Below are 70,517 nucleotides of genomic sequence, written 5' to 3' on the forward strand. Positions count from 1 at the left end.
TATTGTCCACGCAATTGTTTTATATTGCTGCCTTCTATGTCTAACCTGTGTTTCTTCCAGACTTTTTTCTCCGGGGGGGGGGGGGCACTTGAAATTTTCGGGGGGGGGGGGGCGGTAAACTTTCTTCGGGGGGGGGGGGGGCGGACACTGTTAAAAGTATATATTTTCTATATAAATTATATACATTTTATTTCGTTCGGGGGGGGGGGGGGGCGGTAAAAAAATTTCGGGGGGCTTAGCCCCCCCCCCCCCCCCCGAAGAGATGCCTGGAAGAAACTCTGTGTCTAACTTTGACTTGACATCTCGGAAATTTACATTATTTTCATTTTTTCTTTTAATTTATAAGTATTTAGTGTGTTTTAATACTGTTTTACAAAGACAATTATAATAGTCACAACACATTTAAATAAAACCAAATTTCTAGCAGCCTACTAGATCTAAATATATGAACAATAAAGTTTATTTTTTTTAAGTTATCCTTTCTGTATTTTGGGTGGGGTAGAGTTCACCTGTTCCTATGACCTTGACATATGGAGTAACTGTGTTGTCATCACTATGCCCAGCTGCCTTTATTTTCCCAACCATTGGTCAAGTAACCATAAGAGCTGAGTGGACTCAGGGACGTCATAAGGACACAAGCCCTGGGTTCGAACTCGAGACTTTCGGCTTAGCAGTCGTTCACTCAGACGACCCCGTCCATATTTTCCTTAGTGTACTAGTGAATGTCTTGATCTCAACCATACCCTTAGTACAAGAGGTGTTGGATATGGGGCGGGCAGATGTGTGGGAGTGTGTGTGTGGGGGGGGGGTCATTAAGATTCTGGTGAAACTCTGGTCACCTTCATTAAATTGGTAATCAGACACAAGGGTCATCCCGTGTACATGGATCGATAGCCTCTAGAGTTGACAACCCCGTTTTTTTTAACGCCGATACAACCGTGAGGGGAGGGGAAGAAGAGGATCATCTACTCCCAAGTTCAAGGTCAGATGCTGACACTTGAGAAAACTAAGCTCACAAAAACACACACATAAAAACACACTTCACATAAAAACACATTTCACATAAACACACTTCACATAGAAATACATTTCACATAAAAACACACTCCGCATAAAAACACACTTCACATAAAAACACATTTCACATAAAACACACTTCACATAAAACACACTTCATATAAAAACACATTTCACATCAACACACACAAATGTGAATGCACAATCCCAGTCACTAATATGCACATTAAGCTCAGGTCACCAAAACAGATAAAGCTCAGGTCGCCAAAACACATTAAGCTCAGGTCACCAAAACACATTAAGCTCAGGAAACCAAAACACATTACATTCAATCCACTATATTGAATACTTTTCACCTTTGTCTCAATTTAGTAAATATATTATTTTCTCAAATCATTTTATTTTTAACTGAAAAACGTCAATACTTCCTTCCTTCTGCACAGACGTTCCCCACATACTCCCACCCCTCCCTATCAACATTTCCTTCCTTCCTCCGCCCACCCCACCCCTACTCCACCCCGCACACACACACACACATACACCCGTGAACGTCTTCAACAACTAAAAAGTTGAAGTTGACAAACCAGTTGCACCTAGAAAGCTCCAATTTCCCAACGAGGTCAAGAAAGTCGACACAACTTGCATATTTTAATACTCATTATCACTCCCTCATGGAGCTGTGATTGAAAGCCAACGGCCGGAACACATGGGCTGTTTTCACAAGTATACATCCCAGTGCAAGGTCAAACCCCTGTCTTCAAATCTGGACAGTCCTGGCAAATTTTCTCAACGACTGAGAAAGGAAAAAAAAAACATTGGTTCGCTTCTCGTCTTGTCGGTTTCCGCGTTTAGTTCCGTTTACACTTTTTGATTTCCCAATTTGTGAAGCGAGTGGATAAAGCCAGAAACGGAGATGAAGGTTCGAAACGAAGAGTCTTGAGTGTGAGGTTCGCACTGTTGAGCCATTTCTTTAAACGTGCTAAACGTTATAGATCGATCAATTGATTGATTAAATCGAGCACTGCATAGAAAAAGTTGGAGAATCAATTTTGAAAAAATTCATCAACTGTTAAACGTCCATTTGTCACAAATGGGGAGTAGAGTTACTGGCCTTGAGAATTGAAACAGGTTGGATGGGGAATAAAAGAGACTGGGGAATGAAGCTTAGACTATGAAATGGAACTATGTACACACTGGGGAATGAAACTTAGACTATGAAATTGAACTATGTACACACTGGGGAATGAAACTTAGACTAGGGAATGGAACTATGTACACACTGGGGAATGAAACTTAGACTATGAAATTGAACTATGTACACACTGGGGAATGAAACTTAGACTATGGAATGGAACTATGTACACACTGGGGAATGAAACTTAGACTATGGAATGGAACTATGTACACACTGGGGAATGAAACTTAGACTATGAAATTGAACTATGTACACACTGGGGAATGAAACTTAGACTATGGAATGGAACTATGTACAGACTGGGGAATGAAACTTAGACTAGGGAATGGAACTATGTACACACTGGGAAATGAAACTTAGAATAGAGAATGGAACTATGTACACACTGGGGAATGAAACTTAGACTATGGAATGGAACTATGTACAGACTGGGGAATGAAACTTAGACTAGGGAATGGAACTATGTACACACTGGGGAATGAAACTTAGACTATGGAATGGAACTATGTACACACTGGGGAATGAAACTTAGACTAGGGAATGGAACTATGTACACACTGGGGAATGAAACTTAGACTATGGAATGAAACTATGTACACACTGGGGAATGAAACTTAGACTAGGGAATGGAACTATGTACACACTGGGGAATGAAACTTAGACTATGGAATGGAACTATGTACAGACTGGGGAATGAAACTTAGAATAGAGAATGGAACTATGTACACACTGGGGAATGAAACTTAGACTATGGAATGGAACTATGTACAGACTGGGGAATGAAACTTAGAATAGAGAATGGAACTATGTACACACTGGGGAATGAAACTTAGACTATGGAATGGAACTATGTACACACTGGGGAATGAAACTTAGACTATGGAATGGAACTATGTACACACTGGGGAATGAAACTTAGACTATGGAATGAAACTATGTACACACTGGGGAATGAAACTTAAACTATGGAATGAAACTATGTACACACTGGGGAATGAAACTTAAACTATGGAATGGAACTATGTACACACTGGGGAATGAAACTTAGACTATGGAATGAAACTATGTACACACTGGGGAATGAAACTTAAACTATGGAATGGAACTATGTACACACTGGGGAATGAAACTTAGACTATGGAATGGAACTATGTACACACTGGGGAATGAAACTTAGACTATGGAATGAAACTATGTACACCTTGGGGAATGAAACTTAAACTATGGAATGAAACTATGTACACACTGGGGAATGAAACTTAATTTAAACTATGGAATGGAACTATGTACACACTGGGGAATGAAACTTAGACTATGGAATGAAACTATGTACACACTGGGGAATGAAACTTAAACTATGGAATGGAACTATGTACACACTGGGGAATGAAACTTAGACTATGGAATGGAACTATGTACACACTGGGGAATGAAACTTAGACTATGGAATGAAACTATGTACACACTGGGGAATGAAACTTAAACTATGGAATGGAACTATGTACAGACTGGGGAATGAAACTTAGACTATGGAATGAAACTATGTACACACTGGGGAATGAAACTTAAACTATGGAATGGAACTATGTACACACTGGGGAATGAAACTTAATTTAAACTATGGAATGGAACTATGTACAGACTGGGGAATGAAACTCAAACTATGGAATGAAACTATGTACACACTGGGGAATGAAACTTAAACTATGGAATGGAACTATGTACAGACTGGGGAATGAAACTTAAACTATGGAATGAAACTATGTACACACTGGGGAATGAAACTTAAACTATGGAATGGAACTATGTACAGACTGGGGAATGAAACTTAAACTATGGAATGAAACTATGTACACACTGGGGAATGAAACTTAGACTATGGAATGGAACTTTGTAAAGACTGGGGAATGAAAGTGTGCTTAGACTGTTGAAAAAAACGTGTTAAACTGGGAAATCAAACTTTCGTTTAACTTGGAAATCAAACTTTCGTTTAACTGGGAATAAAATCAGATTCCTGAGTACATTTGTACACCAACTGTGTTTAGACTGCAAATTAAAGCGCCCACATTTACATCTGAAGCGGAGTCGAAGGTTTGAATTAATTCCTACAGATGGGTCGCTGTACTTGTTAACGGAACTGGGCCGGCAGGCAGGGGGAGTAATTTGATTTGTCTCTGTTACGTCAACAACTTTCTTACAGCTGATAAAATCTTTGTCGGTGGTGTGATGAAATTTTGGTCGAGGTGTGTTAAAATTTTGGTCGTGGTGTGTTGAAATTTTGGTCGTTGTGTGTTGAAATTTTGGTCGTCCTTTGTTAAAATTTTGGGCGGGGTGTGTTGAAAATTTGGTCGTGCTTTGATAAAATCTTGGTCGTGCTTTGATAAAATCTTGGTCGTGCTTTGATAAAATCTTGGTCGTGCTTTGATAAAATCTTGGTCGTGCTTTGATAAAATCTTGGTCGTGCTTTGATAAAATCTTGGTCGTGCTTTGATAAAATCTTGGTCGTGCTTTGATAAAATCTTGGTCGTGCTTTGATAAAATCTTGGTCGTGCTTTGATAAAATCTTGGTCGTGCTTTGATAAAATCTTGGTCGTGCTTTGATAAAATCTTGGTCGTGATTTGATAAAATCTTGGTCGTGATTTGATAAAATCTTGGTCGTGCTTTGATAAAATCTTGGTCGTGATTTGATAAAATCTTGGTCGTGCTTTGATAAAATCTTGGTCGTGCTTTGATAAAATCTTGGTCGTGCTTTGATAAAATCTTGGTCGTGCTTTGATAAAATCTTGGTCGTGCTTTGATAAAATCTTGGTCGTGCTTTGATAAAATCTTGGTCGTGATTTGATAAAATCTTGGTCGTGCTTTGATAAAATCTTCGTCGTGCTTTGATAAAATCTTGTTCGTGCTTTGATAAAATCTTGGTCGTGCTTTGATAAAATCTTGGTCGTGCTTTGATAAAATCTTGGTCGTGCTTTGATAAAATCTTGGTCGTGATTTGATAAAATCTTGGTCGTGATTTGATAAAATCTTGGTCGTGCTTTGATAAAATCTTGGTCGTGATTTGATAAAATCTTGGTCGTGCTTTGATAAAATCTTGGTCGTGCTTTGATAAAATCTTGGTCATGCTTTGATAAAATCTTTGTCGTGATTTGAATGAAATATCGGTCGCGCAGTTTAATAAGATGCATTTTAGAGATGATATTTTGTTAAAATGTAATTCATTAGCCAGTAGAATGCTGTTTCTCTTTAACTGACTACTGCTGATGTCCTAAGTATTTGAGACGAGGCCCAATAAAAAGATTTTTTTTTCTAGAACTGTTGGTTGTATTTTGATAAAACGTAAACGGAAGTAAGTTTGGAAACTGTATTTTATTATCTTTTATAGTTGGGCCAGCCATAGAGTGACCCTGTGCGATATGCATTCCATGTTAATTGAAGGACAGTAGTAACAAAACATTGACTGTAGTGAAGATCCTAAGGTTTTAAACCAACTGATAGAGTTAATATTTTATAATCCAAAATTTTACAGTCGGGTTTGAGGTTTTAAACCAACTGATAGAGTTAATATTTTATAATCCAAAATTTTACAGTCGGGTTTGAGGTTTTTAACCAACTTATAGAGCTAATATTTTATAATCCAAAATTTAACTATCCGGATTGAGGTTTAACCAGCGGAGAGTGTTGATATGTTTTGGTCCAAGTTAGCGATGGCAGAAATTTCTGATTCTTCGTGGACTAGAGCTGCTAGAATTTACGTCATTTAGATTGGAGATTTGAAAATAATAACCACAAAAAATTGTTGACCTTAATTTAGTCTTGATATACGAGGTCAATAAGGGCTATGAGGTCAAGGTCGCTTGGAAATTGTGTTTCCCAGGGGGAGGGATGCTATTTCGCCAAATAAATTGAATATAATTTTCAATCTATTTTTAAGCACCCCTATCATAGACTTCACGTAGGCCTTGTTAGCACGGAGATAATAAAGTTAGGGGGGATTCGACATCTTTCTTTATATGTAATTGAGGTCTGTTTAAAAATGAACTAGCTTGGTGTAAAGAAAACATTTTCATCAATTAGCGTACGACACATCAACTTAGAAGCAGTCGAATTGATTGTTTTATCCTACAAGACTGGTCGAAAATTAATCCACTAGATTAACCAGATTAACCAGATTAGCTGGACTCCAAGTATTTGCCTGTGGACTTTAACCTCATTGAAAGACAAAAATGTTTCCCCTTCCCCGAATGTCCATTTTCTCCAGTAACCTTATTTGTCCGTTGTCAACTCCATTTACAAATATTTTCAGATATTCTCTCCTTTCCGACCGGCCTCTTGCCCAGGGACGTAACCCATGATTTTTTTTTTTATCTATCCATTTGTACAAAAAGAGAATTCTACATTTTTTTCTGTTCCATTTTTACATCATCTGGTAATTATTGAATTATTTTAGATAATTACGTGGGAGAAACATGTTTCAATTTTTAAAAGAAAAATTGGTTCTAATGAAAATTTAATTATATATAGGCCTGTATATATAAATATAAATATATATATATATATATATATATATATATATATATATATATATATATATATATATATATATATGTGTGTGTATATATATATATATATATATATATATATATATATATATATATATATGTATATATATATATATATATATATATATATATATATATATATATATATATATATATATATATATATATATATATATATATATATATATATATATATATATACGTATCTGGCTTTAAATTCTTTCTTTGTAAAAAAAATTTGGTACGCCTCTCTTATGAGTGTCAGACAACTTTCACAAGAGTGAGAAAATAGAAGTCTTTAGTGTTTAATCGTGTACATTACACCAACACAACATTTTTTTAATAAGGTAAGTACTATATCAGTGCACGCTCTAGAGACAAATGGTTTTTTTTAAATGTTAGGTTAAGATGTTGTGTTTTGGAGGGCTATCTCCATCATTTAGTATTTCCAGCCAATTTCAAGCGAGATGCGTCTACCAGTCTGCTGATACTTATTCAAGACATACGACACCAAAGGATCGAAATGAAAAAATGCCCCATCCTGCCCCATCCTACCCCATCCTTCCTTAGGGTTGGGAATGGAAACATAATTAAAACATAAAGAGCATTAGATGAGAAAACAGCTCAGACCTCCGTAATGAAAGCGTCGGTTGAAAACGAAATCAATGAAAATAATCGAACTCTACTTAAAGATTTTATTTTTTACATAAGGAATATTTTCTAAATATAATTATCGTTAACAATGTTTATTATGAAGGAAGTGTTACACGTTTTTACAGAGTTTAAAGAAAATGATAATGAAGAATTGTAAAAAAAAAAAAAAAAAAAAAAAAAAAAAAACCCCAGAGAAAACAGATGTTTAGAATTTTGCTTCAAAGTTCTTTATTTTAGCACTGTGTCCAAATGTGTTTCAATCCTTGAACAATTGTTACACTATCATGGTATTGACATATGGTATCATTTATGTTAGAGTTGGTGACTGGACTAATTGGAGACTAGAAAACTATAAATTAACAACGTCGCAGCATTTTTGCTGATATTTACTGAAGAGTTACCGCTCATCCTCTAGTCTATCATGTTGAGATTTTAGCCGATTAGCATTCGTTTTCAGCGACCAACAATTACTACAACAACATTAGAATTTGTAGTGAGACTAACGATTACAATAACACTAGAATTTGTAGTCAGCGACTAACGATTACAATAACACTAGAATTTGTAGTGAGACTAACGATTACAATAACACTAGAATTTGTAGTCAGCAACTAACAATTACAATAACACTAGAATTTGTTATCGGCTACTAAACAAGCAGTCTAGCCCTATTTAGTAAATATTTTTAGCCAAGAAAAAATGTAAAGAAATGTGTTATTATTCTCGGAAAATTAAAAGAAATATGTTATTATCCTAAAATATTTATTTGCATTGTTATGAGAGATCCGTGTTTGCATATGTTAGTATCGACGCATGTTAAAATTAAAACCACTCCATAAATGACAATTACCTCATTCGATTTTTACTTTCTCGCCTATACGAAGTATAGAGAAAGTATTGTAATCGTTCAAAAAAAAAATGAGATTTTTACAAATCTCGATGTTTTACACCTCACTGATACGGAAAAACATAATTTTGCAATCTTGTCCGTATGTGTGTGTGTGTGTGCGTGTGTGTGTGTAAACACGATAACTTGAGTACCGTTACAGCTAGGTTGATGAAATTTCATATATAAGTATTTTATTAAAATCGTAGATACTGATCAACTTTTGAGCGATTTCCGATAACCGGAAATGGTATTTTTTCTACTTTGAATTTTTAAAAAGACTATAACTTGCGTACTATTTCAAATAGATAAATAAAATTTCACATTTAAGTAAAAGATCTAGTTTTCTACCTTCTGTCAAATATTGAGTAATTTCCGTTGACCGGAAGTACTAATTTACGCTATTTCCGATTTCTCAAAAAACTCACGTAAATTTATAAAGTACTAATAATATCCCGCACTATTATGCACATTTTATTAGGCGTTCACTTAGTGTGCAATTCTTTTTTTTACGAGATTCCATTCTATTATAAAAAGTTTAACTAATTAAAAATGGATTACAAATATTGTCTATGTCCTGAGCTGCCATCCCTCGTAGTTTTATATTATAATATTCGAGAAAGTTTAGGGGAGATCACTCCCGGTTTATTTTTTATGTATGTGAATTTAAGACAGCAGAAATTATATTTTGTAATTTTCGGTTTATATACAGCAGTAATTATATTGTGTAATTTTGTAATTTTCGGTTTTTCTCCCTAAGGGAGATGAACGTGAGTACAAAAACATCAGGAGCGGAAGAAAGGCGTCTTATCCAGTTTCTTGAATAGACCTTTTTTTTATCCCATCGTCTGCCCAAAATCCTGAGATGCCAAACGTCATATTAACCCCATTGTTTATTTATAAGATTTACACTCAGCTGGCGGAGCTCACGCGGATTTTTTGGTTGGGGGGGAGGGGATGTAATACCGTCACATGAGGGGGGGGGGGGGTTATATCGTCACACGAGGCGGGGGGGGGGGTCGAAATGGAATAATCGGAAATGGAAACGAGTGTCTGGTGGTGGATTTTTTTTTTGGGGGGGGGGGGGGTGCCTACAAAATATGGTTTAAGACGGTGTGAATGAGTGGTTATTTTAATGAAACGGTAATTAGACAAATCGGTAGCTTAGTTTACCGTCAGAAATAAACTGTAAGAAATTAAAATGTTTCAGAAAATAACAGAAACTGACTGCATGGTTGGGTTATCGCATGATGTGTTTAAGGATGGGGAACAGCGATGCGTGCTGTTAACTTTAGTTTGTCGCCGAGTTCACTCAGTTGTAAATGGTACCTGGTATGCATTTGGGAAAAGCAACAAGATCATACTGGTTACATAATTTCTTCATAAACCTTGTTCAAACCTTGTTCACAAAAAGTTTAGCTCTACTTCACCGGACACATTGACTAAAATGTAACATTTACTTTACCTGTGTTTGAACATTTACTTTACCTGTGTTTGAACATTTACTTTACCTGTGTTTGAACATTTACTATACCTGTGTTTGAACATTTACTTTACCTGTGTTTGAACATTTACTTTACCTGTGTTTGAACATTTACTTTACCTGTGTTTGAACATTTACTTTACCTGTGTTTGAAAATGAAACTTTGAAAAACTTTACATCTTTAGTCAACAAATTATTGCCGGGAAGGTTATTTCATTCTGCCCCATTTGTTAACTGAAATTTGTTTTCTTTGTTCAGTGGAAATAGACCTTCACTTTGCGAAGACGGCGATTTTGTGGAGATGACGATGGAAACTTTGAGTTTCATACAAAACTCAACTGAATAAATTGTGTGTTGGGGGAGGGGAGGGGGGGCAGTAATGTCAGGTTTAGAATCGTCTGCAAATTGACGTCACCAGCCATTGTTACACACACATCCTCGCGCATGACTGCCGACTACGGCTCTTTGAGCTAGTAATGGAAAATCTAATTCGGTCGTCAAAAAATGAGTTCAGTTTTAGGTTAAGTCATCAAAATATCGTAAAGGAAAGATTTGAAGATGATTCATAGAATTTTTTTAAATGGAAAATATTAATGTAACTTTTTTTTCTTGATTGCGGAAGTTAAAAATGTTTAAATTAGTCAACTCAAGAGCGTTTGGCACGGGCCTGGGGGGGGGGGGGGAGTCACCAGAGTGGGGATGGGATGATCAGGCGACCCCATGCCCTCTTCAAAAACAATTACCAGTATTCAGGCGGAGGAAACGACTAACACAACCGCTAGTCAACATTGTACTTCATTGAAATCGCATGAGCCACCGGACTAATGTAAAAGTTCAATTAAGTCATCAACATAGCCACGCCTTCTCGGGAAACTGTCCACGATGTTCCATTCTCCACACACACTCCCTGTTTAGAAACCCCTGGACGTCCGTGTATATTAGAATTTAATTGCCATTTGGATGTGAGGAAACTAAACAAACCAAACGCAAGGGGAGAAAACAATGAGATAAATGCACACGGCACGACGAAAGATAGCCGTCTTCAAAACCCAGGGGCAGTAATCCGTCTGCGCTCCTTGAGAAAGTGTAAATCTTCAGACAATGGAAACAAAAATAAATTTGGGAAGGGTGCACTGTAGTGGCTGGTTTTCTAACAAATACAAAACGGAAATAAAACAGATCTCGTGATCACTTGGTAAAATTAACTTTGCCTGCGTGTATATTGATGGCCTCAGGCGAAAACCCACCATCTCAAACATTTTTGACATTTTTTGTCTAAATCGAAAGATCGTTTGAATGTACATTGTGTTTGAAATGTTACGTTATGTGATGAATGATTATCGAGATATAACCACGGGTATATCCCGTTTTTTATATCTGGCGCTAAAATATCGAAGCAGACGAATCGTCTCAGAATACAGACCGTCTGGTTGCTGAATTAAAGGGCCCTAATTTATTTGTTGCTGCCGTTTGATTAAAGGGCCATAATCTATTTCAGTTATTCGACTTGATTTATTGAGGACGGCTAACCACCCTTTAGTTTTGTTGTCGCAACGAGAGAAATACTTTCTAGTGTTGTTAAAGGGAGCCTATTATTTAAAGGCAGTTCCTAAATGTAAGGGCATTAAATGAAAAGTATTTAATGGGCCTTGCTTACACAAAATCTATATATTTATTCATAAGCCTGTACTAATGGTATATTGTTTAAATTATGTAGTTTCGTGTGTACACACTCATTCACACATACAACACACACACACAAATATATATATATATATATATATATATATATATATATATATATATATATATATATATATATATATATATATATATACATGTGTGTGGGTGTGTGTGTGTGTGTGTGTTTAAAGTAAAAATGTAGGCTAAACTATACATATAGCCTATAGCCTATACATTTTATATATATATATATATATATATATATATATATATATATATATATATATATATATATATATATATAGTATAGCCTATATTATATTTTATATACATATATACAGTGTTTCTTCCAGACTTTTTTCTCCGGGGGTGGGTGGCACATGATATTTTCGAGGGGGGGGGGGGGGGGGCGGTCAAAATTTTCCGGAGGGCGGACACTAGTAAAAGTATATTTTTACTATATAAATTCCATCTCGTTCCGGGGGGGGGGGGGGGGCGGTAGACTTTCTTCGGGGGGGGGGGCTCAGCCACCCCCCCCCCCCCCCCCCCTGAAGAGATGCCTGGAAGAATCTCTTTATTTATATATATATATATATATATATATATATATATATATATATATATATATATATATATATATATATATATATATATACTTATATATAATGCTCCCTGGGTGTTCAGCCTTACATTTCCTACCCACGCAGGCTAAGCCCCACCATCACACCCCCCCCCCCCCCATTGCGTTCAACAATAGAGGACTAGATTAAAACAATTGAGTGAGATGTATCTACTTTCCCCAATCGATTAGCGTCTGGGGATTAACCAGACCCTAAAATGGTTTACTTACTCCATCAGTGAGTCAAACGATTTCATCTAACTCCATTCAACTTGACGAATTGGTTTTATAGGTGGCGACGTAGGGTTGCTGGATTACGTGTAAATTGTGTTGTCGTGTGTCTAGAATCCATGTGGATGACGCTGCCGTGTGGATAAACACAAACTTAAGTGCAAACATAAACGCATAGAGCTCACAGTTTAGCCCCGGGCTTATCCAAATCCTAACCCATAGCGCTCCTAGGATAGCCCAACTCGCAAAATCTAACCCTACCTGGGCGCCGGTGGTCGCGCCTGATTCAATAAAGTGATCGACTATAAAACCCCTAGCTTGTCCGCAAATTGAAAGATAGAAGTAAACATAAATGGCATTTAGTAGCGGCTTCTAAACTGTTATTGATTAAAATAATAGTTAGTAAACAGTACGATCTTTGTATAAAATAAATAAAAGGCAATATTTAAAATATCCGTGTTTTATCATATCGGTAACGTTGTAGTGTTGCTGAAGTCCGAAGAGTTGGCGTTGTAAAAGGGCGAAGGTCCATTTTGTTGAATGCAGGCAAATGCAAAGAGAAGTTTACAAATTGATTTCACGAACATGCATTGCGCTCTGAAGGCTTAGACGCTAGAAAATACGCATTAGTTTGTATACAGAGGGCATTACATCGGCGTAAAACGGCGTTGATACCTCAACGTTTTATTCGGCAACAACTGAATCGTAACTCTTTGTATACACCGTCAACACGCGGCAAAGATGGATATAACGTGAGAGCTAGGCAAGATGTGTGAGTAACGTTAAGTACATCTGACATCACGAGGTGTTGATGACTTAACTTTATTCAGGACACCAACAGGCGACTTCACAGAAACATTGATTTATTGAACGGTAAAGGGAGAAGCCGGGTGGAATAAAACGTTAATCATCGTAGATTAACAGCCACACTAGCGTATGCCTGTGGCTGTCCACTGTATAAGCCTACTGATCGTTCGTTGAGCCTCTCCTATAATGTGACACAGTGACCCTAACATAACCTTTATCCCACTGACCCTTTCATTACGCAGTGAAATCGTGACCCTAAACACATCCTCTGACCCTTTGAGCTTACTATTACAGTACATCAAATTATCCTAAACATAACCTCTGCCCCCCTGAGCCTCTCTCTACAATGTGACGCAGTGACATAGCGACCCTATACATAACCTCCGCCCCACTAAGTGCCGTACAGGCTTTCTTTTACAGTCTCAACAACAAAAATTCCACCATAAACTACCTCTGACATATAATGAGCAGATCCTAGCTCTAAACTATGTGTCACGTGAAATAATCCATTGTGTTGTAGCTTATAGCATTGAGTCGTCTTAAGTTGATCAAATCAGATTTTCTATTCTAAATACAAACATGTTTATACAATTGGTTTAGCTTCAGTATCACCTTCATCTAAAGAGCCGCATGTATTTATCCAAAGAGCCTAATGTATTTATCCAAAGATCAACGGGTATTTCTCCAAAGACCCAAATGCATGTAGTCAAAGCTCAACATGTATTTTACCCAAACATCCACATGTATTTACCCAATAGAACAATATGTATTCCTATGCTGCAGGTTGTCGGCCACTGATGTTGTTGATAAAGATCGCATACGTGTATTGTAACGTCACAACGAGTCGACAGCTATCAACATATGAATGGTTATAAGGCCCATACATCTCCACATGTGAGCAGCTCCATGACAGGGAATCACAAACCTCTATATTTAACATTATTCTCGATGTACATAAAAAAACATCGTTATGTATTCTGGATTCTGATTCTTCACCAGATAAACTGACTTGACAATGACATTGTACATGAAGAATATCTAATCGGGAATAAAAAAATTTGCTTTCTATGCCAGCATTAGGATTCAGATAACATGTCATAAATCAGTATTTGCAGCAGTGGCAGGTTGTGATGGGGTGGGAGGGGGGGGGGGGGCTACTATCTCAAACATGATTAGGTATAAGCAATGTACTCCTTTGTTTATTTTCCACGAATGATATCATACTCCTACCCTGTGTGAGAAAGTTAAGACGTTTGTTACTGTGACATGAGTGATAGGGGTTAAATATTAAGACGTCGCACTGTTGTATTTTCAAAAAAAAAAATTAATTAATGTTAGCTGCAATTAAGCATTTAGTTAATTAATGATTTAGTTAAGAAATCGCTATTTCAAACAGTGAAAAAAGGTTTTTGGAAGAGTTGGTTGGCTAAGTGTGCCGTCAATGGCTCAATGGCGGTATGGCTATATTTTGTAACGATGTGTGAGAGTAAGGAAGAAGGGGGGGTGTATTTTAAGGGGCCATACATAAATAACATAAATTGACGATTTTTACCTCCCCCCCCCCGTCAAATATTGCCACAAAAAGCCCCCCCCCCCTAAAATGACGTCACACCTCAGCCTACGACCCCCCTCAGTTGAATTTTTCTTAAAATACGATATTTTTTCCAAAATTTCGTCTGAACTCTGTCAACATAGAGTATTTTAATCAATTCCTATTACAATTTATTAAAAAAAAGTTTTCAAAAATGCGAAATTACCGCTAAAAATCGTTTTCTAACATTGCTTTTTTATGATGCAAAAACTGTGACGTCACACGATCTGCACCCCCTTCCCTCCCCCTCATCACACACCGTCACAAAATTACAGACCCCCTTCCCCCTACAAGTGTGACGTCATTTATAGACGACCCCTAAAAAGTGTGACTATGGACCATCCTCCTCCTCTGTTAGCCAGTTCTCACCAACTCCAAGAAAAACAAAAACATATCTAGTCAACACCCTCCAGACATAAGTGGTACTGATACCAAGGTCAGGAAAGAATTGGGTCTTAAGTAAGTGACATCTTAAATCTAGATGGGGGTGGGGGAATTTCCGAGGGGTGGTTGGTAATCTGTGACAATTTTATAGGGACGGGCGTCTGATGTTTTGTTGCAACGTGTGACGTTTGGTAAGGGTTGAGAAAAGGCTAAAATCGGATAGTGACATTTATGATAGATCTCTGGCATTGACATAAAATTAGGTAAACTTAACTCTGAACACAAGCTCAAACTACTCCTCATTTCAATCCCTACCCGTTTCTTGTCCACCGTATTATTCTATCTAAGGCTGCCTAGCATCTTTATGCTGCTTCCCTAGAGGCCCCAATCATGATCCCCGTTGATATTCTAGTTAAAGATAACTAGGAAATTGCTACTTGACTAGACGGATACGACATTAGACGTGCTCTGATTATACTTGAGCCAATGAAAATAAACATGTACTACAACACAGGAAGATGTCAACATTAGGTATGCCTTTCAGTCAAATTCAAATAGGTAACAGGGATACAATAGGTGTGAATATATCAATCATAAAACTGTATCCATAACATCCTCACATAAATATCTAGCCTTTTCATCAATTGTGTTATGTGTTCTCAAGCGTCTAATTAAAAATTATAACTGAATTTACAACAGACTAGAAAATAATAACCTGGCGGTGGCTGCTAATTAAACGTGTCTAGAACATGTTAAAATATATTGCTCACGGTTATAATATTAACAATAGCGGAAAAAAACCCATTAAAATTATTGAATTAGCATACACTTTCTCCAAGCGAAATAAATTACATTAACATTATTGAATGAACACAACAACCCTTCAAATTACCTTGCTAAACACAATGTATCTGAGTTGATCTAATAAGAAACAGGTCAGTGAATTGATCTCACTGACATGTGAACTCAAAATCACAAATTGTGAAATCTTGCCATTTATTTTATCTCAGTACCTTTAATCTTAAAAACAAATACCACAAACCATTCACTAAAATTACTTCACAAGTTGTGATAGTTTTTAAAAATTCCACAATTCGTATCCTCCCCCACCCTCCCAATAAAATACCCAGACACTTTCTTACCCCCATAAGTGTTTCTCGTACAATCCACTGTGTAGATCCCCGCTGTTGATAAAACAAAGACCCGACCACCACTCTTACAGGGCGATGAGCACGATTGTGTTGATTGTCTTGGTCAGTGACAGAAAACTATCCCAATCAGAAAAGTCCACAGAACAACGGTCCAAGGAAAAAAGGTCCAAAGAAAAACGATCCACGGAAAAACGGTTCCATCCTTGTCCACGTGACGTGGCCGCGCGCGTGAACGACGAGGACAGGCTAATCAGGGCTCACGTCTGCTGAAGACCACGTCTTCTGTTGCTTATATCGCGTGTTCGTCGGGGTCTGTCGGCGGGCTACCGAGTGGGGTTATTTAATGGGATGGGGTTAAAAAATTAAATTAGATTTTTTTTTCTCTCTCGCTCTTACATTTGTAATAACTGGATGATGTGGCAGCGATAACCCTAATTAGGGGGGTCAACCCTAATTAGGGGGGTCACGTATCCTTGACCCTGGCTCAAAAGTTTATTTTTAGAACCCAAATGGGTTAAATTAGTAACAAGGTTGTCATTTGTTTTTAAATATCAATGTAATATAACTTTTGTTCACGATCCTCTTTGAAGCGGACGTTATGTGCATCTAATGTTAATGTTGTGTGCATCTAATGTTAACGTTGTGTGCATCTAATGTTAAGTTTGTGTGCATCTAATGTTAAGGTTGTGTGCATCTAATGTTAAGGTTGTGTGCATCTAATGTTAACGTTGTGTGCATCTAATGTTAAGTTTGTGTGCATCTAATGTTAACGTTGTGTGCATCTAATGTTAAGTTTGTGTGCATCTAATGTAAAGGTTGTGTGCATCTAATGTTAAGGTTGTGTGCATCTAATGTTAAGGTGTGTGCATCTAATGTTAAGTTTGTGTGCATCTAATGTTAAGGTTGTGTGCATCTAATGTTAAGTTTGTGTGCATCTAATGTTAACGTTGTGTGCATCTAATGTTAAGTTTGTGTGCATCTAATGTAAAGGTTGTGTGCATCTAATGTTAAGTTTGTGTGCATCTAATGTTAAGGTTGTGTTCATCTAATGTTAAGTTTGTGTGCATCTAATGTTAACGTTGTGTGCATCTAATGTTAAGTTTGTATGCATCTAATGTTAACGTTGTGTTCATCTAATGTTAAGGTTGTGTGCATCTAATGTTAACGTTGTGTTCATCTAATGTTAAGTTTGTGTGCATCTAATGTTAAGGTTGTGTACATCTAATGTTAAGGTTGTATGCATCTAATGTTAACGTTGTGTGCATCTAATGTTAAGGTTGTGTGCATCTGATGTTAACGTTGTGTGCATCTAATGTTAAGGTTGTGTGCATCTAATGTTAAGGTTGTGTGCATCTAATGTTAAGTATGGCTCAAGTTGTCACAGGTTAAGACGTTAGTCTAACAGATGCTACAGAAAACTGCTAAATTATTCTCGTAATTTCTTAATTACGTTTATATTTGGATTAATTAAAAATTACTATGTGTATATACTGTACAATACTGTAGTAACATAATATCCAAGGTTGTAGTGAGTCCACAGAATTTGCAACCGTGTTTATTTATAATCTCTATGATGAGTACGCATTAGAGCTGAGTTGGCTCGAGACAGAATTAGGGGATATTGAGCTTCTACGTCATCGCATTCAATCTGGTATCGAACCGGCAGAGAACACAACTGGGCAAATTTTTTTCATCCATGGTGAGTATACATTACAGCTGAGTATCCTCAAAAACTGACGTCATACAGCGCATCAAAAACGGTTACATTTAATTTGGTGTGACGAGAGTTATGCACCTTGGGTCGTCTGCCCCTTCAAACTTTTTGACATACGTCTCCGGCCCGCGCTGACCTCTCTAGAAATGCCTGTAGACCTCATTCGTTTATATTACATCTTATAAACGTGATAGGATTGCCGGGTTTCATCACGTGAGCAATGTCGTAAATTAAGAATAATTCCCTCCACATAAAATAACTTCACGGTAAAAAAGAAAAAGAACGATCTCGCAAACATTTCATTCATTTTTTCTTTATAGGAATAACAATATAATCGAGAATATATGAATGGAGAATATTTGGTTTAAAAATCTAATGGGTTAGCCTAATAACATTTTTAAAATCATTTCTTTGTGATGTTAATTTCATAGCTCGATGAACCTTTTACACGAAGTTTTGCATGATTCGGAATTGTCTTTTTATTTTTCATCTTTTTCGTGATAGCCAATGCGATACTTTCTTGTTGGGATGTCATGGATTTTGTGTTACGGTGTCTTTACTGGGATTTCGCCCCTCGCTGTACATTTTACTGACTCCATGATACCATGCCCAAAGTTTTACTGATTCCATGATACCATACCCACAGTTTACTGACTCCATGATACCATACCCACAGTTTACTGACTCCATGATACCATGCCCACAGATTTACTGACTCCATAATATTATACCCACAGATTTACTGACTCCATGATATAATGCCCAGAGTTTTACTGACTCCATGATACCATACCCACAGTTTACTGACTCCATGATACCATACCCACAGTTTACTGACTCCATGATACCATACCCACAGTTTTACTGACTCCATGATACCATGCCCACAGATTTACTGACTCCATAATATTATACCCACAGATTTACTGACTCCATGATACCATGCCCACAGTTTTACTGACTCCATGATATCATACCCACAGTTTTACTGACTCCATGATACCATACCCACAGTTTTACTGACTCCATGATACCATACCCACAGTTTTACTGACTCCATGATATCATACCCACAGTTTTGCTGACTCCATGCTGCTAATTACAGACAGTCACGTCGTAGAAAGGTCACCGCCTGTCCACTATATTTTTTGCCACCATCTTTATTTATGTCCATGGTCCACCATCTATCTATGATGATGGTCCAAGCATCGTCATTACAAGACCGGGCCTACACGAAAAAATTCTACTCAGCTTACCGGAAGAGGCGGGGGGAGGGGAGCTACTTCTTTATACTAGCCTATCTTGACATTATACAAAATAATTACTAACTCCACACATCATTAGCCATGTTTTAGAATTAACCGACCTTGGCGGTCGGTCATTATCTACTTCCTTATTTAATGTCGTAGACAATAATTGTATGAACCATTATGGTTCTCTACCTAATCATCGCTATTTTCATCTGACCTTTGGCTTTTACAGTTAGCATCACCATCTTCACCCCTTGACGGCTTTCATTGTCAGACAATGGCTTCGGCACCAACGTTACAACATAATGAATTCCACCACCATCTTTACCACACAATGGATTTTATCACAACTTTACCACACAATAGATGTATCACCATCTTTAGCACACAATGGATTTTATCACCATCTTCATCACACAATGAATTTATCACCATCTTTACCACACAATAGATTTGATCACCATCTTTACAACACAATGGATCTCAGACGGCCATGACAGTCGGTCTTCTCCCAATCGTTCAGACTTGATGTCCCGATTTTTGTGGAAATAAATTATCTGATTGGTCGTTGACCACACGTGATCTCTATTCTCATCAGAGATTGGATAAAAGCTTGGTACCTGTCAGCTACAATGCCGTCACGGATTAAGACTGAAGGGAAAAAATTAAGGCATTATCCGTTGTTTTTTTTTTTTGTTGTTGTTTTTTCGTTTTTGATTATAGGGTAAAATGTTTTGTTTTTGACTGTAGCACTTCATAAATAAGTTAAAACGACGTGAAACAAAGACTACAGATAGAGGAACTCTGCTAGTTGGATAATTTTAGATCAATCGAACAATGAATATTGTTTATGATCAATATATTTTCTGTTAGAATGTAGGTTTTTTTAAGCTAACAAAAAAATACACTACATTGGCATGGTCGAATAGTAGAGCTTACAACTGCTAACCCGAAAGTCTCGAGTTCGGATCCCGTGCTTAAGACAGTAGAGCGTCCCCCATGTCGACCCAGCTCTAATGGGTATTTGACTCTCCTTAGCGAAAGTTAGGCGGCTTGGTATACCGCTGACCAAACTATCTCTACATATGTCGAGGTCTTAAACCAACAGGTGGTTTCAGCATCATTTGCCTGAGTAAGGACGGAAAGGGTAACTATTTTTAGATAGTCATAGTCTATAGCTGGCCGTTTCCTGAAATTTTGCTTGCTGATTCTAGTCTACGCCTGGCTGTCTGTACAAATATGGTTGGCTCAATTAAGTCTATGGTTGGTTGACTTAATTCTATGACTGGCTGATTTTAGTCTATGACTGGCTGATTTTAGTCTATAGCTGGCTGGCTTTAGTCTATAGCTGGCTGTATGATGAAGTATTGCTGGCGACTCTAGTCAATGGCTTGGCGTCTCCTGAACTATGGCTGGCTTACTTAAGCCTATGGCTTGGTGTCGTCTGAACTATTATTGACTGACTTAATATGTCTATGGCTAGCTGTCTCCTGAGCTATGTCTGGCTGAATCTGGTCTATAGCTGGCTGGCTTTAATCTATGGCTGATCGAACCATGATCCGTCTTTAAGCTGTCACTGCCTTATGGCTGGGGTCTGCCCTATGAATTCTCCCATAGTGCCCACGTCTAGCTAATCGCGTGTTACAAGATCAGTTACAAAAGTGACAATAAATGTAACAATATGTGACAAGATGTGTGACAAAATATGTGACATGACGTATATGTGACACTATGTGTTTCAAAGCATTACACATATGTTACAAGGTGTGTCACATGATGTGTTACAAGATATATATGTGACACTATGCGCTTCAAACACTATACGTATGTTACAAGATATGTGACAAGATGTGACAAGATATGTGACAATATGTGACAAAATGAGTTTCAAAAGTATGTTAAGATGTGTAACAATGCTCGTGCATTCTACACCTTTATTAACTATTCCTACAAAAAAAAATTCTCGGCTTTGGCAAATTTTATATTAACGGGAAGCAAAAAACCAAACTGATTAACATTATAACAGAATGCCTAAAAAATAGATTGCCTACGGATTTATTAAGTTTATTAAAATATTCCCTAGTAACCTTGATCAATTGATTGATGATTTTGAGTTTTTACGTTCGCCATCTGTGGAGAAAATGACAACAATGTCTATAAGCGAAGTAACGAATGCCAGTATTTGCATGTTCTTATCATTGAACGTCCCTGAGTCCACTCAGCTTTGATGAATACCTGACTCATGTTAGGGAAAGTAAAGGCAGCTGGTTATAATGCTGATCACACTCTTCATACGCCGAGGGCACAGAAACAGGTGAACTCTGGGTAGAAATTTATGTTTTATATATACCTGAACGAGTTTAGTACATAACTAAACTAATTTTCTCGATAAATTATGACCAACAAAGTTTTAATAATTTTTTGTTGAAGTGTAAGTGCGAAATTTATTAGTTTATCTTGGTAGTAGTTATTAGTTATTGTTACATTGTCTCTGTTCATAAAAAATGGGTAAAAAGTTTTGTCTTTATTCTGCTAAACGTCACTATGGTTTACAAGTTTATATATTTATATATTTGTTTGTCTATATAGCTCGACCAAACTATCTGCACTTTGTATAACTTAAAAATACGTAATTCTGTCAAGAACAATGTTCTCAAAAAAACTTGACGTCATTTCTGAATTACCCCCCCCCCCCCCCCCCCACCCTCCCGAAACCCTATTATCCAAGGATAACGGGTAGTTTAGTATGTATCTAAAAGTAGGTTATTTATTATTAGCTATTATTGGTTTTTTTTTCGGATTTGTTTTTCGAACATCTAGCTCCGAGGCAAAAGTCTACCACTACCACCCATCATTATACCAACTTTACCAGAAATAGTATCTCGACCTTTGAGGAAACCAGTAGGAAAAATTCAGCCAGTACATGAAGCATATTATTAGCTTCGTTTAAATCTATTCGGGTTAGTTCTACATCAGCTAATGGTTAAATGTTAGTGTGTGTATACACTAAAACATTTCTGTTTCTCTCACGTTGCTTTACAAGTTTCAAATTTTAGAATTCCGTCAATTGTTGGAAAACATGTTTTTGAGGAAAACTTTCTAAAAACAAGAATTTTTGTTTACAACGAAAATAGCTTGTGCGTGGAAGAGGGGGTAGGGGGTACCTTAGCCTCAGGAAGTGTTTAAGTTTCAACATCGATTTCCGGTAAGTGCCGTCTGCTCAGTTTCAGACGACACTTATCCCGGGGTGATGTTTGAACGTTCGAAACTAAAAGCCCAAACTGTGAATTTTAGTTTCGCATTTCATTTGTACCAAACAAAGCTGCGCAGAAAACGGACGACAAGTGTTTTTGGACATCAGACTTGGCAATAAAAGAAAATATCTAAACCACAAAGAGGCACCATTTTGAGTAATGGTCTAAAACTCAAACATATTAGTAAAAGACATAGATGTATACAGTTTTCGAAGCGTATTGGAGGTTTAGTTGTTCGTTGAATTGCTCGTATATCAAAGCATTTTTTAAAATTAAAATTAAGTAAAATGCCATTTCAGTCCCCAAAATACCACCTCAGTTTTTTTATGCATGTTTTCAATAAGAAAAGTATATTGTAATTTGTACCTCCGTCCGTTATCGTAACCACACCGCTCCGTCAACGGACGTGAGTGCTTAATGCGTGGACCCGTACTGGTCAATGCACGGCCGACACGTTCGCTCAAGCTCCAGGATTTCCAGAGCAGGTCGCCGCGACCTTGATTACAATTTGTGATAGATGTCTGACACTTTACCCGTCACACAGGGACCCGGTGATGGCTGCCAGGTCACGTGACCGGGACAATACTCCCAGGATCCCGTGGGAGTTTGTAAATAGAAAGCGCTACGTCATTAGGTCGAATGGAGGCGGGGCTTGTCCTAATTTCTTTTCTGTCTGCCTCTTTCAGATACCATCAAAACATTGCCCCTCCTCACACCACTCAACCGTCTACCTCATTCCTATACCATCACTCACCCCATCCTATACCATCACTCACCCCCATCCATCCTATACCACCACTCACCCCCTTCTTCCCATATCATCTCTCAGACCCCCTCCCCATCCTCTATACCATCACTCACCCCCCACACACACACCATCCTATACCATCACTCACACACACACGCACCATCACTCAATCCACAAAGGGAGAAAACTACTCTACTTCCTCCATCTCCCAGCATGCAAGCGACAAATTGAGCCCGGTAAAAAAAACTTCAGCGCTTTACAATGGGAAATGAGCAGACCAAAAATGGGATGTAAAAAAAAAAATTAAAAAGAAATTCAAGACAGATTGGGTTATTGTATTTTATTTCCCTTTTTAAAATCTGCACATTTTTTATCGTTTACGAATGTAGCCTAGATTCAATGGCGTAACTTCAAATGGTGGGTGACGTAGGTGGCAAGGTTTAATACAGAGTGATTCGATTGATGATCAGCTGTCGTTGAAGCTAAGATAGCCATAATGTCGTGGGCCCAACTTGGAGGAATCGCAGAGACGAGTACGATGGAGAGGTGTGGTTGTGTCTCTATGTTCCACGGGAACAGTGATGATAAGATGAATATGATAAAACTATAGAGCTATTTCAAACAATAACTTAAATGATGTGAGGAACAATGGTGATGATGATAAGATGAATATGATAAAATTATAGATCTATTTCAAACAATGATAAGATTCATATAACTATAGAGCTATTTCAATGATAAAATTCATATGATAAAACAATAGAGCTATTTCAAACAATGATAAGATTAATATGCTAAAACAATAGAACTATTTTAAATAATAACTTACATGAAGCTGTGAGGAACGATGATGATGATGATAAGATTAATATGATATAAGAATACAGCTATTTTAAACAATAACTTACATCTGGATGTGACACAAGCTGCTATTGAGTACGATTTGAAGTACTTTTTATAGACGTTTATTTACATCACAATGTCAGTCTGACCATGGCATTCCGCCAGCTTTCTGGAAGGGAAGATCGGTCGTGAGGGGATAGCCGGACGTTTGACCGAATGCGACAATTTTAGCCCGAATGCGACAAATGCTGGAATGGATGTTTGCTCGAACTTGACATTTTTTTTTTAAAAGTTATATTTTTGGCGAAGTGTAGTCACTGTGTCGTCATCCTACTCAACATGTGGTACAAGTTGTACCCCCTTCACTAATTTCTTTGTTTTTATTTTACTTTCTCTCTTTTCAAATCCCCACAGTTCAAGGGAGACAACAATGAAATTAAAACATTCAATGTATCGTTGGATCAACATCATGTGGTACTCACCGATCGTATACTCGCTCCTACTAGATCAAAGCAAACAGTTCTAGAGACCATTATTTAATATCGAACACTTCAATTAGAAATTCACATTTACCTTTACATTAGTTGCCATATGCTATAACAAGCACATTGATTCATACTTCAACAACTAAACCTGACTTGAGCACTATGTAGGTAGTCATGTGACCCCCCCCCCCCCACCCCAGATCTTGAAACCCACCAAGCCAAACCCTACACCAACCATCACATAAACATCCCCACACTGTACACACAAACCCTGCTAGCATGACATTACAAACACGAGAAGAATGATAATGCTTTATTTAACAGTTGTATAACAATATACATCACAAGAATTTGTTGTTTTTATGCTGAGAGTTATCTCTCTTGCTGAGCTGTTCTCATGGAAAACATATTCATATAAAAAACAAATTGTTTTCCCTAAACCCCATAATAGTGAATATATATGTTGATATATGTTGATATATGTTGATATAAAGGATGTTGTATGCAGGGCTAACTGAGGAAACATCTTTAATATCAGGTCAGTAGATTGATCAGTTGGTGGTGGGAGTGGATTAACAACCATTGGCTATGTAAATGTTGTTTGAGCTAGATGTGGTGGTTGCTATAGCAACATTAGTTCTTGAACGTGAGGCAGAGTGGTTGTAAGGAAGAGCCTATGCTGTTAACATGAATGTCCAGAGTTTGATTCCCAGGCTCAAGTCAATAGGAATATTGTTGAATTAACCCAGTTGAATTATGTCAAGGAAAGTTAATGGATTAGTATAATGCTGACCAGACAACCCCATCCAATGATGACGTCAAAAAATAGATCAACTCTACTTCACTTGTCCATTAGAGTATGATCTCTGAAAGTGTAATTTACTTCTCCATTACCAAAATGTGTTTCATATACACGCTAGAAAAGTGTATTGTTCAAAACATTTTAAAAAGTAAAGTTTCCCTTTCAAACCTGATGGTTTATGGGGCAAGTGAAGTAGAGTTCGCTTGTTTCTGTGACCTCGGCATATGAAGAGAAACATTTATGCAGATATATATTTTAAAAAGTTTGATACAAATTTAGCAAGATCTGTTATACTTGGGTACAAAAATAAAGATTATACAAAATTAATATTTTTAACAAATTAAAAAAAAAAAATTAATAAAATATTACATTTCAAGTACAAAACATTTGCATATAAAGTCATATAAAAAACATAATATCTATTTTGATGAACTCTGCTTCAACTGCCCCAAAGGACTTTTGGTATAGTTCCTTGTAAGGTAAAGAGGTTACAAGAGTTTTAAGACTGGCATGATAATGCGCCGGTCATCTATCAGTGATCATGTGCAAAGTTGATTCGTTATGTACAAACTTCAGATCAATTTTCTAATATCTTTCAGGTGTTGATGTGTTTCACAGAAACTAAAAATACACCAAAATTTTGTTTAGTCCAAGGTAGAAGGGTAAAAACAATGTAAAAATGTTTTCACCAATGCTTAAACTGTATAAAGGAAAAATGTTGAATACTGTTTCACGGAATACTGGCCAATAAAGTATCATCCAATGGTCTTAATTAATTTTTAAATGATTTAAAAATAAAATTTGTTGGAATAATTTCTTTTTCTGCTAAGAAATTAAACAGAAAACAGTTAAACTTACAATCAACAAAAAATGTAACATTAACTTTATTAGTTAATATCACAAATTTAAAATATAAACATAAAAAAGTGTTAATTACTAGTTACATATTTTAAAAATCTTAAAAACTGCTTTAAAAAAAGTTTAATAGCTTTAATACCATAATTAAGACAACAACAATCACTATGTGCCAGTATTATGTGCTGGAATGTGATAGTGCATTGCACTTAAACACATTGTGTTAAAAATTTGAACATTTTAATTTATATTTAAATTTTGAACTATGGTAAAAAAAAAAATTAAATATTAAATTATTAAAATTATAAAAAATTAAAATGTTTTCCAAATAAATTTTTCTGAATTTTCAATAAAAAAATGAATAAAAACAATCCACATTTTCCACAGAGCCAAACAAAAAAAAAAATATTAAAAAAATAGACTTTTGTAAATAATATTGAAGTGATAACATCATACAAAATTCAGTCATAATTCAAAGTCATAAATATATAACCAATACAGGCACCGGCTGTTGATGGAATAAATCTAAAGTCATATGGCAACAGGCAGCAAGATAAACAGGTAACTACAGGTATTAAGGTAGCTTAGGGCTGATTGTTGGTGCAGTAGAGTTGCTGGAACCAGTTATCTCAGATATGCATAGGGCGTGTTCTGGCGTCAACATGAAGAAGTACATGCACATGAGGAGGATGTAGATAAACACTACAATAGAACCTGGGGATGTAGATAAACACTACAATAGAACCTGGAAATGTAGATAAACACTACAATAGAACATAAGGATGTAGATAAACACTACAATAGAACCTGGGGATATAGATAAACACTACAATAGAACCTGGGGATGCAGATAAACACTACAATAGAACCTGGGGATGTAGATAAACACTACAATAGAACCTGGGGATATAAATAAACACTACAATAGAACCTGGGGATGTAGATAAACACTACAATAGAACCTGGGGATGTAGATAAACACTACAATAGAACCTGGAGATGTAGATAAACACTACAATAGAACATAAGGATGTAGATAAACACTACAATGGAACCTGGGGATGTAGATAAACACTACAATAGAACATGGGGATGTAGATAAACACTACAATAGAACCTGGGGATATAAATAAACACTACAATAGAACCTGGGGATGTAGATAAACACTACAATAGAACCTGGGGATGTAGATAAACACTACAATAGAACCTGGAGATGTAGATAAACACTACAATAGAACATAAGGATGTAGATAAACACTACAATGGAACCTGGGGATGTAGATAAACACTACAATAGAACATGGGGATGTAGATAAACACTACAATAGAACCTGGGGATTCTTTTTTTTTTTTTTTTTTTTTTTTTTTTTTTTTTTTTTTTTTAATACTTTTATTTGCAATTAAAACAAGTACATCAACATCAAATTTTTTAACATAATTTTGAACACCAAATGAAAACGAAAGGTTTTGCAAATGTACATAATGAATATTTACATGATGTCATGTATTTGATTATAAAAAAAAAATTGCAAAGGATGACAGTAAAAGGGGTGAAGGTCAAATGAAAGTGTCAGAAGTCTGGGTGGGGAGTGGAAAGGAAATTTTTCAGAGAGGGTCAATGGGACAGTGAAGCATTTTCTATGTAGGGAAACAACTTAAGTTGACTAGTTCAAAGTGTAAAATATTGCATTTGAATACACAATTGAGCAAAATAATCTGATTACCAGACAATATAAAGACATTTAGCACTAAATAAAGATGGGTGTTTAGAGTAATACCAATATTTTAATTGCAATTTATTAAATATAGATATTTTAAACTGAGTATCAAAAAGGTTAATAAAACATAATATGTAGCTTAGTAAATACTAAATATGAATGTGTATTAGTTTGTACTGGTTACACAAAAATGAAGTGTTCAAACAAGCAGGAAAGTAAAAGAAATAACATGGGTTAATTCCCCTGAATACTTAAAACTGAGTTACCTACCTTGGAAGTAGTCACTCTTTCCATCCTGAAAAATGTAGTTGATGATGACAACAGAGAAGATGACAGCCCACAAATGGATGTCATTAAACACCACATAGAATCCCATGGGCTGAAAATATGGAACAATAATAGCTGATTGGATGTCTTGGATTTTTGTAAACAAAAAATGTAAATAAACTTATTCATAGAGAGGAGACAAGAAAATATATGGGTACATGAAGAGATGGGAAACTTACGTAGATGAGGTTGATCAAAACAAGGACTGGAATCTGCACTAAACAAACTTGTATGGCGGTTGAACAACCAATCTCAATTCTAGAATTTAAAAAAAAAACACAACTTATATACTTATGATTTTGTAAGAACATACTTTTTCTTGCCAGTTAATTGCTTTTTAAAAATCTCTACAACATGACAGTTCTAAAAAAAATTTATACTATAAAGCAAAACTAAAAATATTGACGCTAGACCGTACCCAAGGTTGACGTTGTTCTGTAAAGCAAACTGTACCCCATTGACTACTTCAGGCAGCTCTGCCACCAGTGACAACATTGTAACGCCGATAAAATACTGAAGAGCACAGTTCATTAAAACATTGTTTAGTTTTCAATAATTAAATATTTATTTGTTCCTCTAATCATTTAGAAGAATTTTTAAATTTTTCTTTTGTGAGAAAAAATCTTGTTAAAAAGGGCAATGTGGCAAAGTCTGTACTAGTTAAAATTTGAACAACTTTACCAACTTTTAAACTGAATTGATGTGAGTGCTAGATCTACCTGTACAGTTCAGATATTTTAACACATGATATAGTTTATTTTAAGCAACAGCCCCCACCTCTGATATGCCAGTGGACTCCAGCAAGGGCTGAATGTTCTCAGAGATCAGGTCTGCACATAACGCTATGGCAACAGCACACAACAACAGGATGATGGTGCTCTTAAGTCTGGACCACTGGGCACTTCCATGGTGATCTAGATCTATATTAGGAGAGAACATCAAACAGATTGTTTACATTCTATTTTTAGTTATAGATGAGTGTTGTGTTTTACTACCAATACAAACTAAATCTGCTAGCACTATGAACTTACTGTTTTTATCTCTTTGAACTTACTGTTTTTATCTGTATAAACTTACTGTTTTTATCTCTTTGAACTTACTGTTTTTATCTCTATGAACTTACTGTTTTTATCTCTATAAACTTACTGTTTTTATCTCTTTGAACTTACTGTTTTTATCTCTTTGAACTTACTGTTTTTATCTCTATAAACTTACTGTTTTTATCTCTATGAACTTAGTTGCTAGCCCTAAAAACTTACTGTTGCTATCTCTATGAACTTACTGTTGCTATCTCTATGAACTTACTGTTGCTATCTCTATGAACTTACTGTTGCTATCTCTATGAACTTACTGTTGCTATCTCTATGAACTTACTGTTGCTATCTCTATAAACTTACTGTTTTTATCTCTATGAACTTACTGTTGCTATCTCTATGAACTTACTGTTGCTATCTCTATGAACACTGTCGCTAGCCCTATGAACTTACTGTTGCTATCTCTATGAACTTACTGTTGCTATCTCTATAAACTTACTGTTGCTATCTCTATGAACTTACTGTTGCTATCTCTATGAACTTACTGTTGCTATCTCTATGAACTTAGTTGCTAGCCCTATGAACTTACTGTTGCTATCTCTATAAACTTACTGTTTTTATCTCTATGAACTTACTGTTGCTATCTCTATGAACTTACTGTTGCTATCTCTATGAACTTACTGTTGCTATCTCTATGAACTTACTGTTGCTATCTCTATGAACTTACTGTTGCTAGCCCTAAAAACTTACTGTTTTTATCTCTATGAACTTAGTTACTAGCCCTTTGAACTTACTGTTGCTATCTCTATGAACTTACTGTTGCTATCTCTATGAACTTACTGTTGCTATCTCTATGAACTTAGTCGCTAGCCCTTTGAACTTACTGTTGCTATCTCTATAAACTTACTGTTGCTATCTCTATGAACTTACTGTTGCTATCTCTATAAACTTACTGTTGCTATCTCTATAAACTTACTGTTGCTATCTCTATAAACTTACTGTTGCTATCTCTATAAACTTACTGTTGCTATCTCTATAAACTTACTGTTTTTATCTCTATGAACACTGTTGCTATCTCTATAAACTTACTGTTGCTATCTCTATAAACTTACTGTTGCTATCTCTATAAACTTACTGTTTTTATCTCTATGAACACTGTTGCTATCTCTATAAACTTACTGTTGCTATCTCTATAAACTTACTGTTGCTATCTCTATAAACTTACTGTTTTTATCTCTATGAACACTGTTGCTATCTCTATAAACTTACTGTTGCTATCTCTATAAACTTACTGTTGCTATCTCTATAAACTTACTGTTTTTATCTCTATGAACTTACTGTTGCTATCTCTATAAACTTACTGTTTTTATCTCTATGAACTTAGTTACTAACCCTTTAAACTTACTGTTGCTATCTCTATGAACTTACTGTTTTTATCTCTATGAACTTACTGTTGCTATCTCTATGAACTTAGTTACTAACCCTTTAAACTTACTGTTGCTATCTCTATGAACTTACTGTTTTTATCTCTATGAACTTACTGTTGCTATCTCTATGAACTTACTGTTGCTATCTCTATGAACTTACTGTTGCTATCTCTATGAACTTACTGTTGCTATCTCTATGAACTTAGTCGTTAGCCCTTTGAACTTACTGTTTTTATCTCTATGAACTTACTGTTGCTATCTCTATAAACTTACTGTTTTTATCTCTATGAACTTAGTTACTAACCCTTTAAACTTACTGTTGCTATCTCTATGAACTTACTGTTTTTATCTCTATGAACTTACTGTTGCTATCTCTATGAACTTAGTTACCAACCCTTTAAACTTACTGTTGCTATCTCTATGAACTTACTGTTTTTATCTCTATGAACTTACTGTTGCTATCTCTATGAACTTACTGTTGCTATCTCTATGAACTTACTGTTGCTATCTCTATGAACTTACTGTTGCTATCTCTATGAACTTAGTCGTTAGCCCTTTGAACTTACTGTTGCTATCTCTATGAACTTACTGTTGCTATCTCTATGAACTTACTGTTGCTATCACTATGAACTTACTGTTGCTATCACTATGAACTTACTGTTGCTATCTCTATGAACTTAGTCGTTAGCCCTTTGAACTTACTGTTGCTATCACTATGAACTTACTGTTGCTATCTCTATGAACTTACTGTTGCTATCTCTATAAACTTACTGTTTTTATCTCTATGAACTTACTGTTGCTATCTCTATGAACTTACTGTTGCTATCTCTATGAACTTACTGTTGCTATCTCTATGAACTTACTGTTGCTATCTCTATGAACTTACTGTTGCTAGCCCTAAAAACTTACTGTTTTTATCTCTATGAACTTAGTTACTAGCCCTTTGAACTTACTGTTGCTATCTCTATGAACTTACTGTTGCTATCTCTATGAACTTACTGTTGCTATCTCTATGAACTTAGTCGCTAGCCCTTTGAACTTACTGTTGCTATCTCTATAAACTTACTGTTGCTATCTCTATGAACTTACTGTTGCTATCTCTATAAACTTACTGTTGCTATCTCTATAAACTTACTGTTGCTATCTCTATAAACTTACTGTTGCTATCTCTATAAACTTACTGTTGCTATCTCTATAAACTTACTGTTTTTATCTCTATGAACACTGTTGCTATCTCTATAAACTTACTGTTGCTATCTCTATAAACTTACTGTTGCTATCTCTATAAACTTACTGTTTTTATCTCTATGAACACTGTTGCTATCTCTATAAACTTACTGTTGCTATCTCTATAAACTTACTGTTGCTATCTCTATAAACTTACTGTTTTTATCTCTATGAACACTGTTGCTATCTCTATAAACTTACTGTTGCTATCTCTATAAACTTACTGTTGCTATCTCTATAAACTTACTGTTTTTATCTCTATGAACTTACTGTTGCTATCTCTATAAACTTACTGTTTTTATCTCTATGAACTTAGTTACTAACCCTTTAAACTTACTGTTGCTATCTCTATGAACTTACTGTTTTTATCTCTATGAACTTACTGTTGCTATCTCTATGAACTTAGTTACTAACCCTTTAAACTTACTGTTGCTATCTCTATGAACTTACTGTTTTTATCTCTATGAACTTACTGTTGCTATCTCTATGAACTTACTGTTGCTATCTCTATGAACTTACTGTTGCTATCTCTATGAACTTACTGTTGCTATCTCTATGAACTTAGTCGTTAGCCCTTTGAACTTACTGTTTTTATCTCTATGAACTTACTGTTGCTATCTCTATAAACTTACTGTTTTTATCTCTATGAACTTAGTTACTAACCCTTTAAACTTACTGTTGCTATCTCTATGAACTTACTGTTTTTATCTCTATGAACTTACTGTTGCTATCTCTATGAACTTAGTTACTAACCCTTTAAACTTACTGTTGCTATCTCTATGAACTTACTGTTTTTATCTCTATGAACTTACTGTTGCTATCTCTATGAACTTACTGTTGCTATCTCTATGAACTTACTGTTGCTATCTCTATGAACTTACTGTTGCTATCTCTATGAACTTAGTCGTTAGCCCTTTGAACTTACTGTTGCTATCTCTATGAACTTACTGTTGCTATCTCTATGAACTTACTGTTGCTATCTCTATAAACTTAGTCGTTAGCCCTTTGAACTTACTGTTGCTATCTCTATGAACTTACTGTTGCTATCTCTATGAACTTACTGTTGCTATCTCTATGAACTTAGTCGTTAGCCCTTTGAACTTACTGTTGCTATCTCTATGAACTTACTGTTGCTATCTCTATGAACTTACTGTTGCTATCTCTATGAACTCACTGTTGCTATCTCTATGAACTTACTGTTGCTATCTCTATGAACTTACTGTTGCTAGCTATGTCCTCCTTGAGTTCCTTCTCAAACTCCTCAAACACAAACTGTGAATGTGTCTTCATGGTGAACATCAGACCAATGACGTAAGCCAAGGGTAGGATGATTGAGATGGCATAGACCAGAGGTTCAATGTGTTTGGTGTACAATGTCCTGTCTCCATGTAACCCTTTCTACAACAGTAAAGACATTTGAACATGTTTTTATTAAGTTTTTAATAACATATTTTTAAAGAAGTATTTTTAACAATGATGTAACAAGTATCTTATAGAGAATTTTATTTTTAAAAAAAATCAGTTTTCAACAAATAATTAATGGTAATATAACTTAAGTGTAAATTTAAAAAGTGATTCCCCATGATGAGCTAAGGCAAACTCTGACTGCTAACAAAACAAGACAACTGTCCATTACAACATACCAGGGACTGCTCACACTGCTGGCATAGAAAACCTGCCGAGTCGTTCATGGCAGTCGGGATGGTGTTGTCTGGGGGTTCTATGATAAACTGGTCGTAGATTTTCTCACAGCCCAGACACCTGAGACTGCCAAACACTTTGGAGAAGATGGTTGGAGCAAACACACCTTGAAAAACAAATTTTTAACTTGTGAGCATTTTAATTAGTTAATAGAGAAGATGGTTGGAGCAAACACACCTTCAAAAACAAATTTTAATGTGTGAGCATTTTAATTAGTTAATAGAGAAGATGGTTGGAGCAAACACACCTTCAAAAACAAATTTTCAAATTTTGTGCATTTTAATTAGTCAATAGAGAAGATGGTCGGAGCAAACACACCTAGAAAAAACAAATTTTTAACTTTTGTGCATTTTAATTCGTTAATAGAGAAGATGGTTGGACGAACACACCTAGAAAAAACAAATTTTTAACTTTTGTGCATTTTAATTAGTTAATAAACTTTAATAAAAAGAATAGAAAATCCACCATATAAAATAAAATGATATTAAAATCAGTATAAAGTCTAATAATAAGGTACACTTTGCTATTATGTTTGTTGGTGATTTGAGTTTTGTTACTTACCAAGAATGGCCACAAAAAGCAGAGACGCACTAATGCTTGCAGACTTGGGGTTGAACCTTTGGGTTGTAAACTTTAACCCTCCAATAACCATGGACATGCCCTGATTATAAAAAAAAACATTTTGAACAACATTTAAAATTTGATCAGTCAACAATTAAATTCAGTGGGTACAATTTTTTTTAGCTATTTTAAAGTTACTTACAGGAATAAATAAAATGCTGCAGAGGATGGCTCCTGCAGGAAAAATAAAAAGAAAAAATGACTTGAATAATCTTTGATCAATGGAAATGGGGCTGTATATAAATAAGATGTGTGGTGAATACTAAAAAACGCTAATTTCTCAGTAAGTAAGACATCATATACAAGAAGGCACACTCGTCTAGCAGCAAAGAAACACAAATTAATATTTTAAAAAGGGTTTTTAAAAGTATAATAACCCAATGGGATGGCAAGACATGTTTACTAACCCCAAAGACATTATTCTATTTTAAATCATATTTTAACCCTTTGAACCCGCAGAACCGCTTTATCAGTCTTAGTCTTCAATCTCCATGTTCTGAGATACCAATAAAGCGGTATAGTGGTATTGGATACCTTACCCCAGATCAGCAGTCTGTACATAAAATTGCTGTATTTAAAAGTTACATAACTGGTATTGTTCAGCTCATAAGTTACTGTCAGGGCTGCGTCCATGAACCAAATTTGTTTTTTTTTATGTTTATCATTTACGATTAACAATGGAAGATGATTTCAAAGGGTTAAGAATCCCACCAGTAAAACAGAAACTAAGATCCAATGGCAAAATTCTATATTGCTACCAAAAAAATGTGTCCAGTGAAGTGGACCATAAAGCTGACCTGTGAGTGAAGACTTAACCAGCTCCTGATAACACTCTTGGCCAGATTCTCTCCCCTTGTTGAGCATGATGACAAAGAGAATCACCTCTACCATGGAGCCAAAAGTTGCATTGAGGATAGCTCCAACAGCAAAGCTGCTTTGTGCTGAAATACTAGTCACACATGAAAAATGTGGATTAAGGATTGCTGCTATAGAAAAGCTTCTTTATGCTGAAATACTAGTCACACAAGAAAAAAATGCGAATTAAGGATTGCTCCTACTAAAGTAGACTTGGAGATCAACTCTAGAAGGAACACTCATGTCAAAGGCAATGAGAAGAGCCAGATAAAGCTTGGTTTGTTAATCATTGAATGGCAATGGATGGTTCTACTTACCAACTAAAATATTTATGCTGGAAATAAGATTTTCATTCTATGGGTAATGTTACTTCTAATTTGTCTATTCCACATATAACAAAACAGAGGGTAACCAAATCACACTTACCTTGTCTATTCCACATATAACAAAACAGAGGGTAACCAAATTACACTTACCTTGTTATGGCCATGCCAATATAGTATGTAAGTGGTATAATGGCTAGCACACCCAGAATGCATTTCTGAAAATATTACAAGCAGGCATACATTTTTAAATATATATTTTAAAACCGGTTAAGTTATAGGATTGTTATTGTAACATTAAAATCTTAAATTCATATTTTATTGCATACTTCTATCATGTCAACCATAATTTCTCAGGTTAAGAGATATACCCTGGTTGTAAAAAAAATATAAATTATTGTTTAATTACTGATGGTATAGCATAGGGTAAGCTAACATTAAGGCTGGGATTTTTCCCAATCTTTAAGGAATGAACAAAGTGTTCTTGGTGTTACTATTCAATTAATTTTTACATTTGGTGTTTTTGTTTCATTTGATTAATAAGCTTTACATAATAATTTCATGACATAACTGTGAATGGGTCCATATCACAACTTGGTGACATCTATCTATGTTGTGTCTACATTTAAGCCTCAAGCCTGTCCCAAAAAGAATTACTAATGAAGATTTTCTACAGTGAACAAGATAACATACACTTGAATTATTTTTGTGTAAAAGCTAAAAATAGTTTTGCTTTTCATATTTTACCAATAAAACATATCTTCTTCATAAAAACAGTTTGAAGGTAAACGTATCATAAGTGGGTCATGTTGGATTTTAATCTTTTTATTTTAAACTATTTCTTTTAACCTAATGAAGAAGTATACTAAATATTTGTATCACAAGCTAAGAACTTTACACCCAACAAGAGAGTCCCATTCAGAGTGTATAGGCCTATATAATAGATCAGCTGAACAGTGTTTAACTACAAAACTGAATCATGTAGTCATCAATAGATGACATGCAGACATTAGACTTGATACTTTACAGGTACAACACATGACAGAATCACATGCTGTATTGTACATGTGTCCTGTCCCTAGGTAAAATATATGATATACTGAAGTCATTAACTAAGTCAAGAGTACAGAAATACTTCATAAATATGTTAACTGAAATAATAAACTATGTCATTGGTACAGAAATAATTCAAATGTATTAATTAAAATTCTAAGAAATTATTACATATACAGGAAATATGGGTCAAAGATGTGACAAAAACTATGGTACTGACAGTAAATACTTGAGCTATAAATACTTTATCATATCAGTTAGTTTTTCCCTAGATGAATGTTTACAGATAACAAAGGTTATTAAGAACAAAAAAATATTTTTTATTTAATATATTCCAGTCCGTTTTAGTTGATACACATAATGTTTTGTACACACAAAACTGCAATAATTATAGGCTAATTATAGGCTAAGTAACAAATTATTCAGGATACTTGTATATTTTCTGTGACCATAAATATAAGTAGATTATGAGACCAAAACTTACAAAGATATTATGTTACCATATCCCATGATGGAATGCTATTATTCCCATCCACCGCAAACTTCCTAAACAATGATCAAATACACTCAACAGGTACAAGGACTCATAATAAAATTATCAACCAATTATCATGGATTTACTCTACTACATCTGCATTATTAAAACACAAATAGCACAACAGAAATGAAAACCAACTCACAGTGACTCCGCTGATTATTGAGTTGTCCACAGCATACCCCAGGATTATTGATAGAATCACAAATATCAGTAAATCTAAAGATCTGAATTAAAGAAAATGTTGAACCTACAAGGATTATTGAGAGAATCACAAATATCAGTAAATCTAAAGATCTGAATTAAAGAAAATGTTGAACCTACAAGGATTATTGAGAAAATCACAAATATCAGTAAATCTAAAGATCTGAATTAAAGAAAATGTTTACCCTACAAGGATTATTGAGAGAATCACAAATATCAGTAAATCTAAAGATCTGAATTAAAGAAAATTTGTAACCTACAAGGATTATTGAGAGAATCACAAATATCAGTAAATCTAAAGATCTGAATTAAAGAAAATTTGTAACCTACAAGGATTATTGAGAGAATCACAAATATCAGTAAATCTAAAGATCTGAATTAAAGAAAATGTTTAACCTACAAAGATTATTGAGAGAATCATAAATATCAGTAAATCTAGAGAACTGAATTAAACAAAATTTGTAACCTACAAACGTTCACTGTAGGCTTGGAAGTGTTTTAATTTCAATGGCCCATTGTATAAAGTTAGGTCTGTAGGCCTACTAAATAAAGTTAATAAAAGAAAAAAAAACTAATGTGATTCTGTGCTATGATCAATAAGCAATCAGTGTGATGGCTTCTCGATGATACTTACTATGAAAAACACTTAGTGTGAATGCATTTAAAGGATATTAACTATGATTAAAAAAACATTGTGTAATGGCTTCTAAAGGATACTGTCCACAATAAAAATAAATAGTGTAATAACACTAAAGGATACTGACTAGTATGATGTTCACACCATCGACAGTGTATTTGTAGTAGTAAAGGTTAACACTCTGGTGGGAGTACATGATAATCTCGCTAATCTGGCCTGGATTATCCTGTGGTTAGAACAAGTAGTAAAGGCTTATACCTCTTATCTGGGCTGCAAAATTTAGTCATCATAAATTCAGAATAATCTGAAGCTCCCACAGCATTTTAGGCTACTCCTTTTCTTCTTTTATAACAATAATTTTAGCATCTCCTTTTCTTCTTTTATAACAATAATTTTAGCATCTCCTTTTCTTCTTTTATAACAATAATTTTAGCATCTCCTTTTCTTCTTTTATAACAATAATTTTAGCATCTCATTTTCTTCTTTTATAACAATAATTTTAGCATCTCCTTTTCTTCTTTTATAACAATAATTTTAGCACCATTTTATTAAGCTATGGTAAAGAAAAATTCTAGTTTTATTTTAATTGTGAGAAAAATTAAATAGGTTACTACAGTCATCTTTTATTCAAAATACTGATATTGCAATGATATGAGTACTAAAATGGGTTAAAACAAAAACAATAAAATTACGATGAAACAAATAACAACAGCTTACAATCTTAGTAGTGCCAGAAGAAGCTGTTTTGACTTCATCTGGTGGGAGGTACAAGATCCTTGTTACAGCTTTGCTGTTCAACTGGAAAACAAAGCAATACACATTCACATTGTGGATAGGATATTAGTTAAAGAATATATTTGTATAGAACAAAATACACATTCACAATGTGGACAGTAGGGATTCGGATTAAAAGAATATAACTGACTTTTGCAGTGTGAATTTGGATTAAAAGAATATAACTGACCTTTGCAGTGGGGATTTGGATTAAAAGAATATAACTGACCTTTGCAGTGTGAATTTGGATTAAAAGAATATAACTGTTAAGATTAAAAGAATATAACTGACCTTTGCAGTGGGGATTTGGATTAAAAGAATATAACTGTTGAGATTAAAAGAATACAACTGACCTTTGCAGTAAGAATATAGATTAAAAGAATATAACTGTTGAGATTAAAAGAATATAACTGACCTTTGCAGTGGGGATTGATATAACAAAAAACCAACAGATGCCAGCAACAAGGGTGTGGATGATCAACAAAACGGGAATACCCAACACAAGCCAAACATAAGAGGCTGCTCGACTCTGGAAAAAATTTCAAATTTCATTACATTTCAAAAAATTGTATTTTACTGTTCTAATCAATTGAAATAAATGAACATATAAAAGATGTGTTTTATTTACCCAGAATCCCCAGCAACACTTCCCTTTGCCCATATACTTTTGAGGCCCATCCACAAGATGTTTGCGTTCATCACTGTCACCGCCCCAGATCTTCCCATTCGATCTCCCCACAACATTCCCATTTTCCTTCTGATTAAATGAATCCGACTTTCTCACAGAATGCACCTGAGAAAAAAAACGACACAGATAAATTTATAACTCCTAACAGTAAAAACAGAAATATAACTTTTCAAAGAATGTAATATTTTAATACCAAAAATTTAGAGTGTAGAAGAAGAAACTACTTTAATGCTTAGGCATTTATTAAATACCTGATAGACGAATTTTCCAAAAGGCCATAAAAAATAACCAGCCATCCGCCAGCAAAACTTAGCTGAAAGAAAATAAAAACAAGAAGCATTCTTAAATCAAAATGTATTCTTTGACATAAAAAACAACTTTTAAAATAAAAAAATTTTCAACAACCAATAATAATTACTAATAAAGAAAGTATTTTTTAAAATCAGTTACAAGATAAATAAAAATATTGTTTAAAAAACATACAAATAACTTACTATAGGAAAATCCAACAATCGTCATCCCCATCAAGACACCAATTACAATGTAAATAAGCGCCAGCCACCATCCAAATAAGATGACATAGAGGATATTAAAAGGTCGACATGTAGAAACTGGAGGGAAATTAAATAAACAAGGAAAATACTGACAACATATTAACGTGGAACAAAAAATAAATTGTTACAAAATCAACAAGCTGGTTGAATAAAAGAAGTTGTTTTCTGAACAAGTTGGGACATAATGAAATATTTGGGACTAACATGGACATTTCAATATTTTAATATGATACACAAAATAATGAAATATTTGGAACTAAACATGGACATTTCAATATTTTAATATGATACACAAAATAATGAAATATTTGGGACCAACATGGACATTTCATAATTTTAATATGACAGACAAAATATTGAAAAATTTGGGATGAGCATACTGAGTTGTATCCCTTACAATGAAAGTTATCTGAACTGTTCATGTTTTTTCATTCCTAAACTATGATTACATAATATTGTGCTTATAAGTAAAATAGTAAAAATTATGAAAATGGTTGGCCTGATCTATATGCGACAGATGACATAATCTACCTTTAACATCCTTCAGATGACTGATGTCAGAATACAGATCTTGAACAATATCAGATCTCTTGTCCAGCGGTCTAGACGTCACATGCCCTTTCCATTTTTTAAAACCAAACTGGTATGATAAAAAAAATTTATTCAGTTATTTTAAATTTGATAAATTATAAAATAAGTTATAAAACAAATTTTTAAAAATTTCAAAATATAAAACTTTTCAAAATGCTAAATTCTTGAAATGTAACACTAATTATGCTAAAAAAACAAGAGCCTAAAAAATTAATTAGCCAATAACAATCTTAGTCTAAATTATTGGAATAGAAGTAGATTTTAATTATTGATGAGAAATACAAAGATTTAACAGAAGAAAACGTATTAAATTTTGAATTATGACTGTGCGTATATATGTTAATAAACAAAAGTAAATTGTCTAAACGTTTTGTACTAACTTAGGTTTTAAAGAAAAATGAGTTTTTTAAAATTATTGATGAGAAATACAATGGTTTAACAGCAGAAAACATTTTTTAAATTTTAAATTATGACAGTGTGTATATATGTTAATAAATAAAAGTAAATTGTCTAAACATATTGTATTAACTTTGAAAGTTTTAAAGAAAAATGAGTTATTGCCCTTTGCTGTGTTTTTTAAATTAAAAATACAATGTATTCTTTCTTGCTGTTTAATGCAGTCATGTCTCTGAATTAATTATCCCTTCCTCGTGTTCATGACATGTTTTAATTAAGTTAACCATGTTAACAGGTAAACAATACTATGTAACATAGTTCAGGGCAGCCCTTTAATATTATTATACATTTTAAACTCTTAAAAAAAACATTAATATGGTTATGTTCATTTGGAGACAGAATTATATAGATAAAAAAAATATTTTATTTAATAATATTTTTTGTAAAAGAAAGCTACATGGTTGAAAAACTTTATTCCTATACCACGTAGGCCTACTAAGGATAAAATATTACAAAACAATAACTTTTTCTGTACATTTTATGACACAAGTAATAGCATGTGTTTTACCTTATAATTGTTAGATATCCTGTTTGCTTCAATGGAGTTTTCAGCGAGAAGAATGCAGCTTTTCTCAAAATCTAACTCTGCATCAGTTGAGTTTTTCAATGTGTCTTTCCTAGATCGCATAGAAGATGTAATTTTCTCAGTCTTTCTGCCGTCTGGCTGATCTTCAATCAAAATTGTTGCTGTTTCAGCTGTTGTCCTGCCTTCAGTTCCCCCACTTTGTGTGAATGTTGTGGTCGCAACATGAACATGATTCACAGTTTGCGCTGCTCCACTACCTTTAAAAGGTGGGTCAGTTGAATTGTAATCAAAGCTTCCTTCTTCCATCATAGCAAAGCTAAAACACAAAAAGAGAGAACAATATTCAGAAAAATAGAATCCACTCAAATGAACTGTTAATTGTTTTACATGTTTGAAATTGCTACCTATATTAGTTATCATAGGTTATACAATGAAACTGATACCATATAAATATGTGTCATGCTGACAAAGATAAGGCAGAATAAATATATCCTGATGTAATAAGCTTGGCTAATCTGTTTTCACACCTAACCATGTGACCTTAACTGATAAAAATGTATGGCATTAACACAGATAAATACTCTGTGTACTAAGAAATAATATTTTTCATTAAATAGTATGGGAGAAGTAAACACATAAAATTTTACCTTTTATTATATATTTATAAAATCTCAGGCATCTTTATAAGTATAAGAATGTATTTTTTTTTTCAAATTTATTCAAAAAACGGTAACAATTGTAGGCACAAAGGCCTTTTTTCACATTGGCCGTTTAAACAAATAAAACAACAATTCAATAACAGCATTAAAAAAAAACACATAGCAGTAACATAGCACTAAAATGTGGAATAAAGAAATATTGTTACATTGTTATAATACAAAATGAGATAAAAAAAAGAATATAATAGATGAATGAGAAATGTTTCAATGAGTCAGTTAGAGAGGTCATTAAATAATTGTTGTTTTAGTTTAGATTTGAGTATATTTTCAGATGTAGATAGCTTTATTTTATTAGGAAGATTGTTCCACAAATTAGAACCAGAGTAGGCAAAGCTATGTTTTTGGAAAAAAGTTGTATATGGGAACAGTAAATTAAGATGACGATTTAACTTTATGTTAAAAGAAAATAGGTCTGATAAGTAAGAGGGGGCTGTTTCATGGAATATTTTATATAAAAAAATTGATTTAGTATATATTATCTTTTTATTTAATGGAAGTATTTTAGTTGTAATAAAAGAATCCAGACTATTAGACAAGCCAGTAACCAGTTTTATAGCCCTTTTTTGTAATGATAGAAGAGGACGCTGCTTAGTTATAAAGCTGCCGCTCCACACTACAGAAGCATAATCCAACCTAGATTGAATAAAAGCTTCATAAAAAACTAGCCTGCTCCTATAGAAAAGTTCTTTATCCTTGTTAGTTGAAAAGTTGTCTTTAATAAGGACATTCTTAGAAGATGAATATGATCGGACCAAGTGAGGTTGTGATCTAGATCTATAACCAATCCTAGGCATTTGTAACTGTTAACCTGTTCAATGTTTGTAATGTCCATAGTAATGCGTAATGAGGTGGATGGAAGATGAAGACGTTTCAGCTGAGTTGTAATAATTCTAGATCTAGATTAGATCTAGATCTAGTAATATCTAGATCTATATTCTAGATTAGATCTAGAATCTAGATCTATAACTTTATTACAATTAGTAAAACAAATTTAATTTGCTTGTGTCTTGTAGTTCTTGTACTCTCATGTCCTAGGCTTATAATATAGATCTAAATAATATATCCTGACCTAAAAGTAAAAACTATCCATGATAGTTGGTGGGTTTACCAAGTTATAAAGACTATAGCCTATAGGGCCTATGGCCTATGCCAATATCACAATCTGATGACTCAGCTCTTTAATGTTGTAGATCTAGGAATGTTGGGATGTGTAAGCTTGGTTGCCTAAATAAAAGTAAATATGAAAAATAATTAGATCTTTAATCTATAATCTATACATTTTCTAAAGTTGTTGTTCAAAACATTCTGTCACTCAGTTACTTGAGTTACAAACTTCAAACATGTGCCGATCAGCTTGCTACTTGGACAAAATTTAACAAAATGAAACTTCACCCCGCAGTATAAAACCAAGTCAATGATTATAATTATGCACAATTATTATTAAGCTGTCCGAAAAATATTTAAACTTTAAACGCACCTGAGATTAATGATCTAGATCTATTTACATTTAGATCTAATTAATAGTTCCGCACAGTAATTAGCTAGTTTTCATTTAAAAACAAACGCGGGTTGAAACCCTTTGACTTCGCATGTGATATTCGCACATACACACAAGTACATGATCACACACAACAAACTGTCACATGACAAAAATAGGTCACATGCAGTAACCTTACTATTGACCTTTCACTAGATTTTACAAAATATAGCTCATAAAAGAACAGAAAACGAAATGTCTAGAAATGTTACTGCTATGCTTAGAGTACAATGCATGTTAACTTACTAGAATTTACTAGATTCTACAACCAGATTGTAAAATAATTTGTTGAAAATAAATGGTTTGTCAATAATTTTTGTATTTACATATAGAAATATTTAGATTTTAGATCTAGGTCTAGGTCTGAAACGGCTTGTTTTCACTTGGTAGTTTTATTTTAACTTTCTTTGTTTCGTTAAATATTAAATGTAAACGCTAAACGGGCATTGCTTGTAAAGGCCCATCATTGAGGTCGGTCATCAAAAGAAGACAAATAAATGACGAAATGGTTTGTCAATATTGCTCCATTATTACTGATTTAGGATAGTCAGTTATAAGACCATCATTCTTTTTAACTATCACACAGACCTCGTTAACCTAGCTAGACCTAGATCTATATGCATGTTTGTCTATTCATTAGATTCTAGTCTAGATCTAGTTGAAGTTAGTTATACCGTAACTTGCAACTGGTCGTAACTTATAAACTTAAGCTTAGTGTTAACCAAGTTACTAGTTACTCTGAGTCAAGTGAGAGAAAGGCAGTCAAGTCTTACTTATACTTAAGTCAAAAAGACTCAGTACTCGCTATTCTAGCTTTTAGATCTAAAATAACTAAATTAAAGTGTAGGCCTAGTAAATTCTTATTCTTAAACTGACTTAAAGTCTTAAAGGTTTAGGAGTTTAGGCCTACTTTCACTTTGTAAGCTAGATTCGAGATCTAAAGTCTAAGTCATAAAAGATGTGTGTCACGGTTGTCATATGTAATATCATAGTAATATGAATATGTATAGTATTATCATGTAATGAATGTGTAAATGTGTAGTCTTTCAGAAGAATGAAGATTCTTTTGTTTTTTAGTAAAACTTTGGTTAATAGATCTAGTTTGAGTTAGAGTCTAACTCGCAACTGGCGCTAGACTTAGAGTCTGAAGTTCGTTTTTTTAAGTTAGTAGCCTAGGCCTAGATCTAGGTGAAATAATTAGACTTTACAATTTTAAATTTGAAGTAATTGAAGTGTCCAAAAAATCGCTGTATTATTACTATTATTAAGCCTATACATATTAGGCCTATTATCTTAAGTTTTAATAGTGTTTATAGAGACAATTTTACACTAAAGTCTGATCATTAGGTCCATTCAACCTACTGCTAGTAGATATAAAATTAGAATAACTAGTTACTAGATTGCGGGGACATAAGTTAAATTTAGGAAGTAGGCCTACATCTTTCTCATTACTTAAAGTACGGATCACAAAACAAATGTCTCTTCCTCTAGTAAGTAAGCCTTACTAACTAATTATAATATAATAAGGCCTAGATCTAGATATAAAATAGACCTAGGCCTATAGCATAAGGCGTTAAAATGACGGTAAAACCTTAGTTTAGCGTCGGAAATTATCGGGTAATGTTTGTTGAGTTTCGGTAACTAGAGTTACGGTAAACCATGGTTTATTTGACCATTGAAATATAAATAGATTGAAAGTCGATTGTAGTAAATTACTGTTTTAATTTTTTAAGTTTAATCGACAAAAGGAAACAAGAATAAATATAATAGTAGATTTAAATTAGTACATCTAAAAATAAAAAACAACAACATATATTAATATAAATATAAATAATGAAGTCAAATGTAATAATTTAATGTTTTTGGCTTGCAGCGGATTTGCGACCATTAATTAATTAGATCTAGATCTAGCTAGATATCCAGATGCTAGGCCAAGTAAAAAAATCTAGATTACGAAAATAGTAACAATGATTACAAAATGTAAAAATGATTACAAAATGTAAAAATGATTAAAAAAATAAATCTATCCAAATTGTAAACATTCTGTATAAAAATAATAGATGACGCCAAAAAAAGTACGGTTTACAGTACTTCCGGTGAATTCTGGAAGTGTGTGACAGACTTTGCTTTTGGTTTACTGTTTTTTACTGCTATACGATTCCGGAATAATAACCGACGCTAAACTAAGGTTTTACCAAAACGACTTCAATTTTGTGTGTATGGGTAAAAAGTGGTAAAATGCAAGAAGGTTGTGAAAACCACCAGTCACAAGGCATTTGACCTTACTCTATGTGTAGGCTGTGTGGGGGTAAAATTTACAAAAATGCGATGATGTTTTTCTAAAATTTTACAGTACCGCAATTTCAAAGATTTACAATGAACTTTGATTTAGACTTTTTAGTATTTTCATTTTAAATTTGTGCATTGTTAAGTAGCTGCACTGTTGTAAACATAATTTAAGTCCATTGAACCTGATGTTGCAATTATTACCTGTACCTTACCCAAAATTACCTTATTAATACGTTAGCTAAACCAAAAATCATTGTGACAGTTTTGTTTCATCTCTCTGTCCATATTAAAATGACTGGTACTGCTAATGTTAACATACTAACAGTAAATTTAATAAAATTCGCAAAAGTATAAAAAAATGAAAGGATGTAAAGCATCTTGAATTTTGTTTTCAGGCTAAATATCTTGCTCAGATAATCCTAGCGGGCACACAAGTTGTGGGCAGAGCTTTTGCTAGAGCTGTAAAACAGGAGTATGCAGCCAGCCAGCAAGCTGCCAAAAATGCAGGCGGCGGTCGGCATGGTGCGAGGAAAGCTGCAGCAGATACAGTTTCAGGGATGACTTTGCAGGTACTTGCCTTTTTCACACTTTTTAAAATATATCACATGATCAGACGATTTTTTTTTGTCTTTTCAAACTTTTTTTTGGCTCACTGGCTTTGTAAATTTTAAATTCCTCTATTGTTTGACCTTTCAGTTTTAATTAGAAAAGGGTGAGACTCTATGTCAAAATATTTATGAGAAGATTATCATCATTAGTAAGGATGGAAGCCAGGTTTCTCTATCAGTAGATTAAGTTTGATTTATTCCAACAGGAAGCTAAACAGGTATTGAACGTAGCAGACATAAACGACACAGAAGCATTGCTTAAAAATTACCAGCATCTGTTTGACGTTAATGATAAGTCTAAGGGAGGATCATTGTATTTACAATCCAAGGTCAGTGTTCTTTTATAGTGCTTCTTATATAACTAGGTTCTAACGACCGTGCATGTGTTGATTTTTAACTGTTCATAAATTCCTGTTACGAACTTCTCTGTTTTTATGTAGGAAGGGGATTTTTTCCTTTATTATCAATGTTTTTTTTTTAACTGTTTATTTCACTTTTCATTTCCTGTTGAAATAGGTTTTTCGGGCCAAAGAAAGAATAGATATGGAAATACAGAATTTAAAGACAACACAGTCAGAAAAAGCAAGAAAGTCCTCATCTGGAGGTCCATCTTGACATTAGTGTTAAATTATGTGTGTGTGGTGTGTGTATGTGTGCATGATCTGAAGTGTAGCTATGAGGTCAGTTATGATGGGATGGGTTGATTTCATTAGACATGTTGTTTTTAGTGGTGTTTGTGGAAAGATGGACATCATCTCACTGTTATTTCTGATACCTGTACACAAAGATGGTGAAATCTTCATCACTGGTTTTTTATTGTTTTTATTTTAATTAGTTAATTATAGAGATGGATCTCTGAAAATTAGTTTACCTTCTGTCAATGATTTTATATGAGATATCACATTAGTGGTGTCAATGGTGTGTGATACCTTGCATGGTGTCACTCTTATCACAAGGAAAGTCATGTTTGGTGTTGATCATGATGGGTTACATTTGTTTTTAGTTGCCAGAAAAAAATCTGTGTTCAGAATATATTTGTTGGCAAAATATGAAATTATCTTAAATAATAGTTGTTTTTAATAAATGAGTTTTTTGGTCAAATACTAAGTTTTATTGTTTGTGAATTTTGCTCTTAATTTTAAGTAATATGTTACTTGTTTGGCTTTTAATGTTTGTAAGGATTTCTGGGCAAGATATTTAGACATAATTTTGTTAAACAATAAAGCCTATTGTATGTAACATCTAGTGGCTAGTATTTGATAATTTTTTAGATACATTTATTATGTTGAGAATAAAAATACAATTTGATTTACATTTGTTCTTTAAAAGTAATGATAATTAATGTTAGAACCTTTGTTTTTCTTTATTAAGACAACACCCTGGTATAAAAATATTTTTTTTCAAAACAAATAGCAAGAATCAATTGTTGTCACTGAGTGTGACAGTGACTTGTACACTTGCTGATTGGTGGTTGTCTTAGGTGTCAGCGTAGTCGAGGCGGTAAAATGAATGGTTGCTAAACCGGAAAGCTCTGAGTTTGAACCCCGGGCAGAAGAGTGATGAAAGCTGGGGATAGCTACCCATCTAGGAGAGACAACTCCAAAATCAAACAACTGCTGCTTTATAGTTTTTGTTTGGTCATAAGCTATGGAAGCAAATCCAAAAAGAAAAGCAAGTTGAAATCAGAGTCAATGGCCTATATGGTGCATAACAAGTTGACATGCAATACTTATCCCTTCCAACACTAGAATTAGGAAAAAAGAAGATGGTGGTCTTGAGTCTCTAAAAGACTGTAAGACTATGAAGTCTTACAGTCTGTAAAAGTCTATAAGACTGACTAGAAATTCCTAGAACATGGATATCACAAGGTCGATTTGGATTCTGAGGTTCACACACCAAATCTACTTTAGAAACTTGTTCAAAATACAAAAAAAAAAATGTGGAGTTTCCCAAGGATTGCTCCCCAAAAGACTGCTTGGTGTTCATTAAGGAGTAAAACTAAATGAAATTATATTTATAAGTACAAGGGTTTATGGTACATTTTATATTGCATATAGAGAAACAAAAAAAATTCACGTAGAAATATACTTTGATCAAATGGCTGAAGAAAGTGATAAAAAAATCTTAATATACTTTGATCAAATGGCTGAAGAAAGTGATTAATTTTTTTTTACAAACCTGACAATAGAAAAGGCCAGTTGTTAATACACGGGTCCTGTATAGAGAAAATGTATTTTCTGAAGAATAGAAGTAAGCCTGTTCTATGAACAAGTAAAGTAGTAAAGCCTCCCTTTCAAACAAAACGGGCGGTTGGAGTAGAGTTCACATGAAGGGATGGTATGGTCAGCTCTATGACCAGCCCTTACTATCCCTACCGTGAGTCAGGTACCCATCAGAGCTGGATAGACTCAGTAACGTTGTACAGTCACGAGTCTTGTCCAAGATCCAAACTTGAGACCTGGCGCCATTACTCGACAGCACCGCACCTTGTTCTGAAAATAGAAATATTTAAAATTAAGCAGTTTAATAATGCTCACTCCTCGACGCCATTATTGACTATAACACCCCCACTCTCTTTTGTTTTTCAAAATCAACCCCCTTTAACGCCCAGGATTCTTTTGCACGTTTTATCCTTTTCTCAATCCAGTTGCCGTTACACATCAAAGTACACGACAAAACTACAACCACAAAAACATCACGCAATTCTGGGAATGTCTATTAAGAGAATAGTACCTTATGTTGCCTTCATTCGCTTATTAAGGCTTAAGCTAATGCCAGTAGTTCTACATCTGAATACTTGTGCCATGTTTCCTTTTTAGGTGAGGTTAACACATTGATGTAGTACTCAATGACACATTGATAGTGTACTCAATGACACATTGATAGTGTACCCAATGACACATTGGATGTACTCAATGATAGATTGTTATTGTACTCAATGACAAATTGATATTGTATGTACTCAATGACACATTGATATTGTACGTACTCAATGACACATTGATAGTGTACTAAATGACACATTGATGTGTACTCAATAACACATTGATGTTGTACTCAATGACACATTGATGTTGTACTCAATGACACATTGATGTTGTACCCAATGACACATGGATGTACTCAATGACACATTGATGTTGTACTCAATGACACATTGATATTGTACCTAGTGACACATTGATGTTGTACTCAATGACACACTGATGTTGTACCCAATGACACATGGATGTACTCAATGACACATTGATGTTGTACCTAGTGACACATTGATGTTGTACTCAATGACAGATTGATATTGTACACAATGACACATTGATATTGTACTCAATGACACATGGATGTTGTACTCAATGACACATTGATATTGTACCTAGTGACACATTGATGTTGTACTCAATGACAGATTGATATTGTACACAATGACACATTGATATTGTACTCAATGACACATGGATGTTGTACTCAATGACACATTGATATTGTACCTAGTGACACATTGATGTTGTACTCAATGACAGATTGATATTGTACACAATGACACATTGATATTGTACTCAATGACACATGGATGTTGTACTCAATGACACATTGATATTGTACCTAGTGACACATTGATGTTGTACTCAATGACAGATTGATATTGTACACAATGACACATGGATGTACTCAATGACACATTGATGTTGTACTTAATGACACATTGATGTTGTACCTAGTCACACACTGATGTTGTACCCACTGACACATGGATGCACTCAATGACACATTGATGTTGTACTCAATGACACATTGATGTTGTACTCAATGACACACTGATGTTGTACTCAATGACACATTGATGTTGTACCCACTGACACATGGATGTACTCAATGACACATTGATATAGTTCTCAATGACACATTGATGTTGTACTCAAAGACACAATGATGTGTACTCAATAACACATTGATGTTGTACTCAATGACACATTGATAGTGTACTCAATGACACATGGATGTACTCAATGACACATTTTTGTACCTAGTGACACATCGATATTGTACTTAATGATACATTAATGTTTTACTCAATGACACATTGATGTTGTACTCAATGACACATTGAAGTTGTACTCCATGACACATGGATGTTGTACCCAATGACACATTGAAGTTGTACTCAATGACATATTGGTATTGTACTTACCGTTGTTGATGTTTTAACTCTAATTGACCCGTGTTATGAAATGCGTATATTTAAAGCAGCAAGTTTTTTTTTTAAAGGCAGCGATAGTTCTAGGCTTTTTATAAAAATATATTATGCAAATGTTAAATACAATCTTCGGAGCTGGCAACGCTGTCAATTAAGCTTTAGTTTTTATTACCATGGCATTTAATTTAGTTAAGGATTAGTACAATCCAACTTATGTCGTGTACCCAATTGAGCTGGGCTTGCTCAGTCCTACAAACTCGAGCCCAGAACTGATATCAAAACTTTCAAACAGCACGCCCACCCGTCTCACCACGCGACCAGTAATTATACACGTTTTTTTTATGTATTCATGGTGTCACGTGGTCGCGTGTGGTGATGGTGGTGTGTGGGGTGGGGGATCTAATGGATCACCCTAACGCTAGCCACACCCCTTTTATCCAGCAGGTTAAAGGTCAGGTAAATTCCCCGAATGAAAGCCAAACGCGGTACATACATTTGTACAAGCCAGCCTGGCAATAAAACCTATTCGGCACTTCAACACCCCAGGTCACCCTCAGGCGGCGTCCCCACGGCCATTGACCACACCGGTCCGCTGGGATTGTGTGATCTATTGTTTACAGAACAACCCCTCGGAAACAATACCCGGATGTTAGCGCTGTGCTTGTACCTCCACCCAAAAACTAGCAGCCGACACAAACAATGGCGGCGGGATGACTTTGAAGAGACTGGCTCAGGGTAAAACGCCTTCAACAACGACAGGTAATGACTAAATAACGGAAACTAATTGTGTCGGGTTAATTACTCAAAAGCACCCTTGAAATTTCAATGATTGGTCATAGCCTTACATCGTTTTTTCAGTCCCAGAAGTGTTGGACCTCGTTTTCAAAATTTTCCTGGTGAACTGATTTTAATTAACGTACCGTGTTAAAGTGGGGCGAGAGGGTGGGGTACGGGTAACTTTGATTGGAGTCTGGTGGTATCAAAAACATTCTTAAGTTACCTGTGTAAACACTACCCCTGCTTAAGATTATCTAACGCTGCTCAAGTAAACTCAGTTAAGGCGCTAGTTCACAGCCCTATAGCTGGTAAGGTTAAGGCCAGTGTTACGATATCAATACAGGCAGTAGCTAGCCCCTACAACCTGATTTAGATACTTTTTTACTTTCTCGTATATACGAAGTATAGAGAAAGTATTGTAATCGTGCACAAAAATAACATGAAATTTTGACAGTTTTCACCGTTTTACTCCTCAGTCCTTCATCACATCCGGAGTATAGAGGACTTATTTTAATCAGGCAAAAATTATAAATACAAATATATAAACGTTTTGGCGTTTTATGCGTTATCGAGTCGTAAAAACTGGACTTTGCAATTCTGTCCGTATGTCTGTGTGTCGTCTGTGTGTAAATACGATAACTTGAGTACCGTTACAGCTAGGTTGATGAAATTTCATATATAAGTATTTTATCAAAATTGTAGATCCTGATCAACTTTTGAGCTATTTCCGATAACCGGAAGTGGTACTTTTTCTACTTTGAATTTTTCAAAAGCCTATAAGTTGCGTACTATTTTAGATAGATGCATGAAATTTCACATGTAAGTAAAAGATCTGATTCTCTACCTTCTATCAAATTTTGAGTTATTTCCGTTGAACGGAGGTACTAATTTACGCTATTTCCGATTTCTCAAAAAACGCATGTAAATTTATAAAGTACTAATAATATCCCGCACTTTTATACACATTAGGCGTTCAATTGGTGTGGGACGGAGTGATCTAGCGGTAGAGAGCTGGTCGGCTAACCCGTTAGTCCCGAGTTCGAATCCGAGTTCAAGTCAGTTAGGGAAAGTAAAGGCGGCTGGGCATAGTGCAGACCACAATATCTCTTCATATGCCGAGGTCAAAGAAACAAGTAAAGTCTACTTCACTTGCCCCATAGACCTTCAGGTTTGAAAGGGAAACTTTTCACTTGGTGTGCAATTCTTTTTTTTTACGAGATTCTATTCTATTATAAAAAGTTTAAGTAATTTAAAATGGATCTATGTCCTGAGTTGCCATCCCTCGTAATTTTATACTAGAATATTCGAGAAAGTTTAGGGGAGATCACTCCCGGTTTATTTTTGCATATGGTTGCTCTACATTTGATAGGAAACTAGGTATAATCATAGTATACTTAGTAATGTGCAATGGAAAATACAAATGTGTCCCATTGAATAGAGATTAACCAGCATTAGCTGGACAATGACCTATCTACACAGCTGGACAATGACCTACTGACAACAGCTGGACAATGACCTATCTACACAGCTGGACAATGACCTACTGACAACAGCTGGACAATGACCTACTGACAACAGCTGGATAATGACCTACTGACAACAGCTAGACAATGACCTACTGACAACAGCTGGACAATGACCTATCTACACAGCTGGACAATGACCCACTGACAACAGCTGGACAATGACCTACTGACAACAGCTGGACAATGACCTATCTACACAGCTGGACAATGACCTACTGACAACAGCTGGACAATGGCCTACTGACAACCGCTGAACAATGACCTACTGACAACAGCTGGACAATGACCTATCTACACAGCTGGACAATGACCTACTGACAACAGCTGGACAATGACCTACTGACAACAGCTGGACAATGACCTACTGACAACAGCTGGACAATGACCTATCTACACCGCTGGACAATGACCTACTGACAACAGCTGGACAATGACCTACTGACAACAGCTGGACAATGACCTACTGACAACAGCTGGACAATGACCTACTGACAACAGCTGGACAATGACCTACTGACAACAGCTGGATAATGACCTACTGACAACAGCTACAAAAAGATATGAATCTGAGTGAATTATCGAACAGTTGTTAGTTGCAATATTCATTAACCCCCTTCTACTATTGTAATTACAAACTTTAAATTGGAAAATAATGCACTAATATAATTATGACCACTAATGCCTACACCATCTATTGTTTTGGTAAACAAAACACTTTGTCTAAAATGTACTTCATATAACTCAGCGGAATCCCTGACTCGTCAAAGACGCCTCTGGGCCCACCCAGCTCTTATAGGTACCTGAACTAAGTTAGGGAAAGTAAAAGCGGATGGGCATAGTGTTGACCACAATATCTTTTCATACACTAAGGTCACAGAAACAGGTAAAATTTATTTTACTTGCAGATTCGAAAGAGTACATTACTCTTTAGAAAGTTTGTCAGATAGCTCAGCGTAGCCATTGTGTACATATAAATGTTAATTAATCTCAAAATGGATACACTGCATCAGGCCTACATTTTGCCTATTGAAAAACCAAGGATTAAACTTTAATTGGAGATTTTAATTAAATGTACACACGTTCTGGTCGAGTGAAACTAGAATGCCACCTCTCATTGACGAACCTTTGAAACTAGTCTCAGGGGTCATAAATCTTACAGGACTGTGACAGCCCCACAAATCCCCATCGTCTGCCGTGAGATGGGAGACCACCCCCACGTAAGGGGGACTGACCCCGCCCACCCAGTCACCACTTACCGTTACTGTATAGGGTTAGGGTGGGGTGGGGGTACACTAATGAATGGATCCCTTTCTTCCCCCAACAAATTCGTTACCCTTATGGTTTCAGTGTCACATGAGTGAAAGGGGCAGGTCACTCTAAACGACAGCTCAAGGTTTAACTGCCCGTGTTTTTTGGCCATAAAACTTGGCCGCCCCGTTGTTATAAATGGAATTCAAATACCCCATCGGTCCAATATTTGTAGACGGCTGTATCCCAAACATCTTTCTGCTCGGGTTGAAAGGGAAAACATCTGAACACGGTGTAACATGTGGATTTAACCATCTGTAAATAATTGCCCAAACTGTATTTTCCTTGTGTGGTTTTCGTGGAAGTTGGTAACAAGCACGGGTACATCAAGAAAAAAGTCAACACTGAAGTATTTGAAATATTTGTTTGAAAAGCGCGTGCGACTAGCACACGTTTCATTCCTTGCAATAAAAAACTGGAGTTTTCAGGTATGTTTTTTTTTCTTTATTCAAAAATTAAAAAAAAAAAACATCCTTAATCAATTAGCTATATTAAGTATTTTATTAGAAGCTGATAAAAAAAATGTTGGTGTAAAAGAAAATTGAAACTATTGTTATTTTATTTTTTGGGGAGACCTTACTATTTCTTGCGACCCAGGCGTATTATGAAAGCCTAGATATTAGTTTTAAGCTGCAATGTTTTGTTTTATGATTACAAAAAGTTAATAAAAATACACTGATAGATGAAAAGAAAACTGCATATTCATAATCGTCTTGGTAAAGCATTAAAACAAAATCAACCTTTCATCAATTAGTATTCCACATTGTTGTCGTTGTCAAGTGGACACGAATTCGAATGTATTGTCTCCGGGTTGGTAATTTGCTTGATAATACTCTGAAAGAGTTGTCAAACCTTTAATGTAATTTTTTTAAATCTAGACTTTGACAGTATATGGGATCGTAGTCTCAATATACACCTCTAAATGAGGTTTTTGAAACCTGTCACACTAGTTACACGTTTAGTGTTTTATTTGCCGAAGACTTTGAGAAAACGTTAAAAATGTTTTTGTTTTTTTTTTAAATACAGCGTAGTTGTTATACTACCGATATAAATAGTTGTTTATCCACAACGTCGGGGAAAATGTGGATGGTAATTTCTTGATTTGTTATACAGTATAGGTGGTGATGTTCTAAGAAATGTTAAGGTTATATGGGCGGGGTGGAGTGTGAAAAACGTCTTTATAAGATGTACACTGTGTCAAAGTATCAGTCCAAAAACATTAGTTTAGGTGCGGCTTGCGCAGTATAGATACTGAAACCATTTAATGCTACTTTACTTGCCCCATTGACTGTAAGGTTTGAAATGCTACTTATTATCTTTACAAAATAGTATTTTATAAACGTTGTCTTCGTGTTGAGGTTAAATCTATTTCTAGAGTTTGGCCCATAATACTCTATGTTTATTTTAAGGCTTGGAATACCTTTTGTTATCAACAATACCGATAGTAAACAAATTTTGCGTTGTATCCTGAAATTATTGAGATGAAATTTTTTGTCAGCATCTCTTACATTTTGTTTTACATACATCATACATGAGGGTTCGTGCATGTTTTATATAACACAACGGGACATTTATACCCACGCCTACTCAATATAAAGTTATATAACATTTTCATTCATCACAAACCTATAATTATACAACTTTTCTGGGCACCTCTCCACACCCGTTTATCGCACACATATCAACACAAACAGCGCTAAAAAAAACTGTGATTAAAACAGAGTTACCGTAATTGAGAACTCAAGACACCATCCCCCGTCTATCACCCATATCAACGCAAACAGCGCTAAAAAAACTGATTAAAACAGTTACCGTAATCTTAGAACTCAAGACAAAATGGCTTGCCACATCGGCATTTCAAACAGTTGTAAAGTTGCACGGTGTGTTTAACAGTAAAGCTATCAACTCTTTGTGTCAACTCTTTTTTCTAGACATGTCGGCCTTTTAGATGTCGGCCTTTTGTCCTACACCATTCTAGCAGGAATCGGTCTTTAAAAAAACAACAGATAGCCTATACCCAATACAACAATGTATACAAAACAAATTAAAAAAAAAACTACCCCATAACTATCTGCTGTTATTATAATACTTGCACAATCCAGTTATATATATATATATATATATATATATATATATATATATATATATATATATATATATATATATATATATATATATATATATATATATATATATATATATATATATATATATATTGTAATAACATAGTAGGCTTTATAGTTTATTGTTTCCATAAAAATATTATGTCCTGATATGCGATATTGTTGTTAGTCTGGTATCATTATTTTAACGATTGTAGGAAAAAAAGTCACAGGAAAAAAAAACACAGGAAAAAAAAACACAGAAAAAAAGTCACAGGAAAAAAAGTCACAGGAAAAAAAGTCACAAATATATATTTGCATGATATTTGTTAATACTTTTATGTATTAAATATTTAGAGAGTGCAAATTAACTTAGGATTAATTAGATGTAATGTAATGTGTGTAGGATGTATACGCATAGGAATTTTTATAATTCATCTAAAAATATTTATTATGAAGTATGTAGATTGTAATTATTTTAAACTTAAGATTAGTAGCATTTAATAGAATGCTCCAAAGTCCACGGTTTTCATCGTGTTTTTTTTTAAAATACCAATATTAAATTACCGTGAAATGGTAAGTTCATCTGACTTGCTGCCCTCAACTCATGGCAACAATAGTTATGTTTAGTTCAACCACCTTTACTGCCCACATTTATCACGCTCATTACATAACAAAACTTAGGATCAAAACAGAAAGCCGACAAGGTTCAAAGGCTGTCATTGACGCGTAACGTTAACAACACAAAATATGTTCGGACAATGACTACTGAGGAGAGGCCGACCAGAGAATAGCCTACGGCAAAATTTGCCTAAATTTCTTTTATAATTAACTTTTCTACCACGTATTTAACTAAATACGTAACAAAATTTGAGATTGTTGTGTAAATTATCTTAGAGTATTTTTACTTACAATTGTTATAAATCATAATGCTTTTAACGTCTATAAATAATTTATGCTATCAAAAAATACAACCCACAACAATAAACATACAAAATTTTACAATTCTTAACAAATTAATAAAAATATTTCTAAAAAGATTTTTGTGACTTTTTTTCTGTGACTATTTCTGTGACTTTTTTTCCGATAAAATTTTTCCACTGTGACTTTTTTTCTGTGACTTTTTTTCCTAGCAAAAACTGTGACTTTTTTTCTGTGTTTTTTTTTCCTGTGACTTTTTTTCCGTTTACCATTTTAACTTATATTCATCATATTTCAGGTCATCTTGCTCTTCCAGTCCGGTACGTTTAAGCTGGTCCAGTCCTGTCGTCCTTCTGTTAGCAGGGATTCCTGCTACACTAATCACTGATAACAGACGACCATAGCAGACGACCATCACGTCATTAGCAGACGACCATAGCAGACGACCATCACGTCGATAGCAGACGGCTATCACGTCTATAGCAGACGACCATCACGTCAATAGCAGACGACCATCACGTCTATAGCAGACGACCATCGTTTGTTCAGCAGGCGTGTCTGGTCCAGTGATTAGCACTTAACCCAGATCCACGGGACAGTTGACACGATGGTCACCGTATGAGCTTATCTGGCTTGTTTGGTAAACCTCCCTCAAGCAGACGACAGCTGAGCTCCGCCTAAACAGTCAACAAATATTGCCATAGCGATAGGTTAGCGTCGCCGGTCCGCTAAATACTGCTAGATGTCGAGACTGGTTTACATCAAACATGGACTACGGTAACAAGTTTGTGATTTAATGATATATTTTTCTTTCCGGTCAAAAAAATCTTGGACTTGTAGGTCCATTTAAAACCGAGTTTACTTTAGCAATAAATGTAAACACAGTGATATTTATAGACCAGGAAAATACTAGTTCAAGACAGTAAAGATGGCTTTACGTGCAGCTGTTCCAACATCGAGCAAACCAGACAACAGTTTTGCGCATGAGCAGAGCACAGTTGACCTGCTCAACTTCATGGAGCGCGCGGCGAATACCATCAAAATGGCACTGGATGCCTCCTCTCGCCCAAGGCGCAATACCAATCAGAAAAGATACCTGCAGAGACAAATAAACAATTTAGAGACATCTACGACTCAGAGGAAACTAAAAAGTACGCATCATGCGAAAATAAACCGGAGACGTGTGTGCAAACTTAGTGGTCAAACTATGCCTGTAAAATCTGAACTTGTACATACAAATTCACAAGCAATGGCTTCCCATCAAAATAACGCTAAAATTTCAGGAGTAAAGATGCTTGAAGAAAGGTGCGTAGATCTACAGACAGCTTCAAGGAATGAGAATGTTTTGAGAATACAAGACACCAATAGATCAAGCACTAACACGAATGTGTATGTGGTAGAGGAATCAAGATCACCCAATCATTTTTCGCCGTCGTTATCACGTGATCGAAACCACTTCCTGTCTGACAGCCAACAACCGTACAACTGTCTACCTAGTGACACCCTTGAGTCTATCCTTGACCAACCAGATTTAAGTGCTATTTTAAGAAACGATTCCTGGGATAGCGTGCACGAAAATCGACCTTACAGAGGTGCTGGTGACCTTGATAAATACCAGTTTAACAGCTGCTGGTCAGACCCCAACGACTGCCAGAAGTACGTGCTGGATTCTACCACCATCAGCAGCAATTCTGAGGACTACCAGCGCTGTGCATATACACAAAACACAAGGACTTCTGAAAGGTATCGACACGGTTCTTATACGCCAATCCCAGAGAGTTCTGAAAAGTACCGACACGGTTCCTATACGCCAATCCCAGAGAGTTCTGAAAAGTACCGACACGGTTCCTATACGCCAATCCCAGAGAGTTCTGAAAAGTACCGACACGGTTCTTATACGCCAATCCCAGAGAGTTCTGAAAAGTACCGACACGGTTCCTATACGCCAATCCCAGAGAGTTCTGAAAAGTACCGACACGGTTCTTATACGCCAATCCCAGAGAGTTCTGAAAAGTACCGACACGGTTCTTATACGCCAACCACAGACGCTAGCAGTTTGGGCACATGCAGCCCACAGTCCTGCTCAGACTCTGGAGATAGCCTCATGTTGACCTCTCCACTACCTGATAGCCTCGTGTTGACCTCTCCACTATCTGATAGCCTCATGTTGACCTCTCCACTACCAGCACTATCCTCTTGTCTTGACTACCAGTGCGGCCAAAGTTCAGCTGGAAGTGAATTAAACAGAACCACCCCAGGTCCAGAACACTCACCTTGTAGACTTGTGTATGCGGATCAAATGTCGCCTTCTTTACACGAAAGTTCCAACATGGAACTAAACACAAGCGTGTTCCTCCAAGATTCCCCCTCCTATGTTTTATCTCGACAACGCAATGAACTTTATTCCCCACACCAGGTCATGCCAAGCCCCGACTACACAAGTTGTGCTTACCATCCACTTCTACAACTACACCACCCAGGCTCCGCCTACAGTTTACCTAATATCGATAGCCCTAAAAGTTTACAACACCCGCATGAAGAACACCCGAGTTATCGTAACGAAGATTCATATCGTTCACCACATTTTCCAAACTTTCTTTTCGTCAATTCATCATCAGTAGACCAGTCATTTTTATTTTCTTCATAGTCAAATAGTTTAAGTTGTGCTCATGGAATGATGCTTGTAGGTGGGGAGATGTGAAAACTGCTCACCAAATACTGCTGCCAACTACACCTGTACAACAGCACGATTTCTACAGCCTGTCTGACCCAGCAAATTTTAGTCCTCTAGTGGTTGGCGTTGGTATTCAACAGCTTTGAAATATTCGTAGGAGCAAAAACAAATTTGCACCAGTATTCAATCACCAATAGGCCTACTCAGTTACAATTTATTTTGTAATATTTTTTGTTACTGTATTGTTAAAATTTCTTGTTCGTTTTTTTTTTAAATTTGTCATTGTATTTTTACAAAAAATTATGGATATTAAATTTATAATATTTAACTGGACTTAAGAGCTTTATGAACTTGAGTCTAACAGTTAGTAGCCCTATCTACAAAATGTAAACACTAAATATAGTGGCGAAAATAAGTAAAAGAAAAGTTAAATGTTAAATGGATTGCGTGTGAAACAAATCCGACTAAAACACACGAACGTAGATTTAGTCAAAAAATGTAACCATTGGCAAGACAGACTTGATAGTAATATAAGTAACATGTCATTTTATGAAATCGATGGACAGTGTCGGCGCCAGGTTATTTAGCGCCCTAGCCAAAACTTATTAAAAGCCCCCCCCCCCAGCAATTTTTTCGTGCCCCTGTATTATCAGAGGCACCCCCCCCCCCCCCCAAACTTTCGATTTGCACCCCCCCCCCTTCAAACTAATGCAAAAATGCAGCTAAAATAACATTTTAATTTGTTTTTACAACCCATTTTTGCGCCCCCTAAGGTCTGCGCCCGGGGACATATGTACCCCCCTGCCCCCCCCCCCCCCCCATCGCTACGCCTCTGCCCTAGGCGACCGCCTAGTTCGCCTTATAGGTAGCGCCGGCCCTGCCAATGTATGGCTGCCCTGTCTAGTACACCGAATGTAGAGAATCAAAGAAAGATTTTATTACACTTTTTACAGATTTTCTTTCCAAAAATATGCAGACAATTTTTTATCACTGTCGTGTCCGCCATTTTAACGACTCTGTCGTGAAGTGTCCGTCCGTTTCTTTCCTGTAGTTTCTGCTTTTTATGACACCCACCCCGCCGGTATACAGCCATAGTGTTGTCAACAGGCAAGGCGGTAAAAGGCGGGGTTTTGGGATACACGGGCCGTCGACATCTGGTCTTAATGGCAGAGGCAGACATTGTAGGCGGGGTTAGAACTAGGTAGAGGCAGACATTGTAGGCGGGGTTAGAACTGGGTAGAGGCGACATTGTAGGCGGGGCTAGAACTAGGTAGAGGCGACATTGTAGGCGGGGCTAGAACTGGGTAGAGGCGACATTGTAGGCGGGGCTAGAACTAGGTAGAGGCGACATTGTAGGCGGGGCTAGAACTAGGTAGAGGCGACATTGTAGGCGGGGCTAGAACTAGGTAGAGGCGACATTGTAGGCGGGGCTAGAACTGGGTAGAGGCGACATTGTAGGCTGGGCTAGAACTGGGTAGAGGCGACATTGTAGGCTGGGCTAGAACTGGGTAGAGGCAGACATTGTAGGCGGGGCTAGAACTAGGTAGAGGCAGACATTATACACAGTAGATGGTACTGGAGGCGGAATGGAAACATAATTTTTCGTTCGTCTAAAAAATTTGTAAACATCACTCACGGCAAACTATTTAAATTATCATCATTTGAAATGCCCTAACAATAATAATATATTTTACTTTAGAAATAGAAACATGTGCAATATCTGTGTGCCGGCTACAGCTAATCTTTACATTGTAAACAACACAACGGTATCAATATCGTGGAGATTTTTTTTTAGGTAATCCCATTTGCGTGCTTGTTTAAGATATTATCATACAAAATAAACCCGACCTTGTGCTGTGGAATTTAAAAATTCAAAAATCGGTCGTCTGCTGGTAGCTTCTAGCAAAATACAACCAAACACATCGGTCACGGTTGGCAGACTAACCAAGGGTGTTTGGGGTAGCTAATTAATCAAAAAGCTGCAGCCCATCAAGTGTGCAGGATAGTGATCGTGTTTACAAAAGCTGCCGTAAAGTATAGAGCGACGAGTGTTAGTAAATATTGCAGTGCAGTGATTAATGATTTGTCAGCTGTGGGGTTTTTTTTATTGGTGTTCTGCTTGGTATTGAACAAAAAAAATTGCTTGAAAAGTGTCTGGTCTAAGACCAGAGGTCAAGCGTCCATTAAAGGTCATCACACTTGTAAACAGTACTCAGGAAGCTACGGGGCTGATACTGTATGCATCTTCCGTTCACTTGAACAATGCGCAGTCACGACATGAAAGATGTGACTCCAAACATATTTGTTTGTACAAACTGCTCAGCGGACTGGCCAGATTTTTAAAGTTTAGTAGCTCAAACCAGGGGCGGAACTACAGTGCCGCCAGACCCCGCAATGCGGGGGGGGGGGGGGCACGCCATTTAGGGGCCCATAGCCAACCATAATAAAAATTTTATAGTTAAAAAAAATACTTTTCTTGCATTTTTGACTTGACGGTAAAAGTTTTTGTAAATAACAAACAGATCGACTACAGTAGTGATGTTATACAGTAGCTAACACATGTTGTTGCGTAAAAAAATATATATGCCTGGACTGTAGTGTGAAAGATAGGCAAATGTTCAAAACACTTCCATGACTTATCTCCCTTTTTAAATCTCCCTTTCACGCTTTATATTCTTTTGACTGCAGCAAACATATTGAATAAATTAGTTCTTCATCTTAAAAAAATAATCAAAATAGACTAATTGTTGTAATTTGTTTAAATTGAAAATATTTTTTTTCCAAAACCCGATCAGGCCAGAAATGACTATCCAATGTTTATATTCTGAGTATATATATATATATATATATATATAGGGGGTCCAGAAAATTGTTTTGCGGGGTGGCCCTTTTTTTCTAGTTCCACCACTGGCTCAAACAAAGATTTCAGCGACTCGAGATAAGGATAAAGTAATTGTTCACATTTACTCTTTACCGTGGCCTACTCCCAATCTCCGTGTTCACTTAAATTTAAATGTAGAACGTCACCATATAGATAGATGTAAACATCACAACTAATTTTGTTTCAAACAAAACCAGGCTGTGTTTTTAACTTCCTAAACAATTCTTTAACTATTTTTTTTTAAATTCACACAGGGTTTCAGTTAATCCATTTTCAACAAATAAAACACTCGTGGTTTATTTACATGTATACGGTCATGGGTGTACTTATCGAAAGCTATAATCAACTAAACTCTTTCGGATAATGACCTATTCTCTCATTTTTGTAAGCCCAATTCAAAGAAAAACTAATTAGTTACGAAGATAATTTAATTAGCTTGAAGGATCTGACACCTCTACTTGTATTTATCATCATTTAGTCTAGAAGACTTGGAGCTGACCAACGTCCGAGATCTATCGGGTACATGCGGGAAATGACAAGTAACAACAGACACTTAATCCGTACGGTCAATGTTTACCAAACGATAAGTGATTAGCCGTTTCCTGCTGACAGCTATTTAACGCTGTGTTTGTTTACCACTTGTAAATCCCAATACGCTGCGATTGTTCCGTCTAAATAGCTGGGTCCAGGGGACGAGTTGGTGTGGGGGTAGAGAGGGAGGGGCCGGCTGGGACGGCGTAGCAGAAGAGCTTTTAAAACCTAGTCAAGCGGATAGGTGTAGGGTGGGGACTAGCAAGGTATAGGGTGGGGACTAGCAAGGTGTAGGGTGGGGACTAGCAAGGTGTAGGGTGGGGACTAGCAAGGTGTAGGGTGGGGACTAGCAAGGTGTAGGGTGGGGACTAGCAAGGTGTAGGGTGGGGACTAGCAAGGTGTGGGGTGGGGACTAGCAAGGAGAGGGGTGGGGACTAGCAAGGTGTAGGGTGGGGACTAGCATTCAAGGTGTAGGGTGGGGACTAGCAAGGTGTAGGGTGGGGACTAGCAAGGTGTAGGGTGGGGACTAGCAAGGTGTAGAGTGGGGACTAGCATTCAAGGTGTAGGGTGGGGACTAGCAAGGTGTAGGGTGGGGTCTAGCAAGGTGTAGAGTGGGGACTAGCAAGGTGTAGGGTGGGGACTAGCATTCAAGGTGTAGGGTGGGGACTAGCAAGGTGTAGGGTGGGGACTAGCATTCAAGGTGTAGGGTGGGGACTAGCAAGGTGTAGGGTGGGGTCTAGCAAGGTGTAGGGTGGGGACTAGCATTCAAGGTGTAGGGTGGGGACTAGCAAGGTGTAGGGTGGGGACTAGCAAGGTGTAGGGTGGGGACTAGCAAGGTGTAGGGTGGGGTCTAGCAAGGTGTAGGGTGGGGACTAGCATTCAAGGTGTAGGGTGGGGACTAGCAAGGTGTAGGGTGGGGACTAGCAAGGTGTAGGGTGGGGACTAGCAAGGTGTAGGGTGGGGTCTAGCAAGGTGTGGGGTGGGGTCTAGCAAGGTGTAGGGTGGGGGACTAGCAAGGTGTAGGGTGGGGACTAGCATTCAAGGTGTAGGGTGGGGACTAGCAAGGTGTAGGGTGGGGACTAGCAAGGTGTAGGGTGGGGTCTAGCAAGGTGTAGGGTGGGGACTAGCATAGTGTAGAGTGGGGTCTAGCAAGGTGTAGGGTGGGGACTAGCAAAGTGTAGGGTGGGGACTAGCATTCAAGGTGTAGGGTGGGGACTAGCATTCAAGGTGTAGGGTGGGGACTAGAATTCAAGGTGTAGGGTGGGGACTAGCAAGGTGTAGGGTGGGGACTAGCATTCAAGGTGTAGGGTGGGGACTAGCATTCAAGGTATAGAGTGGGGACTAGCAAGGCGTGGGGTGGGGAATAGCAATGTGTAGACTAGAATGGTGAGAGTGGGGACTGGCAAGGTGTAGGGTGGGGGGACTAGCAAGGTGTAGGGTGGTGTCTAGCAAGGTGTGAGGTCAACAGACCTCCACTGTCACAGGTACACACATTATATTCATCCGTATCTCAATCTACTAACACTTGTCTCTGCATTAAATCCATTCTATATAATCTCTCGATCTTTCTGCTTCAGATGGTTCCATCTACTCTCTACATCTTCTGTCTCTCACATTTTCTGTCTCTCACATCTTCTGTCTCGCTTCCTCTACCCAAAAGTATCGCTGCTTATATACACACCCAGCTGTACATCCGGTATTGTCGACAATGCATATCAAGGTCAAACTATTCTATTTTGGTACCACCTATTGCATAATCTCTATTAATAGCTTGGCCACTAATAATTAACAACAAAGAAGAAGAAGAAGAAGAAGCTTGGCCATTTGTCTTCAAGTTTACAGAACACATTCTATTTTAATCACACTAGCTTCGTATCAGTTGCAAAATAACTATATACCTCAGTTCAGAGTTTGGCCTTGACCTTTTACTATTAACTACACTAGTTACATATATATATATATATATATATATATATATATATATATATATATATATATATATATATATATATATATATATACACAAACACAACACAAATACAATGCAAACGCAAACGCAAACAAACAAAACAAACACTAACGCAACACGCAAACACTCAAGAAAAAACGAACACAAACACAATGCAAACACAAATGCAAACGGAAAAAAACACAAACAAAAATGCAAACGCATAATATAAACACAACTTAAATGCAAACATAAACACATAGTGCTCACAGTCTAGCCTGGAGCGTTTGTGTTTGCGTTTGGGTTTGCGTTTGGGTTTGTGTTTACATTAGGCTTTGTGTTTTGGTTTGTGTTTGTATTTGTGTTTGCGTTTTCGTTTGTGTTTGTTTTTAGTTTTTCTTTTCGTTATCGTTTGTGTGTTGCGTTGTGTTTGCGTTTGTGATTGCGTTTGTACTTTGTGTTTGCGTTTGTGTTTCTTTTGTGTGTGCGTATGTGTTTGTGTTTTGTGTTTGCGTATTCGTTTGTGTTTGGTTTTGTTCTGTTCCCAAGTTGGTGCATTAAAAAAAGATTCACCCGAAGCACGGGTATGCAGTTAGTGTTCATATATGTATATGTGTGTAACTCTCTTTCTCTTTCTCTTTCTCTTTCTCTTTCTCTTTCTCTTTCTCTTTCTCTCTCTCTCTCTCTCTCTCTCTCTCTCTCATAATCTCGAGATGAAAACCATCCATTATGTGGTAAACACGTAGGTGGAGAAGTACCGGCACTTTCTTCTGCCTTTAATGCGTGTGGACAGTGGATGTGTGTGTGTGGGGGGGGGGGGGGGGGAGGGAGGTCAGGTCCATGCGGACATGACAATCATGTTACGTAATGTTTATAACATAAACACAACTGCATAACAAATGTAAAAACTTGACGGTAATGCTCGTGTTTACTGAACTCAACAGAACGGATTATTATATCACTGCAGCTGTATGTATGATGTGGTAATCGACAATAAGCTTGCAAGGTCAATGTATTCTTACTGAAATTTTTAACAAAATCTTTCAACAAATATGGCAATCGATAAAATTATAGTTACATTTTTAAAATCTGAAATCGTTTGGGAACCATCGATTACACTCATCTTCATATTTTTGTATTGAGAATAAGCCGTTGAAAAGGTGTTTAGATGTATTTTATCAACTCAAATGTTTTAAAAAAACGTCCTCAATCTCTCCATGAAGTCAACTGGAGTGGCCAGGGAAAGTAAAACAATGCTTCTATTGACCTCACAGGCGAAATCTGACCGGAAATTATAAGTCTTGATCTCCGTCGAACCCCTGAGATTGACTCACACAACCCCTGGGTTCGATCTAACCCAGGCTCAGAACCACTGTGTTAGATTTAGTATCAATGAAGATAGAATATAGAAATAGATACAGACATAGACTTCATCTAGAAGTAGATGTAGATCTAGTTCTAGATCCAGAACTAGATTAACATTTTTGATAAAAAAACATTAGCGGTCAATGGGGTATAGCCTAGTAGTTTATTTACATTAAATAATATAACATCCCTTATCACCACAACACCATGACGCTACTAATCCAAATTAAAAATAAAAGCGTTAACTGAGCGACTGCTATATTACTAGTTATTATTTATGTGAACATTTGTAAGCTTATTAAAACCTAAAGTCATTTTGTACTTACTTCTCAAATATTATAACATACTCAATTTTGGTAAAAAAAATATTTTTTCTGGAAACAATCGTTTGGAACCAGCATTTCAATTATATTAGGGACACGTAAGGACAGTAGAGAGGGTCAAATATCCTTTTTTATTGGGCTTCGTAAATGGATGACCCTGAGAGGATGGAGATTTTATTTTGTGATGCTGTATCTGCTGTTTTTATTTAAACATAGAGTAGGTACTGTATATTATATTTGATTTCCTTCACATAGTGGTAGGAAAATCTGTTTTCGTTTTACTTCAGGACGTCAAGTAAGTGCCAACACGCAATCTAGTCTGCTCTCTAGCTCTACATATGTGCACCGCCGTCTGCCGATGGCCTAATTATAATTTTTAGAAAAAATTTTCATCTTTGGTTATAATAATCATAATATAATTTCTGTTAAAATTAACCGACATTAAAATATTTTAAGTGATATTGGCTTTTGTCCATTTTTTTGTGGGGTTTTCAAATTTCACGCAAGTCTCATAAATACTGGAACGACAGTGGAATTACTACATGTTCTGATTCAGAGGTCGGTAAGTTTAAAAAGTAAAAAGACATTTATTTAGTACTGCTGACGTAGGCAGATTTCAGGGGTGGGGTGGGAGGCAACTAAATATAACCTAGTTGAAAAAAATGAGTATATATTGGCTGGCCTATATGTATTCATGTTGCTGCTCATTTAAAAAGGTTTTAGAAATAAAAGTTTTCTAAATTAGCTGGATTGTAATAATTGGTGTCGAACGGCATTATAGGTAAGAATAATGCGTTCTTATCTTAAATAATGCGGGTCGTTTAATTTATATATATATATATATATATATATATATATATATATATATATATATATATATATATATATATATATATATATATATATATATAATATACAAAGCTCAGTTCTGTATGTAATGCATATGTTTGTCGTTGGAATTGTATGAATTTAAGTGTTAGAAAATTATCGTGCGCATTTGTCTAAATTTATGAGCTAAAAATTTACTATTGAAAGTGTTGGGAAATAATTTTCATTTTTCAAATTATAGTAATAATTGTCGGCATGTTCGTTAAACACAAGTTTTAAAAAAAATATCATCTTTTACAAAAATTCTAATTATGTCTTTATTTAGTCCTATAGCACTTACTTCCCTTTGATAAATTAGGAAAACAAAATTACTTCCCTTTATAAAACCATTGCATTAGTCGAAAATAATTTACTTTTTAATTACTTTGTTTTGGTGTTGGGAAAAAAAAATTACATAATTAGCGGGGATTGATCAAGTGCAAATGTTGTAGGTATTTTACGGATAAGCTTGGAGTATTAAAATTGTTCATCAAATTGAAACAGGCGCGTTCGTTTAAGTGAGTGCAAAAGACTATGAATAAGTTGGGGTACTATAGTCGTTCATTAAGCTAAAACAGGTGATTCCGCCCCGGGCGTTTATGTTCGCGTAAGTGTTTTCTTTGTGTTTAGGTGGGTTTGCGTTAGTGGTTGCGTTTTGATTTGGTTCGTTTTTGTTCTTTCTTTTTTCGTTTTTGTTTGTGTTTTTTTGTTTGGGTTTGTATTTGTGTTTTTGGTTGGTTTTGCGTTTGGATTTGGTTTGTTTTCGTTTGCTTTTTCGTTGTTTTTTTTTTTGTTGGTATTGGTGTTTGTGGTTGGGTTTGTTGTTAGTTTTTTGTTTTCGTTTGCTTTTTTGTTTGTTTTTTCTTTGTGTGTATTGGTGTTTGTGGTTGTGGTTGGGTTTGTTGTTAGGTTTTTGTTTTCGTTTGTATTTGTAATTGTGTTAGCGTTATGTTTGCGTTTTGTTGTTTTGGTTGGTTGTGGTTTGGGTGGGCAATGCCGGGTTTATGATGATTACTAAACACACAGGTAATGGTCTTTAACAGAATGGTTTTTCACAGAAGCCAGAGCAGGGCCTGGCCGGGACGGCTAGTATATATATATATATATATATATATATATATATATATATATATATATATATATATATATATATATATATATATATATATATATATATATATATATATATATATATATATATATATATGTATGTATATATATATATATATATATATATATATATATATATATATATATATATATATATATATATATATATATATATATATATATATATACATATATATATACATATACATATATATATATATATATATATATCAGGGACCCCCAAAATGTTTGAGCCCGAGTTTAATCAGGGGCGGAACTACAGTGCCGCCAGACCCCGCAATGCGGGGGGGCCCACGCCGTTTAGGGGGCCCACAGCCGCCCATAATAAAAAATTTTATAGTTAAAATTTATTTTCTTGCATTTTTGACCTGATGGTTGTTTTGAAAAAAGAATACTGTAGCTGCGGTTGGAGTATCTTTATTCTATAGACACCATCCCACGCTCTTGTATATTCTTTTTCCTACAATCAAACACACGCTGTTGTCGGCAAAATTCTTTTGAAAAAAACATCAATTGCGCGAGAGGCCGCTAGATATTAAGACGGGTTTTTGAGACCATCCCAAATTTGGTACTGATGGATAAAAGCACATCGGTGCTTTGTTGTCCCTTTTAAGTTCCTTTCTCAGACCTCCCCTCCCGCTCTTAGCCTTACAAGAAGCGAATAGATAGCACCTCAACAACTAAGCTGGCTCGTATCAGTGGTAGTGTAGACAAACTAACGCTCCAACAACTAATATCCAAGAAATAAAGTGCCGACATTGTTTACGTTTAATAACCACTGTTCTAGAAAACAAGGCAAAAGTCTCAAATAAATACACGAATGATATATATATATATATATATATATATATATATATATATATATATATATATATATATATATATATTTATTAGTTTCGTCACTGGCACCTTGATAGTGGTTTTGTAAATAACAAACAGATAACAGATCTAATACAGTAGTGATGTTATATAGTAGCTTAGACATGCTGTTGCGTAAAAAAAAAATATATATATACACATTAGCTGTAGTGTGAATGATAGGGAAACGCTCAAACCACTTCCATAAGTTATTTCCCTTTTTCAAATAGTCAAATAGGGTTGCTCAAAAGCTCTTTTTAATAGATTTGTAATAATCAAATTAAACAGCAATTACTGGTCTTAATTATTATTTTTAAAAAATAAGTACTAAAGAATGGTATAGTATAGAAATGAAACTTAGTTAAAATTAATAATATAAATACAAAAAAAAACATAAAAATAAACATAACACGAGACACCATTACTTATACAAAGCTTCATGATTTATATACTTTTGACCGACCTAATTATTAGACGTATTAAACATAAAT

General features: G+C 35.6%; 2 protein-coding genes across 5 annotated transcripts; one reads left to right on the forward strand and one right to left on the reverse strand.

Annotated features, from left to right (window-relative positions):
- Window positions 1-25,707: 25,707 nt before the first annotated feature.
- Window positions 25,708-43,828, reverse strand: LOC131938380 (uncharacterized). 2 transcript variants are annotated; one of them, XM_059296384.1, is made up of 21 exons: window positions 43,663-43,828; window positions 41,449-41,782; window positions 40,425-40,533; window positions 39,834-39,950; window positions 39,591-39,652; window positions 39,280-39,444; window positions 39,067-39,180; window positions 38,595-38,675; window positions 38,001-38,103; window positions 37,182-37,255; window positions 35,602-35,666; window positions 35,068-35,219; window positions 34,413-34,444; window positions 34,211-34,310; window positions 33,592-33,755; window positions 33,169-33,346; window positions 29,038-29,180; window positions 28,679-28,773; window positions 28,440-28,518; window positions 28,204-28,312; window positions 25,708-26,926 (listed from the first exon to the last, which is right to left on the reverse strand). In XM_059296384.1, exons 2-21 carry the CDS (start codon window positions 41,773-41,775, stop codon window positions 26,787-26,789), a joined length of 2,409 nt encoding a protein of 802 aa, XP_059152367.1. In that variant the 5' UTR covers window positions 41,776-41,782; window positions 43,663-43,828; the 3' UTR covers window positions 25,708-26,786. The 2 variants fall into 2 exon arrangements, with proteins under 2 accessions (XP_059152367.1, XP_059152375.1); XM_059296392.1 differs by lacking the exon at window positions 43,663-43,828 and adding an exon at window positions 42,114-42,135.
- A 57-nt stretch (window positions 43,829-43,885) lies between these two features.
- On the forward strand, window positions 43,886-47,927 carry LOC131938396 (mitochondrial import inner membrane translocase subunit Tim16). Of its 3 annotated transcripts, none has more exons than XM_059296420.1 (4): window positions 43,886-44,023; window positions 46,407-46,580; window positions 46,826-46,948; window positions 47,136-47,927. In XM_059296420.1, exons 1-4 carry the CDS (start codon window positions 44,021-44,023, stop codon window positions 47,232-47,234), a joined length of 399 nt encoding a protein of 132 aa, XP_059152403.1. In that variant the 5' UTR covers window positions 43,886-44,020; the 3' UTR covers window positions 47,235-47,927. The 3 variants fall into 3 exon arrangements, with proteins under 3 accessions (XP_059152403.1, XP_059152394.1, XP_059152386.1); XM_059296411.1 differs by lacking the exon at window positions 43,886-44,023 and adding an exon at window positions 44,144-44,230; XM_059296403.1 differs by lacking the exon at window positions 43,886-44,023 and adding an exon at window positions 45,076-45,212.
- Window positions 47,928-70,517: the final 22,590 nt, after the last annotated feature.

Source organism: Physella acuta, unplaced genomic scaffold, assembly GCF_028476545.2.
Source record: "Physella acuta isolate Inbredline_101_S28 unplaced genomic scaffold, ASM2847654v3 ptg000017l, whole genome shotgun sequence".
NCBI classification, from domain to species: Eukaryota; Metazoa; Mollusca; class Gastropoda; family Physidae; genus Physella; species Physella acuta.

Excerpts from the sequence above, each read along its gene's own strand:
- LOC131938380 (XM_059296384.1), bottom strand. The coding sequence starts at position 41,775 with ATGATGGAAGAAGGAAGCTTTGATTACAATTCAACTGACCCACCTTTT. Across the intron at positions 40,534-41,448 it reads GGATATCTAACAATTATAAG|TTTGGTTTTAAAAAATGGAA; the intron begins GTAAAACACATG and ends TTATCATACCAG. Across the intron at positions 38,676-39,066 it reads TATCAATCCCCACTGCAAAG|TTGAACAGCAAAGCTGTAAC; the intron begins GTCAGTTATATT and ends TTTGTTTTCCAG.
- LOC131938396 (XM_059296403.1), top strand. Across the intron at positions 46,581-46,825 it reads TTTCAGGGATGACTTTGCAG|GAAGCTAAACAGGTATTGAA; the intron begins GTACTTGCCTTT and ends TTATTCCAACAG. Across the intron at positions 46,949-47,135 it reads CATTGTATTTACAATCCAAG|GTTTTTCGGGCCAAAGAAAG; the intron begins GTCAGTGTTCTT and ends CTGTTGAAATAG.